The sequence below is a fragment of the Nicotiana tabacum genome, chromosome 16 (genome assembly GCF_000715075.1).
Source record: "Nicotiana tabacum cultivar K326 chromosome 16, ASM71507v2, whole genome shotgun sequence".
Classification (NCBI taxonomy): Eukaryota; Viridiplantae; Streptophyta; class Magnoliopsida; order Solanales; family Solanaceae; genus Nicotiana; species Nicotiana tabacum.
The window spans coordinates 31,223,182-31,295,270 of NC_134095.1; the positions used below are offsets into that span (position 1 = coordinate 31,223,182).

At 37.4% G+C, this 72,089-nt stretch overlaps 4 protein-coding genes and 1 long non-coding RNA gene across 11 annotated transcripts; 2 read left to right on the forward strand and 3 right to left on the reverse strand.

The window, feature by feature from the left end:
* Positions 1-991: 991 nt before the first annotated feature.
* Positions 992-22,276, forward strand: LOC142170661 (uncharacterized). Of its 7 annotated transcripts, none has more exons than XR_012699970.1 (6): positions 997-1,945; positions 9,617-9,702; positions 10,857-10,937; positions 11,035-11,109; positions 20,434-20,492; positions 20,578-21,544. XR_012699970.1 is itself a non-coding variant. In XM_075232699.1 (5 exons), the coding sequence occupies exons 2-5, from the start codon at positions 9,642-9,644 to the stop codon at positions 20,667-20,669; spliced, it is 453 nt and encodes a 150-aa protein (XP_075088800.1). In that variant the 5' UTR covers positions 992-1,945; positions 9,617-9,641; the 3' UTR covers positions 20,670-21,544. The 7 variants fall into 7 exon arrangements, 4 of the variants coding, with proteins under 4 accessions (XP_075088800.1, XP_075088798.1, XP_075088801.1 ...); XR_012699969.1 differs by lacking the exons at positions 20,434-20,492; positions 20,578-21,544 and adding exons at positions 21,551-21,713; positions 21,951-22,276 and having other exon boundaries at positions 1,010-1,945; XM_075232699.1 differs by having other exon boundaries at positions 992-1,945; positions 20,434-21,544.
* On the forward strand, positions 11,126-14,420 carry LOC142170660 (uncharacterized). The gene is made up of 2 exons (XM_075232696.1): positions 11,126-13,330; positions 13,405-14,420. The coding sequence occupies exons 1-2, from the start codon at positions 12,998-13,000 to the stop codon at positions 14,290-14,292; spliced, it is 1,221 nt and encodes a 406-aa protein (XP_075088797.1). The 5' UTR covers positions 11,126-12,997; the 3' UTR covers positions 14,293-14,420.
* Positions 22,277-23,617: 1,341 nt separating the features above from the next.
* Positions 23,618-27,327, reverse strand: LOC107806693 (uncharacterized). Its single transcript, XM_016630903.2, has 5 exons — positions 27,133-27,327; positions 26,779-26,826; positions 26,546-26,668; positions 25,136-25,379; positions 23,618-25,031 (listed from the first exon to the last, which is right to left on the reverse strand). The coding sequence occupies exons 1-5, from the start codon at positions 27,180-27,182 to the stop codon at positions 24,216-24,218; spliced, it is 1,281 nt and encodes a 426-aa protein (XP_016486389.1). The 5' UTR covers positions 27,183-27,327; the 3' UTR covers positions 23,618-24,215.
* Positions 27,328-30,988: 3,661 nt separating this feature from the next.
* Positions 30,989-46,969, reverse strand: LOC107806692 (E3 ubiquitin-protein ligase UPL2-like). Its single transcript, XM_016630902.2, is given in 18 exon segments — positions 30,989-31,260; positions 31,696-31,802; positions 31,888-32,027; positions 32,145-32,370; positions 32,447-32,527; positions 32,609-32,755; positions 32,832-33,951; positions 34,542-34,816; positions 34,901-35,172; positions 35,296-35,497; positions 35,574-35,858; positions 36,031-37,100; positions 37,219-41,275; positions 41,277-43,769; positions 43,876-44,082; positions 44,158-44,253; positions 46,477-46,593; positions 46,777-46,969. Coding segments are annotated over 17 exon segments (10,977 nt in total). The 5' UTR covers positions 46,573-46,593; positions 46,777-46,969; the 3' UTR covers positions 30,989-31,157.
* A 563-nt stretch (positions 46,970-47,532) lies between these two features.
* Positions 47,533-49,624, reverse strand: LOC142170538 (uncharacterized). Its single transcript, XR_012699770.1, has 3 exons — positions 49,559-49,624; positions 49,162-49,228; positions 47,533-47,803 (listed from the first exon to the last, which is right to left on the reverse strand). It is a non-coding gene; the product is annotated as an uncharacterized LOC142170538 (long non-coding RNA).
* Positions 49,625-72,089: the final 22,465 nt, after the last annotated feature.

Sequence of the window (72,089 nt, forward strand, 5' to 3'; positions counted from 1 at the left end):
TTCTAGGGAAGACGGTTTCGAAGGAAGACAGTTCGAGTTTCAGGGAAAATGGTTCAAAGTGTAAGGGAAAATAGTGTCAAGTAACAAGGGAAGACAGTTCAGGTTCCGCAATCAGGCGCCCACCTGGAAAAAAAAGGGAATTCAATTCAGAATGCAATTCATAAGTTGATGAAGGATGTGAGCTGCTCAAGACATGGCCGAGGTCACAAGCACTACATGACCGGTCCTGACCCAAAAGCTGTAGAAGAATGAGCTAGCACCTGCAGCTAACAAGTGTCAAGGTTCAAATCTAAAGTCTGCATGAAGAACCATTCAAGACTCAAGATCAAGCTTCAGAAGATTTATAGATAAGAATCTTGTAGCTCGTGGTCGATAGGCTTAGCTAGTCTTTTTCATCTTTTGATTTTGATGTAATAACAGGGATCACCAGACCGAAACCTCGACGGAACGGCACCTCGACCAGATCTCCACCTCGGCATACTCCGTCATCTCACTCATCTCTGAACTACACGTGGCCTGATTCCTTTATAGCCAAGGATATGTAGGCAGCTCAAATGCCAGAGCTCGGTCACACTCCCTTCTCTCTTAGTCTTAGTCTCTCCAAATAAGGGTCGGGTCAAAAACTTGTCTAGTCAGTCTTTGTCTGAAAACTCTGTACGTTTCCAGTCAAAGAGGGGCAGCTGTAGACATGTGATTTTTGACCCTCCCCAAGATCTTTTATATATTAGCGTAAAATATTTAATTTAGGCATAATATAGATATTTTAAGTAATTTTGACTATTTTACTTTATTTTAGTACAAGAAAACAAAAATTACAAAAAATAAGTTCATTAATATTTTGTAGTCATTTTTAATCTAAAATATATATATATATATATAGTATCGTATTTTTATTTTTAATATAATGTTTCGTATTTTTATTTTTAAAATAATGTTTGAAAATACAAAAATAGATTTGTTTAATGGTTAGTTTAGTTTTAATAATTATTTTAATAGTAGGGCTAGTTAATAAATGGGCCCATATTTTTAATATCGTTCGCAGCGAAGGAATAGAGCTTGGGCTCGAGCAACCCATTTTCAGGTCTAATTTTGGACCTAGCCCACAATTGACAAGCCCATAATTCCTAGGCCCATACCCCTTAACCTAAAAACCCTACCCAAAAACCCTAGAATAGATACTATATAAAACACGGATGAAAAGAAACGAGGGGGATAGAGATAAAAGCTGCGCAACTTTTCAGAAGAGCCGGACCCTTTTCATCGTCTTTTGGACAAAATTAGAAGAAGTAGCGAACAAAAAGCGAAAAAGACCTAAGACAATGGAAAATCAGCCGCAATACACATGCTAGAGACCCCACGATCTTCATCTTCTTCATGGAACTTTAGACAGACCCTAGCGCCATTGTTCCTCCACTACTGAACCACCCAATACCGTCATCTTCTCCGGCGAGCTGGCAGGCTGGTAGCCATGCTTAGCCATTTACCACTTCTCTCTTCTCCCCTAGCCTAACTCTCATACCATATCCTAAAACAACCCCTCAACTGCGGTGAAAATAGTTCAAAACGACCACCTTCCACTCCATTTTGACGGCAGGGATCCAGCTAAAGAACACCATGTAAACCAGCTGTAAATCACTCTTATACCTGCTGAAAAACACCATGAAAAGCAACTCCAAAATAACTCCAGCAGTCAAGGTTTAGCTAAGGTCGGTCGAGATTGCCGTTCGAATTTCCGGTCAAAGGCGTCCAAGCCATTTTTGTTGTTCGTTGCTCAAGTTTTGTCGGCTTTATTCTGCTATAAATCTCACTTGGAGTTGTATACTAGATCAAGACATGGAAAATTATTTGGCTTAAATGTTTTGTTGTGTGCTTCTGAGAATGAGAGATTGTGATGACACTGGAATAGAAAGTTTTAATGCTTTTGCTATGGAATCTACACTATCAGGTACAATGGGTTTCTTCCTAATCCTATTGATTAATTGTTTTATGGTTTGTTTCTGTATATTTATCATGCTAATAGTTGGATGTTTTTTTTTACTGTTATTTAAGTTGGGCTTCGTATGTTTTTTTATCATCTTTTTGGTGCAATGTTATTTTTGTTTATGTAAGATTAATTCCTTAAAAATGTTTTTTTTACTTGGCAACATAAGTTGTGTTTTAGACTAGTCGTAGCTTGTTTTAGGCACGTTAATTAAATAAATCATCATAGCTACGGGTACGGCTCCCGTGACGTAGTTGTGGTATTAAATTTCGAATTAGCTTTAAATATGAATATCTTCAATTCGTTTAGTTGAGTAGATTTCGAGGCGTGCCATTTAGCAAATTCTCATGGCCCTCACTTAATTAATTTTAATCCTTTAGAAGTGGAGGTGTGCCATTAGTTGAATTCTCCATGGCATGCGCAAATTTAAAGGCGTAGTTGCTTTAAGCACGATTTTAATAAAATTACATTCTTAAAACTCGGGTGCGCATTGATGCGACCCAAATCCAAATCTCAACGGAGTCAAAAATGTATTAACAACCACGGGTGCATTGATTGCGACATGGTTCGAGACACATTTCACGACGTTGCAATTCTTTTTTTAAAAAAATAATTATAATAAAAGCGGTTCAAAATTAAATAAAAGGCACATAAGCTAGCATGTGTTAAAATCAGATAAAATCAAATACAACAGTTGAGCGACCGTGCTAGAACCACGGAGCCCGGGAATGCCTAACACCTTCTCCCGGGTTAAGAGAATTCCTTACTCGGATTTCTGGTTCGCGGACTGTTAACAGAGTCATAAATTTCCTCGGTTCGGGATTCAACCGGTGACTTGGGACACCATCAATATTCCAAGTGGCGACTCTAAATAATTAATAATTAAATCACATTCCGATTGTCCTTTAATTGTAAAAACTCATTCATGCCCTTTGCGGGGTGTAGGTGAAAAGGAGGTGTGACACGCACGCAAGTCGAGGATTTATTGATAGCACTTTTCAAGGTCTTAAAATACCGAGATAATTATTTAAATTAAAGATGACATTTTGGGTCATCACAATCTTGAATTTTCTTTTCAATTTCCGAAAGAAAAACTTCTAAAAAAGAATGAAAATATTTTTGGATTTTTAGAAGAAATTAAAAGAAAATATTGTTGGATGTTTTTTAAAAAGAATTGGGGTCTCAAAGAAAGACTTTTCAATAGAAGGAACTAAAGGAAAATATTTTTGGATTTTTGAAAAATTGGGGTCTAAAAGAAACAATTTTCTAAAGAATGAAGTAAAACAAAATATTTTTAGATTTATTTTTTTGAAAATTGGGGGCCGGAACCGATGAGGTTTGCCTACGTATCTCACATCCGGTGAGAATCAGACCCGCGTAGTTCGTCCAGTTTTGATGCAATGGGAAAATATGACTTAATTTGAAATGACTTTTTCTCTTCTTTTTTTTTCAAAATTTCGGCAGAGTTTCAGGATAATTCAAATACCTACCTCTAAATCTCTTTTCTTTTTTATTCTTTCTTTGATTTTTTTTATTTTTTCTTTCCCTAGAAGCAGTCAACTTGCAAGCCGAAACAAATAGATATGCAAGTAGCACGCAAGATGCATCAGGATGGTCCTTTAAATTGGGTACACCTGTCCTAGATGGACCCAACCCCTGTGTTGAGTACCCAAAGTCAAATGCATGTGATACAAACAAAACGTTCCTACTAGGGATCCGGCATGAGGCTATGTTATTCTAGGTTTAAATTCTAGGATGTATTGTTCTAGACCTGGCTTACCCGAGCGGACAACTCGAGCCGGGAGGGGGAGAGGCAGCGTACCGGGAATACAGAAGCTTCACCGGCTTTGCAACTTATCCGAACCTCATTATAAATTTAGGATATGACTCTAACAGAAAAGACGCCACACGAAGCGCACGCTTCCCAGAAGATTTTAGAAGACACAAAGAGAAAAAGGGTTTCGTAGTAGTTTATATACAGTTCACACAATATCAAAGCGGTAAAAAAAATATTTAGCACATTAGGCTCAAACATGTAAAAATCAGACAATCATAAAAGCCAATCATAACAGCTATTCTAAGCTTAAATTCTGAACCCTGAACCAGAAGTTCTGGGTTCTTATCCCCAGCAGAGTCGCCAGAGCTGTCACACCTCCTTTTTACACCCGAAGAGGATATAATAGAGTTTTTCCAATTTAAGTAATATTATTCGAAATGGGACTATTTATTTAATCAGAGTCATCACTTTGAATAATTTATGGTGTCTCAAGTCACCGGTTTATTTTAAAATCCCAAATCGAGGAAAATTGACTCTATTTTTGGTCTGCGAACACAAAAGATTGGGTAAGAAATTTTTTTAACCCGAGAGAAGGTGTTAGGCATTTTCGGGTTTCGTGGTTTCAGCACGGTCGCTCAACTATTAATAATTGGCCCAATTATCTGATTTATTACATGTTTTAAACCTATTGTGCATTTTTAACTTTATAACCATTTTTTTAGGACTTATGGAATTTATTTGAACGAGTCACGATATCGTGCACTTGTTGTTTTTGTACATATTACGAATCGCGTCACATGAAATGCACCCACAATTTACAACATGTTTATTTTAATTAATGTTCGAAGTTATGGTCGGGTCACATAAAATGCACACCCGAATGTGATTTACGTATCGTGACCATGCTACGGGAACCGTACCCATGATCGAAGAACTTTGTTACCTTGCTGCCGATGAATTGCTTTCCATTGTCGCATACAATCTCGGCGGGTATCCCGAATCGGCATATAATATGGTCCCAGATAAAGTCGATAACTTCCTTTTCTCGGACCTTCTCGAAGGCCTGTGCTTCTACCCACTTAGAAAAATAATCAGTCATAAATAGAATAAACTTAGCTAACGCCCCCGGGACCTCAACCAAACCTACAAACATATCCCATAACTTCATTCAAACTTGCTCCAACCTTCGAAACGCTCAAAACAACATCAAAACACCTATTTTTCATCGGATTCAAACCTAAGAATTCCAAAAAATCTAAAAATATGCTTTCGATCAAAACGTCTATCAAACCTCGTCCGAATGACCTAAAATTTTGCATACACATCACATTAAACACTATGGAGCTACTCCAACTTCCGTAATTCCATTTCGACCCTCCTATCAAAATCTCACTATCGAACCGGAAACTTCAAAAATTTAACTTTCGGCATTTAAAGCCTAAATTAGCTATGGACCTCCAAAACACAATCCGAACATGCCCCTAAGCCCAAAATCACCCAACGGGGCTAACGGAACCATCGGATTTCCATTCCGAGACCGTCTTCATATTGTTCCGACTACGATCAATTTTCCAACACTTAAGCTCTCATTTAGGGACTAAGTGTCCCAAAACTCTCTGAAACTCAAAACCGAACATCCTGACAAATCAAAATAACAGAAATAAATATGGGGAAAGCAGTTAATAGGAGATCGGGGCGTTAATTCTTAAGACGATCGGCCGGGTCGTCACACCTATTTTAAGAAGTTTGGTTACCTCGTCCTTTATGAAAGCATGCTTTACCTCGGACTGAGGCCTCCTTTTTTATTTTACCTATTTGAACCTGGGATCAATGCTTAGCCAATGCGTGGTGATTTCTGGTGGAATCTCTGTCATATCTAAATAGGACCAAGCAAAGCAATCCATATTATCAATAAGAAATTGAATGAGTTTTTCCTGAGTTCGGGGGTCAATCCCGTTCCTAGGTATACCTTTTTCCCGTTCCCAGGTATATGGTCAAGATGACCTGCTCCAGCTCCTCGATAGTTAATTTGGTTGCATAAGACTCTTTGATAACTACAAAGGTTCGAGGAGTAAGGAAATCCTCTTCTTCGTCTTCGATTACCTGTTGCTCCGACTCCATCGAGGTTAGGGTTTGTGATTGCTATTTAGTTGTCTGCTTATCTTTGGTGCTCGATTTCTCCAAGGCCTGAGGCTCTGGTATCGGCACCACTTCCTCGATTGCAAACTTCTCTTTGGAAGCATGTTGCTCCGCGTAGACTATTTTTACTCCTTCCTCTGTTGGGAACTTCATCATCTGGTGAAGAGTTGAAGGCATTGCCCTCATGTTGTGTATCCACGGTCTCTCGAGGAGTAAGTTATACCTTATGTCACCCTCGATGACATGGAACTTCGTATCTTGTATGGTCCCGGCTACATTCACTGGCAAGATAATTTCTTCCTTTGTCGTTTCGCTTGCCATGTTGAAGCCATTCAGGACTCGGGATGCAGGTACAATCTGATCTTGTAAGCCGAGTTGTTCCACGACCCTCATCTGATTATGTTTGTTGAGCTACCTGGAACCATTAAAACACGTTTAACTTGAATTTTATTCAAAAGGATAGAGATTAACATGGCGTAGTTGTGAGGCTGAGATATGCCTTCTGCTTCCTCATCACAGAATGATAAGATGTCCTCGAGCACATAGTCCGAGTCCGTTTTTTCTCTGGTGATTGATACTTTGGTGAGCTTGAACATAGGTCGTTGAGGGACATCGAATCTGCCAATGATCATGTGGATTACAAGTTGTGGTTCTTCTTGTTTATTTTTCCTTGCATCTCTCTCCCTGAAGTGATTCTTAGCCCGATCACTTAAGAATTCTCGAAGGTGGCCCTCGTTGAACAAATGAGCCATTTCTTCCCTCAATTGTTTGCAATCTTATGTTCGATGACCATATGTGCCATGATTCTTGCACATCAAGTTCGGGTTTCTTTGAGAAGGATCGGTTTGTATAGGCCTGGGCCACTTGGTGTCTTTGATTCTCCCAATAGCTGAGACAATCCCCGACGCATCTATGTTGAAGTTGTACTTTGATAATCGGAGAGCCTCTGCGGGGTCGGTATGTTTGAACCCGCTCTTACTCATGAGTCCCCAAGAACTTTAACCTTGATCGTTTTTCCGATCGCTCCGAGGAGTGTTGCGGCTTGGGCTGTTATTCCTTCGATCAGCGTATGACTGATACCGTTCTTTGATAAATCTTGATTCCCGATCTGTGTCCCTCGGCGGATTGGCTGAGAATCTATTAGGATTAATTGAACCCGAGGGGGCTCCCAACTGGTCGTCCTCGACCCTAATTTTTGACTGGTAACGGTTGTGCACATCCGACCATGTCATGGCTAGATATTCGATCAAATTTGGTTTCAACTGTCGAGATGTGATCAAGCTCCTTTCATTCAAATGCTGCATAAAGGCCTGTACTGCCCAGTCATCAGAGACCGGTGGTAATTCCATTCTTTCCATCTGAAACCGGAACACGAACTCTCTTAGCATCTCGTCGTTCCTCTGTTTTATCTTGAAGACGTCTGATTTTCTCGTGGCCACCTTTATGGACCCAGCGTGTGCTTTCACGAAGGCGTCTGCTAACATAGCAAATGAATTAATAGAGTTAGGAGCTAAGTTGTTATACCAGATCATAGCTCCTTTGATAGTGTTTCCCCAAATCTTTTCAATAACACTGACTCGATTTCATCGTCATTCAAGTCAGTTCCTTTGATCCCACAAGTGTATGAAGTAATGTTTTCGTTAGGGTCGGTTGTACCGTTATATTTAGGTATATAGGGCATGCAAAACTTCTTGGGAATGGGCATCGGAATCGTACTCGAGGGGGAATGGTTTTTGTATGAACTTTTTAGCATCTAAACCTTTCAAGACCGGAGGAGCCCCCAATATTTGATCAACACGGGAGTTGTAAGTCTCCATCTTTTTGTCAGTTTTCTCAATCTTCTTTTCTCCAGACTCGATCCTCTTGGCGAGCTCTTCGAGCATCCTCATAATAGTGGGATCAGTCCCCGAGTTATTTCCTTTCGATCTCTCTAGTTATTGTTTAGCATGTCATATTTTCATGTTCAGCTACGCTCGGAGTCTTATTCTGACTTTGAAGTTGAGCGATGGCGATTTGCTGAGCTTGCAGCATCTCGAATATCACTTGGAGGCTGATTCCCCCATTTCTATTTCTCGTGCTCCTTGGCCACCAGATCGGGCTTCCATGTGTTCATTCCCTACGGGGTCTGTGCTTGAATCCGCGTTTAGAGCGTTATGTGAATTGATATCAACTAGCTCCATATTTAGCACTTCCTCAGGGTTTATTGGTGGTACATCGACCCTTATACTGTTGCTTTCTATGAGACATTCGTTGTCATAAACAGGTGCGTTTTGTGTGCTAGACATGTTTCAGCCTGAGAATAAAAAAATCTTGACAAGAAAAAGTGTAAAAACAACGTGTGTAATGAGAATCAGTAAAAAAAAATAATCACTATTATCTTTAGCCCCACAGTGGGCGCCAAACTATTTACCTCGAAAATACGAGTAACAATTAAACTTGATTTATGGTTTTAAAGATATGTGATTTAATTCAATACCAATTAATAATAAAAAAATATGAAGTAGAAATGAATGAGGCAAGTAAATCAAACCAGTTTTACTCAACAGCAGTGACCTCGAGCTTAGTGACTTTGAGGTGGGCTTAGAACAATAAGAACAATTAAGTAAGAAAAATAAAGTAAGAACATTAGAGTTAAGGACAATTCTGATGAACAGTAGGCAAAAAAGTAGAGAGTATATTCTTTTCTCAATGATTAGATAATGTTACAAATGATTGGGGTCCCCTTTATATAATAGGGGAACCCTAAATAAGGAATATTTCTATTTACAATAAGGAATATTCTTGGTACATTGTCTAACCGCCTAATACGGAATCGTACAACTCTATTCCGAGATTTGCGCCATGACTTTGGGGATGTGGCAGGAATCTAGCTCATTCTAGTACAAATCTATAACGATACTATTTCGGGGTCGAGCATACTTGGCCCCAATTTTCCTCGAACTCCTATCTTTCGGGCACTGCACTCTGTTTTCGAGCTCAAATCTAGTCAGGCAATTTCGAACTCGACCTCGCCCGGACTCGGGTCTAGGACGGACCCTCGAGCCTACAAATCGGAGGCGTACGATTTTGATCGTATACAACTATCCTATCACAGATGTGTTTAAGCAAAAGTCAAACTAATAAAGTAAACGACTTTCTTAAACAAAAACTACGACCCACTTTTTTGAATTTTGCTCAAAAGGAACGAGGAAAAAAATTCCTAATGGTTTTAGTAAATCTTTTACATCCCTGTGCTGGAAACTCTCCGTAGTTTTGGTGATATGATACAATAAATTAAATTAGAAAAAACTCTAATGTTGTATTTGAGAATTATTATATGAATCTCTATATTCACTGTCTCTATAATCATTCACTTGGTATGAAAAGACAATAAATAAAAGCAATCTAACATATTATATAAATGAACTAAAAAAAATTGAAAAAATGTTTGACCAGATAAACCAATTTTTTAATTAGATCCGTTTTGTAGGCCTAAATAGTTTAGGACTCCTTTTTGTTTAGTTTGTCTATGAATGGGTCAGAAAAATACGAGTATACAATAGAGTATTCCACGGACAAAGTGTAAAAATAAATATTCTAGAAGAAAACCCTACACGTGGGAAAGCCGTCTTGTTCCCCAAGTCACACCCGGCCCCACCTCCCATATATAAATTAAACCACAAGCCCCCCGAACCTGGCTATTTCACTACCAGTTTTTTTCTTAGTTTCTTCCTTAACAGCTCTTCTCCGTGCGTTCTGAAAATCATGCCTCGCCGAAGTGGTGGCGGTGGTTGGAGTTCCAGTGGTCGGAGCTCCGGTGGCGGAGGTCTGTACTTCCTGATTTTCCTTTTAACTTTTTTTTTTGGGTTCACTTTTGTCTTGTTTATTTGCATTTTATTTTTTTTCGGGTGAATTAATGCGGTGTTTGTAGGGTGTAGTTGAGTGTAAATATGGCTGCCATGTAAATTGCATATATGCTAAGCCGCTACTTCTAGATCAAATATCAACCTGTTGATATTGTCATGTCGGGTGTTTTTTGGTATATCTAAAAATTTATTTGGCATAACAAAAACTATTTTTGGTAGGACTTCAGAAAAGATTTTGGTACACAGAACATGCTATTGGTATGATGAATTTATTTGTAATGAATTGTTGAAATTGTTTATATATTCATTTACCCTATCAATACTTAACTTGCACTCTATAGATTTGCTTCTTACAACATTTTTTAATACTCAAAAACAAAGATATGCTCATCATACACCTTAATATCTTATAGAGTATCATATATCTAAGTTAGAAAATCCTTTATTGAACTTCTTAGTGGAGAACATTTTAGGTTATACTATACAAATTCCTGATGTAGAACTGTTTAGCGACATGTACAATTTGAAGGTGTTACAAACTAAATTTCTGGTTATTTAATTAAGATATATGGCACCAGGGAGTATGCGTAGTACTATGTAGCCACATTGTGAATTACTGATGATTCATTCAAGTTTAGTACTCCCTCCATTTCATATTATATGAGTTAGTTTGACTAGGTACGGAGTTTAAGAAAAAAAAAAGACTTTTGAAACTTGTGGTCTTAAAAGCTTAAGGGGTAAAAAGTTTGTAGGGCCATGACACTTGTGTTGCTATAAAAGTTTCTCATTAAGGGTAAATGGGTAAAATGAAAGAGTTTAAAGTTGAATTATTTTCAAATTTAAAAATGTGTCATTTATTTTGAAACAGACTAAAAAGGAAAGTACCTCATTTAAACGGAGGGAGTAACAAATTTGAGAGAGATGGATAGAAGTTGACAAGGTTCTACATCTTCTTGTATAGTCCTATATATTAAATATTGGTAGTATTTTTTTTGAATTGGAAAATATTGGTAGTATTATTGCAGACTTTGTTGTACTTAAGAAATGACACCATGGCCTTGATGAATCCTTGATCATATTCCCATACTCATCACCCAAAGCTTTGATTTTGCAGGAAGCTGGTTACCATGGTCATCATCTCGGTCATCTCCTCGTCCTGCTGCCGACAAGCCAAAGAAGAGCCCACTGAAGCCTGGCAAGTCATCTCATTAATTAATAACTTCCACAATTTTGACTGCACTCCGATTATAAGTATTTTGATGACTTAGAATATTGATTTCCATATGTTGCAGCTTCTCCTGCTCCTCCTCCAGCCCCTGTACAGAGTCAACCTGCAGCAGGAGGTCTTGCCTCTTCGTTTGCTGATGGTTAGTGGTCATCTTCCAAATAGACTATAGCAGATTCTGACAATATGAATTATCTATCTTTAATTTAGCTTTAAAATATATGTGCTAAATGCTCTTATTGTTTAACCAAAAATCTGAGTTTTTGGTCAAAGCTAAAAAGAAATTCGGGTTACTAATAATCAGGAGACAAAAATAAAATACTTTTGAGAATGATGGTAAAAAAGCAAATAGTTGTGTATTTCAATGAATTTTCAGTAGTATTCTGTGTCCTTACAAATGATGATACTTCTTCCTTTTATAGATAATTCTAGGTAAAGGAATGAAGCCTCAGCTTTAATGATATAATCATGAGTAATAAATGACATTAAATAAGCCGTTATACAATCATTCCTATTAAATACCAATTTTGTAACGTATCAAGTATTTAATAATGAATTTGGACTCCTTTCTGTCATCAGATCTTTGTCTTCAATGCCTTCTAATCCGTTGGCTGTAAATAATTTAAATTGGTACGAGACTCGTATCTATACGTCGTCTCGCGCCTATTTAAATTCTTCTTCCCGTGGCTGTCTCCATCCGTGCCTCTTAGTCAATTGTTGCGCTTTGACCATTTAACTAATCCACGTGTCATGCTACATCATCTTTAATATAAACTGAGTTTTTTCCCAATACAGATAGTCCCTCCACTTTCCATTTTTTTATCAATTAAATAATTGGGAAGTGGATCTTCATGTAAAAGGAATTTTTGCCACAATTAATGCTCATGACAGTATTAACACCTTAGTAGTCTTTTTCATTTAATGTTCTGCCCATGTGTCATTTTCTAATTGATTCCGCTATTCACACCCTTATTCGAGACTTCTTCATTTTCATTATTTACGAAGTGATAGCTGCCTTTATTATAGGCTTTCCATCATTACACTTCTAAGGTTGACGGTTCCCATTTTACACATAACTTTTTCTTCCTTTGTCTTCTTCACAAATCTTCAGCACACACTTCCTTCTTAACAATGTCTTCTTCAAACCCTAACCGTAAAAAAGTTCCAATTCTAGATCAATTCCCCAACGCCCCTGTTAGACACAGAAGAGGCGGAGGAGGTAGGCTTCGAACAGGGTTAGAATCTACTCGAGGCGGCTCCTCTGTTTCTTCTTCAAGGAGTTCTATCCCAAAGGCCCCTTCTTCTAAAAGTAGGGAAATTCTTGATTCTTCTCAAGAACCCTCAGTTGATGAAATAGTTCCCAGCGATTTGTCTTTTGAAAGTGACAAAACGTCTCTTCAAAAACAAATTACAAATTTAGAAAAAGCCGATACTTACCCCACAATAGTAATCGAGCTTACAATCTCCACCATAAGAAGAGATTGTAACTGGAAGGATAGTCTCCGAATGTCAATTCCTTCCCCAAATCAAAGAATTTCTTCTTTTAGAAGTGGGTATTCTTCTGTTTATACTTACCCCTTCACTTTAGGTTTTAATCCTCCGATTGACCCAGTTATTCTCGATTTTTGTCGTTTCTTTACAATTTGTTTAGCCCAAATCGGTCCATTAGTGTGGAGAACAGTGGCTTGTTTGAGATATTTATCCTCCAAGGCCAATGTCAATTTCACCTTTTCTCACCTCATTCATCTATACCATCCTAGCTTAATACGCCATGGGGTTTTTACCTTAACTGAACCTCCACCACCGAGCCTGTTTTGATTCATTCTGACGAGGACACCGAACCAAGAGATAATAATGAGTCAATTCAGCATCTTTTTGACAGTGGTTTCGGGAGGGGCGAGCTCGGCCCTGTTTTTGATGAAGCTCATCTTTCCTCATTTGTTCCTATTTCCTCCATTCCTCTGCCAACCGTAAGTATTACTTTACCAGTTTTGACGACTTTCGTTCTTTTGCCAGTTTCTACCACTCCTATGTCTGTTCCCTTAGCAGTTTCTACCGCACCTACTTCCGCTCCTGCGTTGGTTTCTTCATCTTTTCCTTCCATTCCTGTTTCTACATCTTCTCCTTCCATTCCTTCCATTGCTCCTCTTCCCTTTGTTCATCGTACAGGGTCGGGTTCTAGCGGTGGAAGTATGACTATGAGAAGTGTTACTTTGGAGGTTCCTGTCAATCATAGTCACTTGAGGAAGACCGGTAGAGCCGATGTTTGGCTCGAACCTCTAATTGGAGATATCGAGAAGAAGAAGATGGAGAGCCATAGCTGCTTAACTCTGATGAATGACGTAGTTCATTCTACTTTGAAGGTATTTTTTCTTCTTACCAACAAGTTTTTTTTTAATTATCTTCAATCTCTCATTTCTATGAGTTATCTCTGTAGGCTAACCTTATTGGCACGGAATTAATGGGAAGAATTTCCCTACTGGAAAGAAAAGCCCGTGAGTCTGAAAAGACTGTCCACGAGGCTGAAGAAATAGCTAGGGGAGCCCAGCTTGAAGCTACCAATTGGAAGGAACAGTTTGAGAATGCTCAAGGGACCATAGAGGAGTTGCAAGAAAATAAAAATCTCCTGGAGCAGCAAAACCGTGGTTTAGCTTCTGAACTGGCAACTGCCAAAGCTTCTTCAAGCCAATTAAAAAGAGACAAAGAGCTTTTAAAATGCTCTTTGTCAGAACAATTATCCAAGGCTAGTGAAGAAGTTAGGGAGCTGAAGGCACTTTTGGCTAGGAAGGAAGAGTATGCAGGAGAGTTAGTGCAAAGCTTAACTCAAGCTCAGGCTGACTTACAGACTTCTTCTGACGAGATTCATGCCTTGAAGAGTTCTCATGCCTCTCTTGAAGCTTCCCTTGATTCCCATTTAGCTGAACACCAAATCTTAAAAAATGATCTTGCTATGTGGGAAAAGGAATATGGACTTCTGGAGGAAAATTTTAACATAGAGGTGAGTTGGGCTTTCCTGAAATCTCGTCGTGATGCTTTGACGGAAGCTGCTCAAGAAGGTTTTGACTTGCAGTCTGAACTGGCCAAAGTCGTAGATACCATCGAGAAAAGCCAACAGTCTACTGATACTCCTTCTCTTGCACTTGAAGTTCCTGGAACAGAAGAACTTTTAAATGAAGAAGTGACTACTGCAGCAATTGGGATTACAATTCCTGCTTCAGCTGAAACCGTTCATGTTGCTGCTTCTTCAGAAGTTGCCACCGTGCCTGTGGCTGAAAGTGAAATTAATATTGCAACTTCTGATGTGCTAACCCCTTCAATTGGATGATGGTTTTATCCCTTAGTTTTTAAGGGATTTTTTGGTGAAAGTCCCCAGTTATCATAATGGGGCACTTGTATAAACCTTTATTGACTAAGTTTCTACTTAGTCTTTTTAATTATATTAAGAAGTTTTGTTAGTACTTCAATGTGTTTTATTCTTGACTTTTCCTTACTTATTTAGGACTTATAGAGTAGTTTAGCATTTTTATCCTTTGAAAATGCTTTATGATTCTTCTCATGACTTATTAACATGAGGCTTATAAAAGAAGGCCCTTTTATTTTATCGACACTTAATGAAGAAGACGTCTCAACTTCATAATGGTGTTATAATACGATGAAAGAAATAGGAAAACACACGTTTTGTATGAAGCAACTTTGGCAAGTTTTTATTCATAAACTTTTAACAAGTGTTTGACTGTTACATGTATTACAATACATCTACAACTTTCTCGTAACTGTTTTTCTTGTAACAGATTTGTAAATAACATAAAATAAACAAGGTTTTTCTTCATAACCTGTTTCAGTACATAGTCATGACCCTATCTTTACATATTAAGAAGGGTTTGAGAGGTGACTTTGTTTATGAGTTTGAGAGATGACTCTGTTGTTCTCATGAATGCTGAAGACTTCATAATTTTTTCTCGACACTTGACTTCTATTGTTCGATATTCGTATCTGCGTATCTGCATGTCTACACGTATCTGTGTACAATATTGTAGTCCCCCAAGTGTTTGAGCGGTGAAGTATGAAGCCTCGAGCACTTGTTTATTTCTTTTACTTTGGCCCTTTTTCCTGAAACAGAAAGATATGCTGGACCCGAAGGTGCGATTATAGATGAAGACCGCCTAACTCGTGTATATTTCCATCAGATTAATTGTAACTCTGGGCTAGGAATTTAAGAATACTCCATTTTGCCTTGCAGGTTGTGACTCATCATTTGGCACGAGTTAGGATATTTTGCCTAGCATCTAAAATCGTTAGTAAAATATTAATAAACCAAGAGAGAAATTTTAACATGATGATACCTGACCGTAGGTACTTTCTCAAAAGTAATATCTTTTTAAGTGGACAGCATTCCAATGTGAGGGTAAAACTTTACCATCCATTGTTTCCAACTGGTATGCTCCTTTTCCCGCAATGCCACGGACTTTGTACGGTCCTTCCCATGTTGGACTTAGCTTTCCTGAGTTAGCAGCTTTTGCAGATTGGAACACTTTTTTAAGCACGAAGTCCCCAATTTTGAAAAATCTGAGGCGTGCTTTCCTATTGTAATATCGTTCTATTACTTGCTTTTGTGCTGCCATCCTTATCAAAGCAAGCTTCTCTTCTTCCTTCAAGTAAATCTAGGCTAACCCGCATCTCTTCATTATTAGATTCCTCTGTTGCCTGATCGTATCGTGTGCTTGGCTCACCTATTTCAACTGGAATTAAGGCTTCCGTACCATAAACCATTGAAAATGGTGTTTCTCCAGTGCCTGTTTTGGTCGTTGTACGATAAGCCCATAATACTCCAGGTAACACCTCAGGCCAATTACCTTTTGAATCTTATAACCTCTTTTTCAAGTTATTGATAATAACTTTGTTAGTTGATTCTGCTTGTCCATTCCCTACTGGATGATATGGTGTAGACGTTATTTTTTTGATCTGCCAACTTCGAAGAAATTCTGTGATTTGAGCTCCAATGAATTGTGGTCCATTGTCACACACGATCTCCTTTGGTACTCCAAAGCGGCATATTATATTTCGCCATATGAAGTCTTTAACTTCTTTTTCTCGTACATGTTTAAATGCCCCTGCTTCTACCCATTTAGTGAAATAATCTCTAAGTACAAGTAGAAATTTTACCTGACCTTTTGCTTGTGGAAGTGGACCTACGATATCCATTCCCCATTTCATAAAGGGCCATGGGGCTAAAACAGGATGTAGTAACTCAGCTGGTCTGTGCATATTATTGTCGTACCTTTGACATTTATCACATTTGGACACGAAACTGGTTGCCTCTTCTTCCATCTTAGGCCAATAATATCCTGTGCGAATTAACGTTCTTACCAGTGACCGTCCTCCTGCGTGATTCCCACAATGTCCTTCATGTACTTCTCTCATGACATATTCGGTTTGAGAGGGTCCGAGACACCTTGCTAGTGGTCCGCCGAACATCTTTCGATAAAGATTTCCTTGATATAAACAATATCGTGCAGCTTTTTTGCGAAGCGCGTGAGCCTTTCCTTTGTCATTAGGCACGGTTCCGTGCTGTAAAAAGGCAACAATTTCGTTTCTCCAATCCCATGTTAGATGATTAAAATTTACCTCGTTTTTATCAGATTCAAGAACGGAATGAAATAGATGTATGACTGAAGCATCTGTATTGTTTTCCACGTCTGCTGCGGATGCAAGATTTGCTAAAGCATCTGCCTCTACATTCTCATCTCTTGGGATCTGCACTACTTTCCAAGTTTGGAATTGCTTTATTAACTCTCGTACCTTTGCGAGGTATTCTTGCATTCGTGACTCTCTGGCTGTATAAGTCCCCAGCATCTGATTAACCACGAGTTGTGAATCACTCTTGATTATAATCTGTGTTATACCGAGTTCTCGTGCCAATTCTAAACCTGCAATTACAGCGTCATACTCTGCTTCATTGTTAGTTATAGAATGACATTTTATAGCCTGTCTAATGGTTTCACCCGCAGGTGGTACGAGGACTATTCCTAGGCCTGCCCCTTTTACATTAGATGAACCGTCAGTGAATAAAACCCAAGTCCCCGGGTTCGCACCATTAAAAACTAGTAATTCTTTTTTTGCTTCTAAATGCATTCCCTGGCTAAAATCAGCCACGAAATCAGCTAGTACTTGACACTTTATAGCGGTCGTGGGTTGATAAATAACTTCATACTCACTTAGTTCTATAGCTCATTTTGCTAATCTTCCTGAAAGTTCGTGTTTATGCAAAATATTTCGAAGCGGAAAAGTAGTAACTACAACAATGGGATGACATTGAAAATAAGGTCTTAACTTTCTAAATGCCATGATCAAAGCTAATACTAATTTTTCTAGCTGTGGGTATCGTGTCTCAGCTTCCAATAAGGACTTACTTACATAATAAATAGGAGATTGTTTACCTTGGTCCTCGCGGACTAAAACAGCACTTACTGCGACTTCAGATACGGCCAGATAAATGAGAAGTTTTTCCCCCACCTTTGGTTTTGCCAACAACGGTGGTTTTGACAAATAAGCTTTCAAATTTCTAAGGGCTTGTTGACAATCTTCAGTCCATTCAAAATGATCTTGTTTTTAAGTGCAGAGAAAAACTTAAAACACCTTTCTGAGGATTTGGAAATAAATCTCCCCAAAGCTGCAATTCTTCCTGTTAATCTTTGTACTTCCTTTTTATTAGTAAGGATATCCGGGATTTCTTCTAATGCTTTGATCTTAGAAGGATTCACTTCAATACCACGATTAGAAACAAGAAAACCCAAAAACTTACCTGATGCAACTCCAAATGCACATTTTTCTGGGTTGAGTTTCATATTAAATTTTCGCAAAATTTCAAAAGTAACAGATAGATGAGAAATATGGTCATGAGATTGCTGGGTTTTGACGAGCATATCGTCTATATATACCTCCATTGTTTTCCCTAAATGTTCTTGGAACATTTTGGTGACCAACCTTTGATAGGTTGCCCCAGCATTTTTGAGGCCAAAGGGCATTACTTTATAACAGTAAGTCCCCCTGTCTGTGATGAAAGAAGTTTTTTCTTCATCACCAGGATCCATTTTAATTTGATTATATCCCGAGTATGCATCTAAAAAACTTAAAAGTTCATGACCTGCGGTTGCATCAATTAGTTGGTCTATATGCGGTAAGGGAAAGGAATCTTTTGGACAGGCTTTATTTAAATCGGTATAATCTACACAAACACGCCACTTACCATTTTTCTTGGGTACAACCACCGTGTTAGCTAACCAAGTAGGATATTTTACCTCACGGATTGATCCGATTTTTAATAATTTTTGGACTTCATCCTGAATCACCTGGTTCTTGAAAGCACCTTGTTTCCGTTTATTTTGTTTTATTGGTGTGAAAGAAGGGTCCTCATTGAATTTGTGAGTCATCACATTTGGTGGTATCTCTGTCATATCAGCGTGGGACCAAGCAAAGCAGTCTAAGTTAGCTTTTAAAAATTCGATTATCATACCTCGCATGTTCGTGCTTAAATTGGCCCCGACATAAACCTTCCGTTCAGGCCATTGATCAAATAACATCACTGCCTCAAGCTCTTCAATTGTCGTTTTGATGCTTTCATTTTCTTCAGGTTCTTGAATTGTGTCAGGTCTTGAGTCCAAATCCGTCTTTTCCTGTTCAGTTGAAGTTTGATCTTTTTTACCTTCAACTGTTTCCTGTAATTGCTACTTTTCTTTATTTGCGGCGCTCGTACTTGTTACAGCGTTGACACTTTTAGCCATCTGCTGATCCCCACGAATTTGGCAAATTCCCCATGGTGATGGGAATTTAATAACCTGATGTAGAGTTGATGGGACAGCATCCATATCGTGTATCCATGGTCTCCCCATGATCATATTGTAGGCCATTTCCATATCAACTACCTGAAATTTAGTTTCCTTCACAACACCCATAGCAAAAGTTGTTAGAAATACCTCACCTTTTGTTACTACACTTGAATTGTCGAAGCCTGACAAGGTGTGCGCCTTGGGTATCATTTTGTCTTCAGCTTGCATTTCTCGTAGTACCCTTAGTAATATAATATTTACAGAACTCCCTGGATCAATCAAAACTCGTTTTACATTAGTATCATGTACAAGTAAAGATATTACCAGTGCGTCATTATGTGGAGTTGTCACTCCTTCGGTATCTGCGTCATCGAACGAAATACTTTCATTTTCAAGGACCTGCCGCACCCGTTTCCCGTGTGTAATCGTTACCTTAGAAACCTTGTTGGAGGTTGTGTAGGTTACGCCGTGAATATCTTCTCCCCCGCTTATGACATTCATTGTCCTCTTGGGTGAAGGAGGTTGTGGTGGCTCTTGTCTGTTTTTCATATAAGCTTGTTTTCCTTTCTCACTAAATAACTCAGTGAGGTACCCTTGCTTCAATAAATGATCCACTTCACTCTGCAAGAATCTACATTCTGAAGTTTTGTACCCGTGATCGTTGTGAAATTCGCACCAATGATCCGGATTGCGTCTACTTGGATTTGACCGCATCTCTTTTGGCCACCGTACCTTATCTCCCATGCTTCTTAAAACAACTACAAGCTCAGAGGTAGAGACATTAAAATTATATCCACCGAATCGTGCCTTTAAACTCCTGTCATCATCCCGTGATTCTTGTCTGTTCCGATCATTCCTGAACTTTGAAGAAGAGCCAGAATCCCGGTTCCTCGATTTTTGATCATATTGCTGGCTATCTTGTTTCGACCGTGGGTCTTTTCCTGCAGGTCCCATATATGGATCGTACCTGTTTTTACCTGATCTTTTTTCGGTTTCTGACCTTCGGGTACCGCCCCTTTCTTCATGATGAAGCTTAGGTACGGTATCTTCTTCGATTCGCAGCTTCGTGCTATACCTGTTGTAAACATCATTCCATGTGGTTGCAGGAAATTCTCGAAGGCTTTCTTTGAGTCGTCACGTGGCTTCAGAACTTTTGTCATTTAAATTACTTGCAAAGGCTATAGCAGCCCAATTGTCAGGCACACGAGGTAGAGTCATTCTTTCACGCTGGAATCTATCAACAAAGTTTCTAAGCAGCTCTGAATCCCCTTGTTTGATTTTGAAAATATCTTCCATTCTTTTCTCAACCTTTTGTGCTCCCGAATGTGCTTTAATAAAAGAATCTACAAGCTCAGTAAAAGAATTAATAGAATTTTCAGATAAAAGAGAATACCAGGTTAATGCACCCTTGGTGAGTGTTTCTCCAAATTTCTTGACCAATACTGATTCAATTTCTTGTTTGGTCAAGTCGTTGCCTTTTACGCCGGTTGTAAATGCAGTCACGTGGTCACGTGGGTCTGTAGTACCATCATATTTCGGGATGTCAGGCATTTTGAACTTTTTTGGAATTGGAAGGGGAGCAGCACTAGGCTTCCATGGTTGTTGTGAGTATTTGTCCATGTCTACTCCTTTTATTACAGGCGGAACTCCAGGGATTTGTTCAATACGCTCATTTTGTTCCTTAAGCTGTTTCTGCAAGGTTAGTACTAAACTTTGCAAATATGAATTATTTAAATTACCTGGTCCCCCTTCTTGTGGTTCACTGGGGGTTGCTCCGTTTCCAGAATTATCAAGACCAGAACGGGGATTCTCCAATGTATTATTATTAGGAGTTGGTGTGGGTGGCGCAGCAGGCAATCGACTAACAAGTGCCTGAAGAGCTTTGCCGACCTGTGCATCAATTAGCTTTTGCAAAGCTTCAGTTGTAACTCCTTCAAAATGTTCAGATTGCTCTTGTTGATCAGCACGGGATTCAGTAACAGGAGTGCCTTCACGAGATTGACGTGGTGAATTTAGAGGAGAGGGAACCACGTCATCTTGATTTTGATGTATTTGATTCTCATGGTTTCCCAATGTGTTATTACTATTGTTGTCGGCGTTGTTGTTTGACATGGTGACGACAATAGATAAGATATAGCTTAAAAGGAAAGATTATCAGATTCCCGGTAACGGAACCAATTTGTTTAACCAAAAATCTGAGTCTTTGGTCAAAGCTAAAAAGAAATTCTGGTTACTGATAATCAGGAGACAAAAATAAAATACTTTTGAGAATGATGGTAAAAAAGCAAATAGTTGTGTATTTCAGTGAATTCTCAGTAGTATTCCGTGTCCTTACAAATGATGATACTTCTTCCTTTTATAGATAATTCTAGGTAAAGGAATGAAGCCTTAGCTTTAATGATATAATCATGAGTAATAAATGACATTAAATAAGCCGTTATACAATCATTCCTATTAAATACCAATTTTGTAACGTATCAAGTATTTAATAATGAATTTGGACTCCTTTCTGTCATCAGATCTTTGTCTTCAATGCCTTCTAATCCGTTGGCTGTAAATAATTTAAATTGGTACGAGACTCGTATCTATACGTCGTCTCGCGCCTATTTAAATTCTTCTTCCCGTGGCTGTCTCCATCCGTGCCTCTTAGTCAATTGTTGCGCTTTGACCATTTAACTAATCCACGTGTCATGCCACATCATTTTTAATATAAACTCAGTTTTTTCTCAATACACTTATCCTGATGGTGAACAACAGGAATGGCCTTTGGTAGTGGAAATGCAGTCGGCCATAGGGCAGTGCCGTGTTAGGCCCGCGTGTGATTAGATATGAGGTTACTGATCCTGCGCCCTCAGCTGTTGCGACTTCAAATAGCATTGATGCGGGTGCATGTGGTGCCCCAGTGAAAGCTTTCCAAGAGGTATGTTTTCCTATTGCTTCTGATGGATTTTGCTTGTGGAAGATATGAATTATTAAATCAGTGGTACTATTATATATGTTTGTTTGAGAGATTATATCATTGTATCATATGATCCTTTGAAATACTGAGTAATTAACATAGGTGCTGGTTGCACACTGATTTTGTCTACGAATGATTTTACAATTTTTGGGATTGCTACAAAACTGTTAATAAGCTTCGCGTCTTTTCCCTTTGCAGTGTCTTAACGTCAATGGAAGTGACCTAAGCAAGTGCCAGTTTTACATGGATATGCTGTGCGAGTGTCGCAGAAACCCTACCACTGGATTGATTGCTTAGTCTTTGCAAGCCGAATGGACCTTGACCTACCTTAATATTATGATGACGACTAGTTTAGTTTGATCATAGTGGCTCTTTGTTTAGTTATCACTAGGTTGTCATTTATGGTTGGTACTGGCATTTAATTATGTATCTACTAGCTGTTCAGTTCTCTGATAATTCTTATTTATGGTTGGCATCGCAATAAATTTATGAACTGGTCGTATGTCTGCGGCTACTTCACTACATTTGGAATGTCCGATCCCTTTTACGCTTAATCTTTATTCCTCCATCAACTCTAAATGGAGCCTGCATAGCAAAATGAATCAAGGACAATTAACCTACCCAACTGTTTTAATTAAAAATAGGCAGCGGATCTATAATGTATACATAATTCATGTATAACACAGGAGTGGCAAACGGGCCAGTCATGTCGGATACGGTTCGGATCGAAAATGGGTAACAGAAAAACGGATACATTATCCGACCCGACCCATATTTAATACAGATAAAAAACAGGTTAACCGACGGATAATATGGGTAATATCCATAACTTCTTGCATATGATCACTTTTGGGGGAATTCTTAGTATCCCTAACTTGAGGAACCCCCAATTTGAGGCTTTATAAATGTAAAAGTTAGACTCATTGGTTATCTATTTTGTAAATAAATAATATGGTCTTTATCCATATTTAGCCCGTTTTTAAAAAGTTCATTATCCAACTCATATTTTAGTGGATAATATGGGTTGTTAACTGTTTTCTTTGAACCACCACTGTATAACAGTGTGCAATCTTTCTAACATATAGTAACTTTGTATTTTGACCCACATGGATATTCGCTTGTACTTGTGCTTGGTGTGCGTGCATGTTTATTCCTACCTAGCAAGGAGTTGGTGGACAGCGAGCGACAATGTTCCTCTAATAGCTACGTTTTCTTATAAATTGGTCAACTTGTCATAAATAGCTACGCCTTCTTATATATGCCCCCTTCTCTTTTACCTTCTATATACATGGTAGGGGTCAAGCCAAACCCCCCAACACCTCAGGATCCTCTCCCTGGGTGATGGCTTTTATATTATATTATATTATATTTCTTTTTAAAAGAAGAAGTTCAATATAAGTTCCAAAAGTTAATCGGAAATAAATGTTGTAAAAATGTTAAGTAAAATAATAGTGAAATGGACAATTCGATCGTTTTAAAGTCTATTTCAATATCATATGTTACGTTACTCCTGTGAACGTATATATTTAATTTGCAAAATATCATGTTCAGGATGACGAAAAAAGGAGAAAATGAAGAAAAATGCACTGCCGCAATTGTTATTCAATTTCAGATTCTGTTGCAAATCGCTCGCGTTGGAGCTTTTTCCTTTTTTCAAATATTAATATTCCTGGTTTTCTTTCATTCATTTTTTTTTCTTGCAAGTACTGTTATGTTACGTTTTAAATCTGATTTTACAAAAACTGAAAATTAGGATTTTCGGAATAATTTTGACCCTTTTCAAAATGTAAAGGGGTTAAGAATTCTATTTTTGAGCTGGACTCGCTTTAAAATATTTAGAATATAGTTCTGCTCACTTGTCAATGTTTGAGAAGCTTGGTTGTGTTTACTTATTTACAAGAAGCACATCACAAGACTAAGTTGCATTTGCCAACATATGGACCTTCTAGTCCTCTTTCAAAGTTAGAGAGTACTTACTTCACAATGTGCCGGTAGGCAGAGTTAACTGACAGGAGATAGTAGGTACCCAGTGGATTAGTCGAGCTCCGTACAAGTTGGCTCAGACACCACCATCATTGTTTTAGAAAGAAAGAATAAAATACCGTCGAAATGACACCAGTTAGCCACTCTAAAGGGCTGCTCTTTAGGAATTAGCCAGTACATTCTGAATTTGAGTTTTTCAGTTCAATTTTTCGGGACAAAAATATCATGAATTGTCCTGAAGTTGGGATTTTTAGTTTAAAATTTCAGGACAAAATAAATACTGGTTAATCCCTAAACAGCATCCCTGAGAATGGCTATCTGTGCGCTTGCCTCAAAATAACCTTATAATGTACCGCAAGCCTGCAACTTTTCAGGTGGTAGTCTTCTGATAGCAACAACAGCTGATATATATATAACACCTTCGCTGTAATTCTAAATCTTGTCCTAAATATGGTGATGCTCCAGCCGTGTTTGATGGGCTTACCGTCTAAGGTACCAACTTCCCTGAGCATCTTCTGCAATAAATTTGCAAAGAGAACTAGGAAAATCTGCAGGCCATATAACAATGTCACTTCCTGATATATCCATCTTTGATAAATAATCAGCTGCTCTGTTTGTTTCGCGCCACGAATGAGTAACTTGGTACTTCTGAAACTTCTTCAAGATTTTCCAAATGTGTATGAGACAGCTACTAGCCTTCTGACTAAATGGCTGCTCTTTGTTAATGGCTTTCACTGCACTCATTGAGTCGGATTCTACCCATATCATTTTGATCCCTATACTCGCAGCAAGTGTAAGACCTCTCCAAATAGCTAGTAACTCAACCAAGAAGATATCTTCACATGGAACCTTAGAGATGCAAGCACATAAAGGAACACCTTCATCATCGCGAAGCAAACAACCAAGACCAGAATTTTTTCGGTCTATAGATCCATCTGTATTTAACTTTATCCATCCAAACTCGGGCTTTTTCCAAGTGCAGCACTTAAGTGGTCTTCTCATTGGTAAATTAAAACCTCTTAGTTCCACAAACTTTTCAGATTTTAGCCGGTTCAAACTCTTAAGTAAATCTGTTAGATAATTTCCCTCTAACTTTGAAGCAAATTTGGCTTTTTTACTTGCTATCATTTCGTGTTTCATTTCTTCTTCTTCTTCCTTCAATTTGTGCTTCCTACCTTGGATGTGTTGCTTTAGACATTTCTCACTCAAAGTGCTTACCAGACAGAGAGCGCAGCTCCAGTCCATTTGAACTTTCTTAGGATAAATTGGCCGATCACTCGTAGGAGAAGATTCAACCTGAAACAGAATTAATTATAAACAACAGAATAACCAAAAGGTACATTAACATGTTACTGTTTAGAGCATATGAGAAAGCGTTTGCAGCGGAAAACTATGATTACCTCATAAATGACCAAACTTTGCAGGTTGTCCTTTTCCTCCTGTTCAACATGTATCGGTGCTGCATCAATATAATCACTGATCTTCATGGGCATGCAATCGTTCTCTTCCGTGACCTTTTCCACGCGTGGATTTGGGGAAACACATGGCTTAACAAAGTGCATATACACATAAGAAGCAACACTAAACTGAGCCATTACAAGCAAGAGGGAAGCTAATCCTTTTGCGTAAAGCCAAAATGAAAACCTGAAGAAAGCAACACATTGAGGTTAGACTCAATTAAATTGTTGAAATATGTCCTTCGGGTTAAATAAACCACTTGGTGAGAGTCAGCACGACAAGAACAGTCAAGCGCTCAATTACAACTTATTATAAGGTTCTGAGATTGTGATTGCTAACATAAATCCATACATTTTCTCATCAAAAAAAGATGTCATCTCTAAGTGAAAAAGTTAGCAGTCAAGAGAACCAAAAGCTTTGATATTCCGCGAAGCTCTAGCTAAAACAATCTCTCTTTCATTTTCATGCAAAACAATCATACATTTTTTACTTTCTAATGGAGTTCAAATCAGCGCCTCAACGAGGGCTTTTGTTAGAGGCTCCACCCAACAGGTAATGGAGAGATTAACCAATACAGTGATGATGCATTTAAGCTCTTTATATTATCCTGTAAACAAATGTGATATGTGTTGGATTCTTGTAGTGGTTAACACATTATCTGAGGTTTAGTGACTACTCAGCTGTTATTGCAGATGCTGAGTGCTCTCTCACCCATCCAAAAATGGTAGTTATGAAATGAGCCTTTGCCACAGCCTTGGCTGCATTTTAGAAGTTCTTATGCCTATATAGTATTGATCTGTAATGAGCCGTTTAGTTTCAGCTATCAGTTACAGCTGGTCGGCACAACTCGAGAAACAAATATATGTCCCACATAAGCTGATATTGTCACACTTTCACAGCTTGTTACGACTAAGTAGAACTAGATTCTTACTCACTAAGTAAGCATGAGATTTCTTTTGCAATTAATGTCTCACTAGATTAACAAAGAATGCAGTTTCATCGTTATAGCAATCACATAACCTGACCTGACTTACATTCAAAATATCAAGCATTCGAGATGTTCCTATAATTTAACCACCAATATTCATCGTCCGAAGTCAGTGGCGAAGCCAGAAATTTCCCCAAAGGTATTCAAACTTGAGAAGTGAAAAAAAATTCCCGACAAAGGGTGTTCACTATATGTTATATACCTCTAAAACCTAATATTTACTGTCTAATTTTTTGACAAAAGGAAGTCAATTGACCACCCTTAGAGCAATGTAGCTTCGCCCCTGTCCGAAGGTGGATAGCTTGCAATTTGCATATAATAAGTCTAAAAACATTTCTGTATATGAAAGCAAATGAAAGATTACCCTGTCAAAGGCTTTGCAAGAGTCAACTCCAATACAGTGGTTAATCCAAATAAAACCCAATATTGAAGACACTTTTGGTAGCTGGATGCTTTATCACTCTCTATCGCCCGAATAGATGCATATCTGTTTTGTCAAGAATAGCACAACATATAATAGCTTAAGTATCCCAGTTCACATATCCAGCAAAAATTCAAAGAAATAATAGAAAATTAAGTAAATCTTTATTAACTTACAGAGGACACAGCAATGTCACTGATGGTCTGCAAACTATCCAAAGAGAACTGTTGCAAAAAAAAAAAAAAAAAAAATTAAAGACAAGAGCAGCTGATCTAAACAAAACTCAAAGGCTAAACTTATTTACTTTTTCCACGTGTATATATAGAAAGGGCTTAACAAATAGTAACAAGTTCCTGAAAAATAGGACAAACAATTGACAACCCCACAAGAGAACAATGTGCCACAGCTACTAACTAACTCCAAAATCTTAAAGAAAGCAATCAAGATTGTGTCTTTTTGGTCAAGAAAAAGATTAAAAAATAGGAAGACTTAGTTACTGGAAGAGAAATGGAAGCTAAGGAAATACTTACCAAGAGAGCAAAATTTTGGCTGAAAGCAGAAGAAAGTTGATCAGACCCATTGTTTAATGACTCACTGCTGTGCTGTTTCCAAATTCTTGCTTCCTTGTTATGCAAAATTTTAACTTTTATTTTTTTATTTTTTATTATTCATGCATGTCTTAAAATTTGATTGGTCTTGAAAAGCAAAGGGCAAATTAGTTTACAGTGGGAAAGGAAAACGAATAGACTTTCTGCCTTTCAGGTTAAGAGTCAATGGTTCGTCAATTATCCAATAAGGAAAAAGGGGTGGGTTTTTTTGGTGGGGGTTGTTTGGTAAGAAACTTAATTTCATAGCAAGCAAACAATAATTCTGACAAAAAAAGAAGGAACTCTGAAGAGAAATTATCCAATAAGGGAAGGTGTATCAAGTTGAGATACACCGTCAGTTTTCTACCAAGCCCTCTTTTTTTTTTCCTTTGTGATTTTTCACTCGGTGCCAGGTAGCATTAGGAGCTCGACAAATTAAGATTTACACTGTGTGAAGTAGTCACTATTTAAAATGGTATTTACTTTTTATCCAGTATTTTCAATGCTTAGCAATATTAGTCACTAGTCTATTAAAATTAATATGAAAAGACTGTATTACCCTTTCTTTTAAACAGGAATGACAGTTTATTACTAGCATTCTCCTTCTCTATGACTTCACTTCCTTGATTAGTATCACACTCTATTTTATCAATAAAAAAATAGATGAATTGACATTAGAAGACATATTAAGAGCAAGAAGATAAATATAGAACATAAACCATTACCAGAGGCTTTTCCACGGATTATCTTTTCTTCATCCTCTTTGTTTCCTCCATAGATGCCTCCAAAACCTTCTTCATCCGATCTCGTCGCATATCCATCTCCAAAGGTGCTCGACATTGTGTCCCTTCAATCCAATAAATACGAATTACACTATTGGTAATGTCCAAACACTCAAAAGTTAAGGACACTTGGTCCTGAACTTTAAGTTCCAAGTTTAAAAGTTAAGGACACTTGGTCCTGAACTTATAGTCTGTTTGGCCAAGCTGGAGAAATCAGCTTATTTTGAGAAGTGCTTTTGAAAAAAGTACTTTTGGAGAGAATCCGTTTGTGTTTGGCTAATCAGTCTGAAAAACACTTTTGAGAAATAATTTGTGTTTGGCCAAGCTTTTTAGAAAGTGCTTTCAAGTGTCAAATTACGAATAAGGGCATGAATAGACTTACTTAATAATTAATATTATAAGTAAATAAATAATATCAAAATTTTGTTATTACATGCAATAATTAAAAAAAATCATTTTATTTAAGTAAAATATGAAAATAAAATTAAAAAGTACTTAATTCTTTTAATATAAGTTAAATATATTAAAATTTCTTCAACAAATATAAAAGCATTCACCCCTAAAGACACTATATATTAGAAAGTTTCCTAAAAATAAGAAGAAATATTTATAAATTAATATCCTAAGTATTAGGTTTAAGGGTTATTTTGGTATATACTATATTTTGTTAAGGGTATTTTAGGTAAGAAGAAAAGCCAAAACTGCTTCTGCTTCTGCTTTTGGAAAGAAACTACTTTTTTCTGCTTCTCTGAAACTGCTTCTGCTTCTTCCCAAAAGCACTTTTTTTTTTCCAAATAAGCTTGGCCAAACACCTCAAATTAGGAAAAAAAAAGTGTTTTTTTGAGAAGCTTGGCCAAACAGGCTATTAGACTAACAAGCTCAAAAGGTAAGGACAATAGGTCCTGAACTTACAGTTACAAGTTCAAAAGTTAAGGACAATAGGTCCTGAACTTAGGCTAAGAAGCCCAAAAGTTAAGGACAATAGGTCTTAAACTTAGACTAACAAGCTCAAAAGTTGAGGACACTTGGTCCAGAACTTACAGTTACAAGTTCAAAAGTTAAGGACATGTAGTCGTGAAGTCCTGAAGTTAAGTTCAAAAGTTGAGAACATGTAGTCCTGAAGTTAAGTTCAAAATTAAGGACATGAGCAGAAGGGTATTTTCGTCCGGATAGTTAAAGTTTATTAAAGCAGTGGCTAAAGACTAAAAACATTTTAAACAGTAATTTAAAAGTAAATACATGTGTTATTAATGGCTAACCGTGCACTTCTCTCTACTAAAAAAAAGTTTCAATTTCCAATACTCAAACATAAAACTTCTGATTAAGCACAGAGGAAATCCCTCCGTGGGCTCCGCCACAACATTGATAGTAAGCCTTTGTTATTTGTAATGAGAATTTAAAAATATTATTGATGTGCTCAAGTTATGTGTTCTCATAAAATGAATTTTGCTGTATACCAATGATTTTGAACATTTCTTTTTTCGTCGGTTTTTACTCATAAAAGTAAACATGTCAATTGAATTTTGAAGTGTTTTTCCTTTTCCTTATTTCACATTATAACGATACGCTTCCAAAAAGTTTTACATTTTTCTTACAAAAATAGCATAAACAAATATAGTTTGCAAGGTCAGTAACAAACGCTAATTTTTTCTGCTTTCTAGGTCATTCATAATAGCGTGGAAGTTTTTTAATTTTTTTTTTTTGGACAAAAATAATATATTTATATAAATATAACATTAAAGGGAATCAGCCTTTATTCTTTTCTTTTTCTTCTTTGTGACAGCGCGGGAATGTATTACGACATTTATACTGCACCAATTGGCGCAAACTGAAATCCTCCGTCTTTAGTCTTTGCTTTCAAATTACAGTTCCCATTGATCTGAATATTAAAACAACAACAAAAAAAAAAAGAATATTTATACCCTTTTTGTGTATGATGATGGGATCCCTCTTTAATCAGAGTCTTCAGTTCGAGCTCTGACAATGAAGAAAATAGTAGGAAGTATTTCCTTCTGTAATGGACTCTACGAGACGTGAATCTAAATTAGTTGATCAATAGATTTTCTAATATCAGATGATTATTTTATTTTATTTTTAAAAAAAGCTCAGGAGAGAGAAATAACTCAATTAGACCACAAGAGACTGGTTAAGATTGAAAATTGCAGCTTGTACACCTGCAAAGTTGTTGATTCATTTTCTTTCTCACATACATTATCTAGATCCTTGCTTTTTTTATTTTCAATATCAGTCTTCAGGGTCAGATTGGCATGTATTCTGTCTTAGAATGAACATTGACATATCTATTTTCAGTTTTAATCTCTAAGGCGGGTTCCTTGTGTTCGTTAACAATCAAATACTACTAGTACTTTTTTTTCTTCAAAATTAGGGTGCAATGCATCTTTTTTTCACTAACAAGCAATCCGATTAGAATCTCTGGAAAGGGGCGTTTCTTTTGAAAGCAAACAACTTTTCTAATTCTCTTTGGGGAGGAAGATTAGTAATTTTCTCTGAAATCACATAGCCCATGGTGCTCGTTGGTTGGAAATAAATTGGTGATTGTTGCGTTTCCAGCTTTGTTTTCGTTTTCATTATGATTTACATATGTACTAGAACTTCATGGCTTTCCCCACCCTCTCAAGATAAAATTCTTGCCCTAGTTCTTTTTTGGGTTCTAATTGTTAGTTTTCTTGTAAACGTCGTGATATGCCGGAGTAACACCATAAACTCTATCCTAGTTTTAATTTAGTCTTGATCCTACCATTACACGCATTAATGCAGCCCAAGTTTCGTGTCCTTAAGAGTAAGGATCGACCATCATATAGAACCTTGGTCTGTATCGCAATTGGTACATTGATGAGCAGCGATAATTAAAGCATTACAGAAAAAGAATGATGAGCACCTGGCGTAAATAATTACTCAAGGCCCTGCGCTTCTCCTACAGGCTACAACAGCACATTATCCAAAAAAGCAAGCAGAAAGGAACTTATATGCAACGAGGATAACGGATAAATAAACGATTGGCAAAAGAAAACCGCCAGGATCATTTGGCATAGCAAATAGACTGTACAGCATTATAGACAGGTATCTCACAGACTTAAAATGCCCTTGGACTGTTTTCCTGTTAAAAAAAATTCTCTTTTCTAACATGGAAATTATCTACAGAATCTAATTCAGAGACCACCAGTGTTAACCAAATCCAAACCCTTCATTGGCTTCATGAATGGCAAGCAATAGCCTCTCCTCCAGGTGCTCTTTAGAGGGATACTCCGGGAGATCCAGCTGGTTGAAACTGCACCCAGCAAACATACATTAGAAGTGTGTGTGCAGTAAAAATAACTAATGAAGATAAAGATATAAAATACAAAACACTCCGTCCAATCTCAATGGCTTCATTTGATCAAAGATGGAGCCAGGTCAAATGGATAAAGAAAGAAGTCTTTACATGACATGTGAACAAATTGATGTCAGTAGTTGAGATGTAATCAAAGATTAGGACAGTTTCATAATATTACTCTGCATTAGATTAAAATACTCATTTAAGAAAGCTTTCCTATCTCATAGAAAAGCTGCCAATTCATCCTTGCAGTAAATTAGGATGCACACAGAAAGGAAAGAAAGAGAACTAATTTGCAGAGGGAGCAACATGGATCTTCTTCAGCAATTAAAATTAGAATGAAAACAAAAAGGACAATCATAGTTTCATTTCAGATGATAAAGTAATTACCATGTATGTGCTGAAGGCAAGTGATCAGGACTACCGTAAGCCTTGTGGATCTGAAATTTCTGGGAACCTGAAATTCCTTGTAGTGCACTAAACCCTTCCAATGGCACCTGGAGAAGTTGACAAAAACTTGATCGGGATGATTGCAGGAGACATAAAGCATGAAACTGTAATCAAATGAAAGCAACAAACTACCTTTGAGGTCCCAGTGACAAATTGTAGAAGGCGAGCCTTGTCTTCCTTGCTAAAACCTTGAATGATTTCCCAAAACCACTGAATAACTGGTGATGCTGGGCTGTATCCAGAATATTCTGTATTTGCCCTCAAGTCATCAACTGCAAAGCAAGGGAATATCACATATAAGGAGCAGCTCTTCTTTCTCGATATAGACAAATAACTATCTATGGCAGGATTACAACATCAAGTAACAAATAAGGGAATAGTGAACATACGATCGATGTCTGGTAGACCGCTAATTAATAACTCGAGTTCCTTATCATGAAAAACAGAAATGAGATCCCGCGGAATCAGTTCACTGAATCCTTCCAGAAAAGCATTTATCTGAGGGCGGATAGCAGTCGTCAACCGATGTTCAGCAACTAAGTCAACGTACTGTTGCTTATTTTCCTCGGTAACTCTAATATTTCGTCCACCCGGAATCAGTTCGTAGTCAGTAACCTGCATTACACAAATTTCAATCAGAACTTCTGAAACAAAAATGTTGAAATTTCACTCCTCGCTAAATAACTCATACCTCATTGCGTTCATAAAGTATCAACTTCTCTTCATCAGCATCAATGCTGAATGTAAGGTCCAAAATGTCGCTTATGTCATTCTGTACAAAGCAAGAAACGTGAGCAGAACAAATATTTAAGCATCATTTCCGTAATAACTAAGAAATCAGAAGACACTGCACCTCAAGCAACCATTTCAAATTTTTGAAGTAGTCAGGATCAATAGCTTCAATATCATGATATGTCACTTTAGCGCCCAATATATGCTTGTAGAAGGATCGTGTAAAATGAACATCAAGAAGTTGACCATCAAATAATGCCTTCCCAACCTGGGATGTACATAAAGCACATGAGATATTGTTAAACTGAATGACTCAAGCAAAACAGAAAAAAGTAGGTACTCACAACTCGCCCAACAAATTTGAAGTATGAAAGGTGCTCAGTTTGGTACACGGAGTTGGGATTTGGCTGAAATGTTGCTTCATTGCCAACTGTAGTAAACAACAGTGCTCCCTTATCAAAAATTACTCTGGACAGCAACTGATACCATTCCCTAGTAAGTCCACCAGCATCAATCCCTTCTTCCCCTTGGAAATGAACAGTCAACCTCCCTTTCAATTCTTGAGTTGTTCTCATGCGCAGCTGATTATATGAATCTTCAAGTATATAAGCTCTCCTCACAGAAATTCTCAGAGGACTATGATGATGATCATGTTGATGTTTAATCTTAGATTTAAAGTGGGATCTTTTATTGTCAAAATCAACAAAACGAGGAACCTTCAGCATGATGGAGAAAGACTTCTCTAGAAGGCCAGGATTCTGCCGGACAAACGCATTAAGGAGTTTTCTGTGCTTCTCTGCAAATTTTACAAAAGCAATGTGCTTCTCATCAACTTTCATTGCAGATGTAGGTGTTTTCGGCTGCATAGCAGAAGCAGTTGCTTCTTCTGGATCAGGAATTGTAGCAATACTAAAATCCTGTCCTGCACCCAAATGTCCAGGATGCAACTTCTCACACATCACAAAAAATGACTCTATGTACGGTAAAATATTTTGTGTGCCTGCTGGAAGTGGAGGCATTGCTCCAGAAGGTTTAGATGTGGTAACAAGGGACGAGTGCGACGGGTTGGTTGCTGTTTCAGAAAAACACTCTATTTTGCTAATACAAGTGCTCAGCTCCTGCCATAGAGGTTCTAAAGCTGTGTTAATGTCCAAAACCAGGCTGACAGTAGCCCCATGCTCCTTCTCAGAAAGAATTTGATTATCCTTGTTCTTGTCACCAATTGAAGCAACAAGGGTGCTTAATGCTTGCAAAACTCTGAGTATCACAGCGCCATCAGTTGAAGTGGTACTGAGCAGTGCTTTTTCTACTTCCCTAAACTTGTTTAACTCGTCCAACGCAGATCTTGTCAGGCTTTGCACAGAGCCAGCTAGCTCAGTAATAAATAAATGACAAAGGGCGGGAGCTATGGCCACCAATTTTTTCAGTACCTCAGCTACCAATGAGTAAGCATTGTCTGACAGACTAACAAAAGAAGAAAACATTAAACAGCTTCAACAATGAATAAATCATATATTATTCAGCAACATTAAGTATAAAAAAAACCACTGAAGGTTCAAAATGTACTTGGTCGTGTGAAAAGGATAGTTGAGTCTTACATTTCAAGGAAGTGCATGTGCAACCAAACACATAATTTTGTGCCTCATACAGAAGCCACATGCATGAAAATTTTGAAAATAACGCCACACTAAGCAATTAGTTTATTTATCTAAGTCTTCCTTTGAAAAAGAAAGAAAATAGAAAGAAAGTACAATATTAGTTCAGTACATCAATAAGCCAGCCAACTCACAAGACAATCAATTAAGGAGCATGGCACAACCCCCCCCCTCCCCCCCCCCCCCCAAAAAAAAGGAGGCATCTCATAAGAAGTACTATCTACTGAACTTATCAAATAAAACCAGAGCTCTTCTTTTTTTCGCAATATCTACTGAAGTTCAAACCAGAGTATTTAACATTTTAAAATACATCGATGCAATAGCACTAAAGCAGCATGTAGAAATACATAACGTCAAACAGCTTGAATAAGCACATTACAGGATAAGGAACTAGCTTACCCTTCTCTGGCAAGCAATGAGCACAGGAGTCGAAGTTCTAAATGTGGAAGACTAAGCAAAATACTTTCAGTAGTTTGGTCTCCGCCTGCAACAGAGGATGAGGCTCCGGACTTGTCCTCAACCTCAGATGAAGCTGCATGAGATTCAGCATTCATCTCAGTAGTAGATTGAACTGGAGGACCAGTTGGTTGTTCTGTAGAGGACGATCCAGGTTCTTCACGTGCATTTGATTTGCTTTCGGTGTTCAGGACTATAACATCTAGCAGATTTAACAGCTAGATCCAAAAGAGAAATTGTTAAGACGCCAAGAAATACCAACTAATGACTACTCAAAGAGACATCCCACTTGTGCAAACTACCTGCTCTAGATGCGCGACACTTCTCAAGTAAAGGGGATGATTCAAGAGGCCCAAAAGCAATGCAAGAGCTACTTGTCCTTCAAGCTGCAATCTTTCCGGTCCACCAGCCTCAACCATCACAGCTTTTCCACGTCTCTGATCTGGACTTATTGGCCCTTCCACCACTGGTCGAGGGAGCCTGAATTCAAGTAGAGTCTTTGCAACCAAAGAATGGTTCTTCGCCAAGTATGTAAGGGTCTCAAGAACACGACGAGATAGTAAAGGAGGAATTCCTACAAGACAATGAGATGAATCAAATTTACCCAAGGCAAAAACAACAAAAAAGAAAACAACTGCAGTAGCAAGACTAGTACGTAATACACAACCAAAAAGTTGAAGCAAGGCTAAGGTCTAACCATCAAGATGTTGAGGACGCGAATACATCACGTTACTTTGGCAACCATATAGCCGATATGGGGGCTCAGCAGTATTCAGATTAGCAGGCCGTCCAACATCAAGCATCAATAAGTCCATAAGGATTTTAACTAAAGCAGCTCTTGTTTCAGCATGTGCACTGAGATTCAACAGCAGCCTCTGTAGAGAAACTTTGTAGATTGGCTGCAAGGGACCAGACGTGTCAACATTCAAATCATAGATGCAAAAAATCAGCAATCTAAGCACACCAAGTTTATACCTGGAAGACGCGGAGCAACCGCACCAACGCTCTTAAGCCCTCAGTGTCAACTAAGGGAGACCCATCTGCCTCCAGAGGCTTACTTCCAGCTGATCTACGGGAAAAGGTTCCACCAGCCCTGTCCAATTGTTCATTCCGTCTAGAGTCGCCTCTACGACTTCTAGGATACATACCAAAAAGTGTCCGGTTATACCTCCGCGCAAACCTCTCACGCAACATATTTGCTTCCGCCACAAGAGCAGGTGTTAAATTAGCAAGAATAGCATCCGAAGAAGTCAAAAGGACCTGAGACATGAAATATTAAGATCCAAAGATAGCCATAAAAAGATTAATGGGAGTCCAACTTTAATCACAACCTGAAGAATTGAAGAAGAAAAAATAGGAAAACAGGATTTCACTTGTTTGTGTAAATGAAATGAAGGTTCACGTAAAAATAGAAATTCATCTGAAGTAGTACCTCTTCCCGTAATTCCGAAGGGAATGTAGCAATAATCGACACGGTGTCCATCTCAACAGGTTGGCCCTCTAATTCTTGTGACTGCTGCAGCCTTTGTGCCCGTTGCTGTGCCAAAACTTCTTCTCGGATATCAGGTGGGAGGGCTGCCAGAAATTCTGGATCAATATCTCCACTAGTTTGAGGCTCAGAATTTTGTGGTTGAGTTGCTTGACTTTGTTGAGCTGAGAGAACCTCAGCTCGCAACTCTTCAGGAAGTGCCTCTAGAAATGCAGGATCAATTGATCGAGAATCAGCATCCACATTAGGTTGCTGTTCTTCACCTGGACCACTTTGTTCTGCTTCTTGACTTGGATGTTCCGAAGCTTCAGATACACTATGAAGGGCTACATCCCTCGCACTTACCTGTGTAGAATTTCCAAAAGAAACATTAGTCCTCCTAGTTCGAACATCTGCTGCGGCTTGCCTATCTCCGCCATCATCATGCCCATCTGCACTTCCAATTTCAACGTCAAGACTTCGAAGACTTTCACCCAGAGTTGCACCACTTCCACTGCTTTCTTGGCTAACTGCCTCAACGTCCCTTATGGCAACATCATTCTGTTCAAACTGCATTTCGACAGGTTGAGACTGTCCACCAGGTGAATCTGCTCCCTGAGTAGAAACATTGGCCACAGGTGTTGCATCAGCACGGCCAGATCCATCCAGAACTGTTGAGGGGGCAGTTGCATCTCTGGCTTCATTATTGCTGTTGTTCTCCAGAGCAGCTGCAGCAGTTTCAGCTGCCTCACCTGATCCAGCAAACTGGGTGGCCTCACCTCTATTCTGAGACCCCTCTGTGGCATCTTGATCAGCCGCTTTCTCGGGGGTTGACCGCCTCAAATGGGAAACAAGCATATTCTCAAAACCCTGTGGAAGAGCAGAGGCATTTGATCCACCACTTTGTTGGTTATCAGTAGTCCATAAATTAAACCGTTGGTTGTGACGGCTGCTCCGAAGAGAACGGAAAACAGAATCCAGCCGAGATGAGGTTCCTTCTGAGCTCCGATCTGAATAAGCATCGCGAATATTCTCTGTCATGAGCACAAAGGGACCAATGAGGTTTATTTTGAAACCAATAAACAAAAGCACGTGATACATCATTGCACACCAGCGAAAAATTATGATAGTAACCAGAAGTAGTCCAGATACCTGATTGCCGTGGTTGACCCAATTGTAGCGAGGAAGAGGGTTCTACTAGAAGAGGGTGTTGTGAAGGAGCAGTGCTGTCACCATTTCTTCCCAAAAGATTGTAGATGGACGTGGTACGCCCCTGGCGCCTAGAGCCAAAAACTTCAACAGGCATAACATGTAAAGTTTCACTAGAGAGGCTATTGTCTCGGCCAAATACCTCAATATGGTCAAAAACATTTATTCCATTTATTCCATTCATTCCATCACCCAGTCGAAGTATTACACCATCCTCCTCATCCTCGTCGTCCTCATCCTCTTCATCCATTACCTCCTCATCAAAATCATCTTCGTCTATTTCTTGGTCATCTTGATCAGTATCAGGATGTTGTAAGTGATGAGCTTCATCTTCCTCAAGATCATTCTGTTCTTCATCCCCCTCTTCATCTTCATCAACCTCATCTCCTTCATCGCCTGACATCTCATCGTCGTCGTCCTCATCATCGTCATCTTCATCTTCATCAAGATTCTCTTGTACATCAGGCTGGATTTCAAATCTTATCTCAAGGCCATTTTCCAGATTTCTAGTATCATCATTACTTTCATGCATGTAATCATCTTCATTAGATGGACCAAAACCCCCATCAATATCCTGGTCATGTTCCATATCATCAGTGACAGCTTCAGACCCACCAAAGTTTTGAGACGCACCAAAGGACTCAATGTGATCTGTTGGCACTGGATTCCCGTTAGGCTGTCCTGCAGTTTCATTAGTCTGTAATGCAAAGGCATCATTAGTAGTCCCAGGTTGACTAAGATCCTGAGATTTTGTTGACTGTTCTCCTTTCCCAGCATTGGATTCAGCCGCATGCACATACTCCTTTGTTACCAACTCCAGAACTTTTACAATGCCAGTAACAACCTTGGAAGAATCAGTATGATCCAGGTCCAGGACATGAAGGGCTCGAGTTAGAGATTGAACCAAACCTACATCTATGAAAGTAGCTGAAGCTTCTGCTGAGATGGAAGAACCTGTAGGTGCCCGAGCAGTCAGTACATCATTGAGAAGATCAATAAATGCTTGAATATCGGTTGCTGGTGCCCTAAAACCTTTTTCAAGCTCAACAAAATCACTAAAGACACTGTTAATCTCTGTAAAGATTCTTTTCCTTGCCTCTGTCGAGCGAACACAAGATGCCACCAAAAACTGGCTAGCTCTGCTCGAAAGTTTTTGCCTCCAGTCCACATCAGTTTTTCTCTCTTTCCTAGAACTCTTGGAATGTGGTAAAAACTTATGAAGAATATGATGAAAAATTCCACCAGTAACGTGCCCTGTGGGGCTCCGTTGAGGAGCAGCTATGCAGCTGCTAACCTCAGAATCTCTTCGAAGCAGAATATGAACTGAAGCAGTGTACATCAAAAAAATCTCAGTCAGAAGCTTCAAAATGAATACAATCTTAGCCATAGATGCAGACAATTCATGGCTATCAGCTTCACTTGCTTCAGAAGCTGACACGATAGCTTTCCCTTTACCCTTGTTTGCAGACACATCAATGTCCATATCTGTTGAATTACAGCTCTCCTTTGTCACCTGTTCGTCTTTCAAGGGAGGAACAAACTTTACAACTGGATCCAAGAGAAGCTCAATGACATTTACAAAGCTATGAGGTGGCTTTCGATGGACTTTGACATTCTTAGAACTCGCATCAAGAGTCTTGCCCTGTACTCCATGGCTCACATTACCAACACCAGACTTCAGATCTGCATTCTGGACTTTATCTTTGTCATCTGATTTCTCTCTCTCCCTATCTTTGTCCTTTTTGTCCTTGTCACGGTCTCTCAACAAGACTACATAAGGTCGTTCACCAACCATCTCCACTTGGCACACTGAACGAGCAGCCCGCATGAAAATCACTGGATCCCGTTGAATAACAGAAGTCAAATTTAACAGGAAATTACGAGGTGTGAGCCTTCCACTTGACTGCCTATTAGAAGCAGTTACAACATTGTGTCGTATCTCGGCTTCCATAGCTTGCTGTAGAGTCTGAGGATCCTCAAGAATATGCCGTATTATAGTAGCAGCAATATTGTCAAACCCAATAAACAAGCTGCTCGTTGGCAAGGAAAGCAGCAACTGCAATCCACCAGCATCCAGAAAGTTAACAGCAACTGGGTGAGTTCTTGTAAGAGTTGCACATAGCTGCAGCACAGCATGCATTGTTTCTGAGGGAAGGTGGTTCCTCATACAACCACAAGCTATTTCAACAAGCCGCTTCTGCTCCAGTACATCCAGATATTTTGGAGACAAAGACTGCAACTTATTATATTTATCCTCGTTGATCGAAACTGGTTTCTGTGTAGCATCGTCTCTCTTCAGCTGTTCCAGAATATCAGCATTTAACTTCTGATCCACCTGAGCAAGCCGATCAATAGCAACAAAAGCTGCTGTCACCCATTTGGGAACTTTCTCCCTATCAAATGAACTGGAAATCCATTGTGAGAGAAGATCAGATGAAACTTTGACCAAACCATTCTTTGAAGCTATCTCTCTGGCCTCGGTATCTTCATTAAGGATCAGAGCCAGAACATGAAAGAGATTAGAAAGAATGCTGCTGTTACAATCCTCAGAGGCATTACTAGAAAGCTTCACCTGTTCAACGATAAATGAAACCACAGCTGATCTATGTTCACCATCATTTTGGGAGCATATCATCACAAGAAGATCCCTGACAGGAAAAGCAAGAGAGTCTTTCATCTGTAGAAGCTTTCGGCATGTTGACAACAAATCATCAACAGGAGGAGGCTGAACTATTTCTTCATCAATTGTCTGGCTGCTTTCTTTGGGAACATCTTCCTTTGCATCCGATCCAGAGTTCCCAAGAGACATTGCAAGGGCACGGGCGAGTTCATCATCTTCTTGTGGTGCTTCCTCTGGATGCGAGAATAACCACTCCATTGCTAGCTCAACACTATTTGACCCAACCTGCCTCAAAGCCTCTTCTGCCCTACTCCTGGAGAACCCCATTTCAACAATTGTAGAAATTGTAGCTTCATTTGGAGGAGGACCAGACACGCGAGCAGCAGTACTATTTGCGTTTCTGACTTCTACTCCAGAGTAGATGTGTCTAATGATGTTGAGAACTGCTGCAATGAAATCATAATTACATTCTGTGAATTGCGGATGAGTCCAAACGGGAAGAACCGTCTTCAATACCATGGACTGAAGAACCTTTACAAACGTCTCCTCATCCCGTGGAAATGGGATATCACCACTTATCAAAGGTTGATTGAGTAAATGCTTTGTGAAAGGAGATAGAATTAAAGATGAAGTCACCAGATGATCCATCAGCTTCCCATAACTTCCCAAGGAACCATATATCCATGAACGGTCTGCATCTTCAACTCCATCCTGCCTGGAATGTGTCTCATCAGTTTCCATAGGAGAAGTAGGAGCTCTATTGACGGCAAAGAGTAATTGACTAGTAGCTTCAAATGTGGTCAACACTGACTGCATAACCCCACGCCCATAAAGGCAATTTAGAATAACAGCATTGCACGAATCAGGCTTGTCCAGTAGAATCCCATCAATAAATTCAATAACCTTGCCAAAATAACGACATTTGGTTGACACAGATGCCTCCGATCCAGAAGTACTTACATGACCTCCAAAATTCATGTGATCAATAGCAATTGAAGCAAATGTTGAAGCAACAGATTTTGACGGAGCTGAAACATTGAGCATATCATCCCGCCTTCGCGATGGAAGTAGCATCACCTTGCCCAACTCTTGAAACAAATGGGTGATATGGATTGACAGGGATTTTACCATATCGCGGCAGGAATGATAATAGGACCTTTGTCTGTCCTCTTTTCGGTTACTGGTTCCGGCATCATCAAGAGAATCTGATGGTTGTGAATGATGACTAGCTTCTATCCGGAGGTTTGAAGGACCATCAGTGGTCTGACGTTGCTGAAGACCAGAAGCTCTAGTCAGATCACGATATAGATTGATCAGATCAAAAAATTGTGACTCAAAACTCCACCCTGACATCCTCCTGCGAAGTAATGGATCCAAGAAACTGCCTGAAGGAATTTAATCTTTGTTCTTCACTATCAGTTGCACTCAATTCTGACTGTCGCGCCTCATCACTTGTACCAGCACCGCCTTCCTCTACATCAACCTTAGATTCTTCAAGCAATGCTATCTGCCAAAGAATTTCACGATGAATACGACCAATATCTTCCAAGACATCTTTGCTACCATTTCCAAACTCTGTTAACAGAGCAGTGACCCATCGGTTGTCTTTGGAGGCAGCCAAAAATAAAAGAAACTCAACTAGAAAAAGTGAAGAAAAAGTCTTCTCTGGAATATTTTTAGGATCCAGCAGAAAAGCACCAGAAACAACATCAAAACCAGACAATGCTTTTTTCAGATGATCCTTGAGAAAGGAACAAAAAGCACGAGCCAAAGCAGCCGAGTGGTGTTGAGTAAAAGTCTTGAAGACCATGGTGCTATGTAATGCTATGGACATCCCTTCAGACGACTGGGCAACACTAGGCCGTAAGAGTAGTTTCAACAAAGCTTCAATTCCTGACTTCTCCACGAATAGCCGACAAGTTTCAGAGTTCTCCATTGTACGGTGAACAAGTACCATCACATGAAAGACAGCCAACTGAATGAACTGCTCATCACTGATGGCTTCACCAGTTGAATAAGTTGATTCGACCAATGAGCTGGATGCAACACTCTCCCTGTTATCCGCGTCCATGTCCATTTCAGTAGTTTCACTTGATTTCCCTGATGACTCCGCATGTTCACCATCACCCCGTGAAGCAATACTGTTAACAATCTCAATTATTAAATCCACTCCAGTACCTCTCAGTGAAGATACATGGCGCAACAGCTCTTCCACAGCATTTGCCAAAGGGACAATACCTTCATTCATAGCTACCACGTATTTCTTGTTGGTAAATATGTCGACAAGGAAACGCAATGCTGAAGTTTCCTTCACTGATTCCAGTCCCTTCCCATTAAGGCAAATTGCACCAAGACCATTAGGTACACAAGTAAGAGCTTTTGGAGAAGGTAGTATTCCAGACACCACTGAGGACAAAAAAGCATTAGGAAGACCCAACTCATGCAAAGCAGGGAAACATGTGGGGTCTTTGTGAATTATTTCACTCATAACAGTAACCGCCGAGGAATAAATATCACCTCCAAATCTTTCCACATTACTAAATATCAGACACAAAGTGGCAGGTAAAGATGCATCGTTAGAACTCTGCGATCTGGCCGAATTTGCAGGAGCATAGGTAGCAGACCCAAGTGCCTTCAACAAGACCCTAATAAGTCTCTTTTGAGAATATGATTGTTCATCACTAGATTTAAAATGCTCACCAATGATCATAGAATTGTCATCATCTCCAGCCATGTCAATCACTCTGTGCACTTCTATCTGTAACCTATTTGCCAAAAGCTCTACTCCACCCAAATCTTTGAAAAGGGTTACTGCTGCATTACTATAATCCAGAAGCTTTTGCAGTGTTTTCACAGCCAGGCAAACAAGATGTATATGTGCAGGCTCAGCATCCTCTACTAGAGGCAAAAAAGTTGGCACCATTCCAGACCCTCGAATAACACTCCCAGAACTAGAAGAAGATATCACATGTAGCAAGTAAAACTGCAGAACAGCTTCAACAAAGGACACAGATGACAAGTCATTTGAGCTGTTAAGTGACAAAATTGCTCTCTGTAGAACATTTAGGAGAATCATGCGATTACCGCCAGCAAAACTGATGCTTGACCCACTCAAAATCCTCGCCCGCTCATGCGATGATGCATAAGCAGCTAATTGCGCACCCAAGGCATTCATTGCTAGCGTTCTAACATTTCCGGAGATGGTTTCTTCAGATCTGACAATCCTGATCAACTCATTTGTGTATTCAGGTTCATTAGCAAAAAAGGATGCAAGTTCATCATGAGAATCACTAGCCTGGACAAGCACAATGAAAGCAAGAAGACAGATTTTGCTGTAAAGCCTGCATACCCTGGGGGAGCGGAACGCGTGTGCATATCTGATTCTTGTTAGCAACGCAAACCTTTGCTCAGGAGGAATATTGTACTGCTCAGTGCAGAACTTCATTAGCGCCAGATCTTCCTCTTTCCGTACATGGAGATCAGGTATGTGAATTACATTCAAGCTTGTTGACACTGCACCATCCCCAGCTTCAGCATTGTTTTGAGTATTGGCACTATGCAACTCAAAATAAAGGGTAGAGCCCAACTGATAAAGTGACTTGTCACCATCATTTTCCACATTGGATGGAAACAAAGATAGGCCTTCATCCTGACTTCTTTCGTTTACAGTAACGCAATAATACAAGCCCAGACCTTCTTCCTTGCTTCCCCACCCCTGCGCGAGTGACAGGAGACAGCTATTTATAGAACCACATCCGACCAGCTTACCACTTGCATGTAGCTTGGATGGATTTATTTTTACTAATACAGCAAGAGTCTCTAATGTTGCGATGAGGATCTCAGGATCTGTTGAAGCCAGCAAGAGTTTGAAATGCTGCCAGAGAACAAAGGAAATAAATTCAGACATCATCAATACACATAAATACTTTTTAAGACGTTCATCCACAAACGAGCAAAAAGTTTTAGCATCTTCAGCTTACCTCCAGGCCACTAAATGAACCCTTGTTATGACAATTTTCTAGTATGATCTGCATCACGCGTAAGATTTGAAGAACTGCCTGCTTGGGGAAAGGGCTATCATCTCCTAATATGTTATCAGACAAGAGAAGATCTTTCCTACTACATAGATATGACTTGAAATACGTATCAAAATGTAGAAACAATGGTCTCCAGTGATGAAAATTTCCCTGAAAAGAGAAGTCCAAGTAAGTAAAAGTCCAAGTAAGTAAAAAGCAGGATAAGCAGAGGTAAGATGTATTCACCTTGCCATACTCCCAGCGGAAACCGGAAAGAGGTATTGCAATATCTTGTAATGGACATTGGATGACCTTGTCGATAAAGACCTTTATTCTGGGAGGCTGACATGAGGACAAATGCACAATAAGCTCATGCAAGTGAATGGAGAGAAAACTTGAAAAGGAGGACACAATCACGAAAGATAGAAATAGCTTCAACTGCAGGAGAGAATCAGTAATGGAAAACAGAAATCCTTGCAATTCTTTCAAGCAGCAGTAAGTCAAGGCCCTAATCAGATGATATATCGCTTTGTTATTTCCTTACATATGACTAAATCAGTGGGAATAACTTACCTTGCCATAGATGATGAAAATCCTCCCCCCCCCCCCTCCCCCAAAAAAAAACCTTAAAAACTACTCCTATAAGAATATATTCTATTCCACCGAATAAAACATAAAAAGAGGATGAACAATGGTAAAGCTTGATGTTAAGGAACACGCTTTGCTAGAAGCATAAAATGGGGAAAAAACTTAAGAGCCATTTTGGACCATGATATACCATTTCAATTCTTAACCCATGCCAGCATCTTCAGCTGTAAAGGAGCACCCATTAAAAAGTAATAAGGGAAGGAACTATTATCACTGTTGGTTTGAAGCTATAATAAGGGAAGGAACTATTATCACTGTTAGTTTGAAGCTATGTCTTTTTCCAGGTAGGTCTCAGTTTAGATTGCAGTGAAACGGTATTAAGAATGCAACCCATGAAATGAAGATACAAAATCCAATAAAAAATAAAGCTAATTTAATGTAACCGCCAGTCTTTCACAAAAAGGAGTGGTGATAAGCATAGAGCGTGCCACAATTTCTTGTATCCATAACTGGATATGATTCGAGATACTACAAATAACAAATTATTGAAACACCATCTTCTCCTGGTTTATAGAAAATAGAGAAAAGATACAAAGCTTTCCCTCAGGAGTTCTAATTGTATTAAGTAATATTTATGAAGTGCTTATACAAATTAATGAAGGTTCAGTTTCCGAGGACTGGTAGGCACAAGGAAAGAAGGCGTCCTTTTATTGTGTCAATTAAAGTGCAGAATCAGATTTTCAATTTCAGTCTCTTTCAAGATTCAAATATACACTAGTGGGCATATACGCGGAACGTATTCAAGCTACAGAAGGGGAAAAGTATCCTCCTGATAACAATATCTAGTGCTTATCGGTATTTATGGGTGGTTAGGAAACTTCACTAATCTAAACTTTAATGCTATGAACCAATATATTTTCCTTTAGATTTTCTGCCTCAGATGTACCAAACTTGTTCTCTTTGATTTCAATTTACTTTTATAAAGTCCTACCAGTAGCCAGCTACAACCAAGGATTCTTTGAGCAGAGGCAGATATTTTCTAATCGCCACTCATTGACTACGTAATTGAATTACTCTTGACACACCATAAAAGTCAAATGTGATTAGAATAATGTGTCACCGATTTCGTGAGCATCACACGAGTAGCTGCAACTATTATTCGACGAATATGCAGCACTAGAGCCAATATATTATATCCTTCTACATTAGCTAGCAACTTCAACCTCTCATCAACCATGACAGGAACCAATCTATTTTTTTAATAAAGACCATGAAAGGAACCAGTCTTAAACCCTAGGATCTAGAGCTAGCATATCCTGATATGAGTGCCGCAAAGCTGCAAACTTGATAGTAAAAATCAAGCTAGTCATATTCAATATTAATTTTGATAATTTTCTTTACCAAGGACTTTTATAGTTAGTAGTATCAGCTGTCAAACAAGTTTGAACAGTCGATATCAGTAAAGAAGAAATAGATATCTAGCAGTAACACAATTTTAGATATTTTCAGTATCTTGTAACCAAATACAAATCAAACCCGCGGCTTTTCATAGATTCTGAACTTGCTACATAACAAAGACAATGATTTTTGACTCACATGGCACGAGTACACTTGTAACAGATATAATAAGTTTCAGACCCAGACGGCATCAGTACTTATGACAGCTTCTCAACGTGTCAATCACAAAAAAGCAGATAAAATAGGGATTGCATAAACACTTAAAAGATTAACTTCTAATTCACAACTCCACAACAAGCAATTTCCGGACAAAACCCTAATAACACACATCCCACGTCTTGAATAAAGATAAAATTAACACTATCAGGAAATGTACATTGTGAAATAATTCCATAAAACCCTAACTGCCATGTCCACACCAAGCGATTTTGATACAAACCCTAAATAACACGCAGCACCAACCGAATACTAACTTCAAAAAAAAAAATTATGAACGGAAGGAGTAAAAGGAGTACATACAGGCTCAGAGTCGAGTTTAATAGATGGACCAATGGCTCCTTCGCTGGAGAGAAGTTGCCGTAACCTCGACGGCAAACTCGATCTTAAAGTCGTCATATTCAACTTCTATTGTATTTACTGCCGCACATACAAATCCAAACACACAAATCAGATAGCAAAAAATAACCCCAAAAATCCAAAATAAGAACTTTTCAAACATTCACATACATCAAAAAAATCAAAATAAAGACATAAAACATTAAATCGATCAAATAAATACACAAAATAATAATCGACAGTGATTTTTTTTTCTATTTGTACCTGAATTAAAAAAGTCACGGATATGTGACTCATCCAGAGAGTGTAGTCTGTACAGAAAACAGGGTTTATAGAGAGGAGGAGAAGAAAGGAAAACCCCAAGGCCAAGAAAGAGAATTTGGTGGGGAGGTGAAGGGGGGGTGGGGGGTTCCTTTTGCCTTTGGTGTGAGAAATTGGTTTAACTAGTACTAACCCTGGGAACGATGGCAGGGGAGGAGATTATATACATGGTAAGCTACACACAAATTTAGTCTTCTTCTATTTTGAGGGTCTTCGATTCAAGTCGGTTTTGCTATTTGGTCCCTTCTTTTTCCAGTCTCTTCTAAATTTTCCCTTTGTTTCTTACCTTTCTATTTTTTTTATTTTTTTAAATATAATTAAAGAGATATAGAGATAAGTTTTTCATAATAATAAATAAAAACTAAAAGTATCACGAGTTATCTGCATTTAATTTTAACTTAGAACATATATTGATCAAGAAAAAAACAATAATTTGTCAAAATAAGTGTAATAAAAGAACAATATTGTTCGTAAGAATACGATATTGTAATATATATATAATAAATTTTAAATATTTTATCAATATATGGGTTCTTTTTCTTCTCAATAAGGAGAATATAAAAATTATCTTTGGTGGCGTGTCACGACCCCAACCCGATCATGATAGCGCCCAACACACTGCTAGGCAAGCCCGACCATTCAACAACATTATCCCAAATTCTTATTCAGATTATAGATAAATATCACAGAAAATTTACTAAGTCATCACTTTCAAGTGTATAATTAATAATAAAAATCTGCGAAAATTCAACTAAAATACCACACCATAGCCCAATAAAATCTGGTGTCACGAATATGAGCCTCTAATACAGAATATCCACCTATTACAAGTCTGTCTAGGAAGAATGCAGAATAAAAGATAGAGATAGAGGGGAGAGATCAAGGCTGCGAACGCCATGCAGCTACCTCGATAACTCCGATGAAAACTGAACAACAGAAAACTCGCTCTATGCCTCAGAAATACCTGTACCTGCACACATGGTGCAGGGAGTAATGTGAGTACTCCGACCCAATGAGTAATAAATATAAATAATGACTGAAGGTAAGAAAACACGTTAAAGCACACAACATTCTATACAGAAGCAGTGAAATCATTTAAAATAACAATTCAGTGAAACATCATGTGAATTTTCTTTTAAACCAGTAAAATAGGTAATTTGGCAGTAAAATGACGAGTAGAAATCTGCCCCTCGGGCTCAATATCAAAACAACAAGTAGAAATCTGCCCCTCGGGCTCAGTATCAAAATAATAACTAGAAATCTACCCCTCGAGCTCAGTATCAAAATAATAAGTAGAAATCTGCCCCTCGGGCTCAGTATCAAAATAAAAATTAGAAATCTGACCCTCGGGCTCAGTATCAAAATAATAAGTAGAAATCTGCCCCTCGGGCTCAGTATCTCAGAACAGTATCAGGCTCTCAGGCTCAGAACAGTATAAAATAACCAATCAATGAAATAAGAGCACATAATTATTATGACAGATAATGCAGATAAAGAATGAATGCAATGTAATGCATATGACGGTACCATTTGGTACCCACTGCGACGTGCAGCCCGAGCCATCCATATTTATTTATTGTCGACGGCGCTCACTGGGGGGGTGTACAGACTTCGGAGGGGCTCCTACAGCCCAAGCGCAATATCAAGCCATCTCGTGGCATCAAAGCTAGGCCCTCGGCCTCATATCAATCTCAGTATAATCACCCAGGCTCTCAGTCTCAATATCAATGTAATCAACCAGGCTCTCGGCCTCAATATCAATATAACACTGATGTGGCGCGCAACCCAATCCATGCTCAGTCCAGAAATCATCATAAGCCCCTTGGGCATTTGTAAAACAGTAGTTCTCAACCCGAAATATCATTTAGAAATATCATTAGAGTTTTCAAATCTTAGAAAGATGGCTGAGTTTGCAAAACAGTATTTAAAACCTTGGACTGAGGTCAAATGATATGCAAAATATGCGAAAGCAGTGATATCAATCCCTGAAGGATTCAAATAATTGGCAAGAAGCCTACAATTGGAAACATGACTGAGGATATAAATTCTTTAACAAAATAAGTGAGGAAAACCAGTCAAAAATCCCCTAAGTGTTCTACAGGTCGGCACAAGGCCCCAAGCATGGCAACAAGCCCAATTCACAATAATAAAGTATATGTCTCAACCAAAAATGTAGTAAAATATCTCTCAGGACGGACCAAGTCACAATCCCAAATGGTGCTCTATCCCACGCTCGTTATCCGGCGTGCAAGTCACCTCAATATAGCGTTACAATGTGAAATTCTGGGGTTTCAAACCCACAGAACAGCATTTACATCTATTACTCACCTCTAGCCGGCCAAATACTACTCCGCGCTGCCCTTTCCTTTCGTATCGACCTTCTCGCGCGTCGAATCTGGCCAAAACCACAACGAATACATCACAATAGGCTAAGGGAATATAACCCAATCGAAAAGACTCGAAAAATATCAAAAATCACGAAATTTGCAAAACCCGAGCCCCGGGCCCACGTCTTGAAATCCAGAAATTTTTACATCAAAATATTCTTTATCTCGCTACGAGTCTATGCATACCAAATTCACAAGAATCGGAGTTCATTTGACCCCTCAAATCCCAAATTTAGAATTTCAATCTCAAATCCTAATTTCTTATAATTTGGCTATGTTTTCATGGATTTCTAGGATGATTCTTCAATAAAATCATGTATTTAACTCATAAAACTTACCTCCAATCGATCTTAGTTGAAACTCCCTTCAATCCCCGTCCAAAAGCTCTCAAAATGACTAAAAATGGTGGAGAAATGGGGTGTTTTTCGCGAATGAAATGTAAATATTCTGCCCAGAAATTTTCGGAATACTGTTCACCTCGTGTTACTGTTCACGGCACTGTTCACGGATACTGTTGCGGGGGACTATTCACGGCACTATTCACGGATATTGTTACGGGGTACTGTTCACGGCACTGTTCACAGATACTCTTCATGGGCACTGTTCATAACTACTGTTCACAGTGCTGTAAAAAAATGCAACAGCTTTATTTTTTTCGTGCCTAAATCGATCCGTTAACCTTCCGAAATACACTTGAGGCCCCCGAGACCTCAACTAAAAGCACCAACATGTCTTAAAACATTATCCAAACTTGCTCCAATCGTCAAAACACCTCAACTAATGCCAAAATCATCAAATTATATCGAATTCAAGCCTAAGTTCTTTTAAAACTTCTAAAACACACATTCGATCAAAAACCCGACCAAACAATGTCCGAATGACTTGAAATTTTGCACTCATATCCCAATTGACACAATGAAGCTACAACAACTCTCGGAATTTTATTCCGATACCCGAATCAAAATCTCACATATCAACCGGAATTCGCCAAAATACTAACTTCGCCAATTCAAGCCTAATTCAACACCGGACCTCCAAAATTACTTCCGATCCTGCTCCTAAGTCACAAATCACCTCCCAGAACTAACCAAACCGTCGAAATTCACATCCGAGCCCTCTAACTCATAAGTCAACGTCCGGTTGACTTTTCCAACTTAAACCTTCTTAAAATAGACTAAATGTCTCATTTCTTATCAAAATCGCTCCAAATAAATTCTAATGCACCCAATACCGATAATGAAACATGAGGAAGCAGAAAATGGGACGAATGAGACAGTAACTCATGAGACGACGGGTCGGGTCGTCACATGGCGTCATTCTTTTTCAAAATAGAGGTCGTTGTTCACCTATGGAAAATTTTGCTTAGGTTACATATTTAACTATAATGCGAGTGTAAAACTAGAAAATAAATTATGATTAATTACTATTACATTAATATTATTCGGATTTGTGATCGTCAATCGTAACAATTTAGTTGTAAGAATAATAATTAAGTTATGAAGTGGTTATTGATGTTTGTTAATAAACAAATCATATAAGATGGTCCTACATTTACTAGTTTGCTTGAGACATGAGAATAAAATTCAAACAGTATTCTCACTGTCTCGTTAAATTTAACAAGAATATATATGAATTATAATTTATTTCGAATTTTAAGTTTTTGTTAATATTTATTTAATTTTGTTCTCAATAAAAGGAATTTGTGAAATAAATATTTTTAGATTATATAACATCGATATGTATTTTCCTCCCGAAGTGGAAATTGTTGTTCATTATTTTTGCTTAAATTACATATTGTAAGTATAAAATGAATGCTTCACCAAAAATGGATGATGGTTAATTCCTATTATATTAATATTATCATATTTGTATCATTCTTAACGATTGAGCGGAGACAGGGGGTGCAAGAGGGTTCAATTGTACTATAATGAATCCTCTTCCTCGGAAAGTTATATTATATATACAGGGAAAATAAATATATTTGTTTATACATAAATTATTGAATTTTCTTAACATAAATAATTTATTTTGAATCTTTTATTTGAATTCCAAACTTCGCTACTGAATTTAGTTATATAGGCAACGATATTAGGTTCTAATAGATGTTTGTTGGAGAACAAAATCTAACAAGATGGTCACATATTAATTATTTGTTTATGATGTAAGTAATAAAATTTAAATAATATTTTTAAGATCTCATAGTCTTCTACTTAATAAGGAGAATATGTGAACTGGACTATAAGTATTATTTGTATCTATATTGTTGATTTAATTAACAATTGAGTTTTGCATGATTTATTAGTAGGTCTCAAGGGACTATGGATGTTTTGTAGGAAAACGAAATCATATAAGATGATCTATGATCATATTATATAAGGTTGGTCATATTTTACTAGTTTGCTACTTTGCTTGTAACGTAAAAAAACACAATTCATAGAGTATTTTCAATATCTCTGTATTTTCATGTATCGTACGCAAAAGAATATTCTTTGAGAAGTACTTGAACCATTTAAATAATTACATATTTCACCCGTTGTGTGTATACAACAACAACGACCCAATATAATCCTACAAGTGAGGTTTGGGGAGGTTAGTGTGTACGCAGACCTTACCCCTACCCTAGGATAGGGGTACTGTTTTCGAATAGACCCTCGACACAGGAAGATGAAATGCGACAATAGAATAGTAACAATAACATAACTAGAAAGATAGTACCAGCGAGCCAAGAGTCAGAAAATATACCTGGAAAAGCAACATCAATAATTAATGTAGTGACAAGGTCCTAGAAAATAGTACGAGCACAACATGTACCAGTGGCATACTAAAACGCGATACTGACCGACTAGACTTACACACAGAACGGAGTAGAAAAATATTCAACTACCTACCAACCTTCAATCTTTATGCTCTCGCTCCATACCTTCCTATTAAGGGTCATGTCTTCGATATTGAACTAGTAATTTCATCATCGTACATACTCATCATAATCTCGTGGGCAAAGAATCACTAGAAAATTAAGATTTGGAGAAATTTCAATTATTAATAACTAAAGATAAAAAAAAAAAAGGTAACCAAATACTATTTGATAAGTAATTTCCTTGTCGAAAACACAAATTTGTATGCCTAAAACAATTCAAAATGTTCAAATTGAATTTAACTATTATTACCCGAACCCTCTCATCTAATTCGAAACCATATCTGTACTGAATATTCACCTTTGCATGTACTCATTAATACATATTTGAAATTCTAATTTGACAACGATTGTCATATAATAAAACTTTGTTATCTATATTATATTAAAAGGAGAGTAGTAAAACATCTATATTATATTAAAAGGAGAGTAGTGAAGCATGGGGTTAAGCCAAGTGGCTTAATGAGAAAAAGCCACTTGTCACTTTTAAAACAAAATTTAAATATATTTTATGACAAAATCTAATATAGATTAACATGACTATGACAAAATCTAATCTAAATTATTCAAGAAATATTTCTATAATGAAAGTTCTATTTAAGGAATTTTTTCCCTTTAATGTTGGTCCAAGTGATAAAAAAAAGGAGTGAATTTAACTAATTTTCCTTCATGATATATTTCCAACTCAAGGTTTAGTTTATGTGATATTATCCCTTTAATTTAAGTGCTTAACAACATATTTGCTTTGACTTATATGATATATGCAACGTCATTATTTATCAATATTTATATTATAAAACATTATTTTTATAAGGGATGGTAATTTACAATGTAGTTAAGTCGGGTAACATGTTAAGAGTAAGACACATAGCAAAATTAGGACAAAGCTACTAAAAATTGCAATAATTTTTTTTTGAATTAATAAATTATATTTATATATCTATATCCATAGCAATATTCATATCTATATCAATAATTTTTAATACATAAGGTAAGAGGATGGTTTGTAATGTGGTGAAACCAAGTAGCAAGCTAATAAGAAGTCATTTGACAATTTTAGGATAAAATTAATAATTACATAAAATAAGAGAATGGTTTGTAATGTGGTGAAACCAAGTAGCAAGCTAATAAGAAGTCATTTGGCAATTTTAGGATAAAATTAATAATTAATACTTAGAAAAAAATATTATTAATGGAAGTAATTAATATCAACTCTATCCTAAATTAAACGTAAATCTTCTATATCCCTCTTCTTCTTTTTTTGGTTTGTTTTGTTTTTCATTTTCAGCTTTTATGTCTTATGATAGGCTATTACATACCAGACTTAAGAAAGTTAAAATAAATAATCGTAATAATGAACTTTACATTGGTAGATTGCTAAGAAATGTCAAATTGTAGATAAGGCGATGAAGTCTAATAGATAAAACAAAAAAAATTAAAGAATAAAAATAAATTAGAAATAATGTGAGGATACTTATACTAATAATTAGTTTTGAAATTAAAATAAAATAAATATGCAATACTTAAAAAAATATTGACTAATTGAAACAATTTAATAATTTAGAGCAGTAGTTTAAAACTAAATTAATATTTATGCAAGAATAAAAATTTACATATCTATTTATATTATATTTGGATAATTATATTAAATGAAATGAAAAGTTACTGAAAAAACACATGAAAATGTGATAATGAAATGGTTTAAATAAATAAATTAAATAGCTAGATAATATAATATTATTGATACATTTAAATGATAAAAGAGTCCCAAGTAAGAGGATAAAGCGTACAATACATTAAATTTCTAGAATAAAAAATTATAATTCTCAATGATTATTAAAAGGAAAATAATCAAATTGGCGAAGTTGAGATTTGGCGATTTCCGGTTGGTAGGTGAGATTTTGATCAGGGGGTCGGAATGGAATTCCGAGAGTTGCAGTAGCTTCGTTGTGTCATTTGGGATGTGTACGCAAAATTTCAGGTCATTTGGACGTGGTTTGGTTGGTTTTGATCAAAAGCGTATTTCGGAAGTTTTAGAAAACTTAGGCTTGAATTCGATGTGATTTGGTAGATTTGATGTTGTTTGAGGTGTTTTGGTGATTTGAACAAGTTTGAATAAGGTATTGGGTTATGTTTGTACTTTTGGTTGAGGTCCCGGGGGGCCTCGGGATGATTTCGGATGGTTATCGGAGAAGTTAGGTGTTGGTTGCAGCTTCAGATTTGCTGCTTCTGGTATTTTCGCATATGCGGTTTGGGGACAGCAGATGCGGGTGATTCATCGCAGAAGCGAAAAAGGGTCAGATGGGCTGAGACCGCAGAAGCAGCTATGTGGACCGCATCTGCGAAGCCGCAGATGCGGGGAAGGGATCGCAGATGCGAGATTTGGCCGGCAGTGATTTCCGCAGAAGTGGAGGAAGAACCGCATATGCAGTACCGCAGGTGCGTGTTTGGACCACAGATGCGGGTCCTGGGTCATAAGTGAAATCCGTAGAAGCGGAAGCGCAGGTGCGCTTACCGGATCGCAGGTGCGAAAGAGCTGGGCAGAAGGTATAAAAATGCCCTTTCGCGATTTTCAGTCAATTGTTCATCATTTTTGTGCGATTTTGGAGCTCCAAGCTGTGATTTCAAGAGGGGATTATACTTTGTGTTTATGGTGATTATACCATTGTTTAATCATGAAAATTAGTGAAAATTAGAGGAAGAGTTGGGAAATTAGGGCTTGAAATTGGAGAGGGAATATTTAGAATTTGAGTGACCATATAAGGACGGATTTTGGTAAATTTGATATGTATGAACTCGTGAGGAGATAAGGAACCTAATGATGTGAAAATTTCTGAGTTTCGAGAAGCGGGCCCAGGGCTCGGGTTTTGCTAATTTCGGAATTTTTGATATTTTTTGATTGTTTTCGCTTGGACTTTGCTCCCTCAGCATATTGTGATATATTCGTTCTGATTTTGGATAGATTCGACGCACGTGGAGGCTAATTTGAGGGGCAAAGGTGTCGCGAGCTAGAGATTTCGCCGGTTCGAGGTAAGTAATGATTGTAAATGATACTATGAGGGTCTGAAACCCCGGATTGCACATCGTAGTGCTATATTGAGGTGAGACACACGCTTGACGACGAGCGTGGAGTCATGTACTATTGGAGATTGTGACTTGGTCCGTCCCGATTGATGATTTTACCGCGTATTTAACTGAAAACTAATTGTTATCATCATTATTTGGGCTGAATGTCATATTTAGGCCTAGTGTCAGCTATTTGAACCCTTCGGGAATTATTGTTGATATTTCCTCATTGTTTTGATTTTATAGTTGAACTTAGTCATGTTATTTTCTACTGTTTTCAAAACTCAGCCAAGTTTATTTTGCTTTAACACTTGAAATGATATTTCGAACAACATTTTTGGGCTGAGCATCATATTTTACTGTTGCCCGAGTGGCTTATGTGATTTTTGCCTGAGTAAGGCCGAAGGCCTGTATTGTGAGGATACTTTTGGATCGGGCTGCACGCCGCAGCAGTGAGATACTGATTTGATTATGAGACCGATGACCTGAGATATGTACGCCACGAGGTGGCTTGTTGATTGATATGAGACCGAGGGCCTAGATTTGATGCCACAAGATGGCTTGATATTGCGCTTGGGCCGTAAGGGGCCCCTCCCGGAGTCTGCACACCCCCAGTGAGCGCCGTTTTAAGAAGCCACTTAGCAATTTTAAGACAACATTAAAAATTTGAATTATAAATGGAAACTTAATTAATGGAAGTAGTTTAATGAATCTTATACTTAATCTAAATAGATCTTAGACAAATTTAATCTATATATCTACATTTAAATTTATATTTATAAGTATATTTATATCTATATTGATTCACCCATAGATTTTTTTTTATTAGCTAGAGATATGGAGGTAAAAATTAATTAAAAATTATAATCGGAAAAAATAAAAAAATATAGAAAGACGTAATTGAGATAACCTATGACTATTTATACATTGGAGTAAGTTAAAATATAAAATAAAATTAAAATTTACTTAAGTTATTAAAGATATATTGAGTTTAAAAATTAAATAAATTCAAGCAGCAAAATAAGATCTTACATAAAGTATATAAATTATTTATAAGATAAGAAAAAACTTAAATAATCACTACAAAAATATTTTAAAAATAAGAATAATAAAGTCATTTTAATATTGATAAATCGGGCAAACGAATATTTTATACGTAAATATTACTACAACATTTAGATATAATGTGTTCAAACAATTAAGAAAATATTTTTTTTATTAATATTTGAATTGAGTGCAGTAAGTTTAAGTTTGAAAGTATAACATAATTTTTTGAAAATGTAGTCAAATATAGAAAATAGAATAATAAAACTTATTTGAATTTGAGAATGTTTTTTAATTTTTATCTATATTATATTAGAATGAATGTGGTAGAAATAAATATTAAATTCAAACAAGCTAATAAAAATCCACATGACAATGTAATAATATTAGGTATTGAATAATATAATATCAAAAATAAATAATAAACAGAGAAAAAATAAAAATTCAGATTTTTTATCATAGAGAAGAAGGGTAAAATTTATTTAAATTTGAGATGAGAATTTATTTTATATTATGATAAGAAAATTCATAATATGGATAAGTCCACGTAACTCAAGTCTAATAGATAAAATCAAAAACTAAAAATATTGAATAATAGAAATAAATTAGAGATAATATGAGATATTTATAAATCATAAGTTTAGAAAATAAAATAAATTAAATATACAATTCTTAAAATCTTATTAAAATTTAAATAATTTAAAATTTTCGAGCAATATTTTTAAACAAAATAAATATTTATTTTATGATTAGAAAATTATATATTTATCTATATTATATTAAAGAATAATAGTTTATAATGATATTAAAAAAAGTTACAAGTTAATGAAAAGCCACATAAAACGTATTAAGACTATATATTAGATTAAAAATTAGCAAAATTATTAAAAAATTACTATTAGAAATGAAAGGGAAAGGTTATTTGAATTTGAAATTAGAAATTTGTTAAAACTACAATTAGAATGTCCAAACTATGGATAATATCACGAAATTGAAGTCTTATTTATGAAAAAAATATATTAAAAATGAAAATATATTTCTAATATAGGTAATTTTACTAATAAAAATTAAAGATTAAATTTGTATTAAATCTAAAAAAGAATGAAAATTTATGTAAGAAATAAAATGATAATGAAAATATTACTACAACATTAACATATAATGTGTTCAAACAACAAAGAAAATATTTTTCTATGATTAATATCTGAATTGAGTGCAGTTAGTTTAAGTTTGAGTATATAACATAATATTTTGAAAATGCGATCCAATTTAGAAAATAGAATGATAAGAATCATATGAATTTGAGATGAGATTTTTTTTATTTCATACTTTTTATTTTTAAAAATATTACGTAAAGAAATAAAATGACAATAAACATATTACTACATATATATAATATGTTCAAAAAATTAAGAAGTTATTTTTCCATGATTAAAATAAAATTCTAAAAATATAAATAACTTTCTAATATAGGTAATTTTACTAATGAAAATTAAAAATTAAATTTGTATCTTAAAGCTAAAAAAAAAATAAAAATTAACTGCATCTAATGCAAAAATAATTATAAGAGAACTCAATATATTTGTAACATAATCATCAAATATATGTATTAATATTTTAGACTAATTAAATTTTACAATTTAAAATAAAATATGATATTATTCTGGTTAAAGGTAAAAAATTAATATAAAATAATTAAAATTTATAGTAGGGAAGAAAATGTATTAAAAAATAGAGATAGTGTGAGGATACTTATACATTAAATTAATTTGAAAATAAATAAATTAAAAATTTAAATTATATTTAAAAATATTACAATAAATTTAAATGATTAAAAAAAATTTGAATGCATAAAAATATACCAAATTTCAAGAATAAAACATTTATATTTATTAAAGACTATTAAAAGAATAATAAGCAAGATATTAATAAAAAATTATATGGTAGTAAAATAATATTAAATAATAAATAATACAATAACTATAAGAAAAAATAAAAGAAAAAAGAATTTGCGTAAAAATAATGTGATGAATAAGACATATTAACTTTTAGATAAAAACAAAGTGATAGTAAGAAGTTTGTTAAAATAATATGATCTAATTTGCTCAAACAAGATAGATCGCAACATGATAAGTTTAGTATTCTTTGATACTGACACCAAAACGAAGTGCAAGTACTAAAATCAAGTAGTTAGTTTGCTACAAATAAAAAACAAAATAGGTTGTGCACTACGAGATTTGAACAATAATTTCATATCCTACTTCATAATTAATATCTAATATTATATAATTTTTATCTGAGTGGTTTATATTTTAAGGTTATTTGCACATGATTCAAATAACCAACATCACAATTTAACATGATTTGTGTCCGCGCATCGCGTGGGTACTAATACTAGTTATATTAAAAGGAGAGTAATGAAGCATGGAGTTAAGCCAAGTGGCTTAATGAGAAAAAGCCACTTGGCACTTTTAAAACAAAATTTAAATATATTTTATGACAAAATCTAATATAGATTAACAGGATTATGACAAAATCTAATCTAAATTATTCAAGAAATGTTTCTATAATAAAAGTTCTATTTAAGGAATATTCTCCCTTTAATTTTGGTCCAAGTGATAAACGAAAGGAGTGAATTTAACTGATTTTCCTTCATGATATATTTCCAACTCAAGGTTTAGTTTATGTGATATTATCCCTTTAATTTAGGTGCTTAACAAAATATTTGGTTTGACTTATATGATATATGCAACGTCATTATTTATCTATATTTATATTATAAAACTTTATTTTTATAAGGGATGGTAATTTACAATGTAGTTAAGTCGGGTAACATATTAAGAGTAAGACACATAGCAAAATTAGGACAAAGCTAATAAAAATTGCAATAAATTTTTTTGAATTAATAAATTATATTTATATATCTATATTCATAGCAATATTCATATCTATATCGATAATTTTTAATACATAAGTAAGAGGATGGTTTGTAATGTGGTGAAACCAAGTAGCAAACTAATAAGAAGTCATTTGGCAATTTTAGGATAAAATTAATAATTACATAAAATAAGAGGATGGTTTGTAATGTTGTGAAACCAAGTAGCAAACTAATAAGAAATTATTTGGCAATTTTAGGATAAAATTAATAATTAATACTTAGAAAAAAATATTATTAATGGAAGTAATTAATATCAACTCTATCCTAAATTAAACGTAAATCTTCTATATCTCCGTTCTTCTTTTTTTGGTTTGTTTTGTTTTTCATTTTCAACTTTTATGCCTTATGATAGGCTATTACATACCAGACTTAAGAAAGTTAAAATAAATAATCGTAACAATGAACTTTACATTGGTAGATTGCTAAGAAATGTCAAATTGTAGATAAGGCGACATAACTGAAGTCTAATAGATAAAACAAAAAAAATTGAAGAATAAAAATAAATTAGAAATAATGTGAGGATACTTATACTAATAATTAGTTTTGAAATTAAAATAAAATAAATATGCAATACTTAAAAAAATATTGACTAATTGAAACAATTTAATAATTTAGAGCAATAGTTTAAAAATAAATTAATATTTATGCAAGAATAAAAATTTACATATCTATTATATTATATTAGGATAATGTCACGACCCCAACCCCGGTCGTGATGGCGCCCAACACACTGTTAGGCAAGCCTGACCAACTAACAACCTCGACCCATTTCTTATACAATTCATTATTAGCTAACACAGTCAAATTACCAATTTATCATAATAAAAGTTTAGGACAACGAGTCAAATATGCGGAAATTCAGATGATAATACCATTACAAAACTCATACAGATCTGGTGTCACAAGTCTCGAGCCTCTAGAACAAGTTTAACAGCCTAATACATAATCAGTTTAGGAAATGCGGATAAAATGAAAGGATAGAAGGGAGAGATCAAGGTTGCGGACGCCGTGCAGCTACCTCGATGCTCCCGGATATGAACTGATCGACTGAATATCCTCACTCAGCCTCTGAAACACCTGGATCTGCATGCAAGGTGCATGGAGTAATGTGAGTACTCCGACCCAGTGAATAATAAACATAAATAATGGCTGAGAATAAGAAATCATGGAAGAACATAGAGTAATCTATAATCCGGCAGTTTAAAACAAGTAATATGGAAGCGATAAACCAATGTAATCGAAATATGAAAGATACTACAACAGATAAGCAGATAAGTGACAGTCAAATAAAGAAATACAACACATAGTACGGTACCCTACAGTACCTGCTGCGGCGCGCAGCCCGATCCATTTATTTATCGTCGACGGCGCTCACTAGGGGTGTGCAGACTCTGGGAGGGGCCCCTTACGACCCAAGCGCAATATCAAGCCATCTTGTGGCATCAAATCTAGGCCCTCGGCCTCATATCAATACCAGTATAACACTGTTGCGGCGCGCAACCAGATCCCATGATATTCTCACATCTGGCCCTTGGCCGTACTCAGCCCAGAAATCATATAAGCCCCTCGGGCATTAGTAAAACAATAGTTCTCGGCCCAAAACATCATTTAATATATCATTTTAGTTTCAAACCCGAGTAAAAAGTGGCTGAGTTGTAAAATAGTGGAAAAACGATACGACTGAGTTCAAGTAGTAAGTCAAAATAGTGAGGAAATAATGATAAAACTCCCCGGAGGGTTCAAATAGTTGGCACGAATCCCAAATACGGCAATCAGTCCAAATAATGATGATAAAAAATAAGCTTCAATCAAATACGCGGTAAAAGCATCACTCGGGACGGACCAAGTCATAATTCCTAATAGTAAACGACCTCACGCTCATCATTAAGCGCGTGTCTCACCTCAATATAGCACTACGGTGTGCAAATTCGGGGTTTCAAACCCTCGGGACATCATTTACATTCATTACTCACCTCGAACCGGCATAAACTCTAGCTCGCGATGCCTTTGTCTCTCAAATCGGCCTCCTCGCGCGTAGAATCTGACCAAAATCAGAACGAATACGTCACAATATGCTAAGGGAACATAACCCAAGCGAAAACAATCAAAAAATATCAAAAATCTCGAAATTAGCAAAACCCGAGCCCCAGGCCCACTTCTCGAAACTCAGAAAGTTTCACATCATTAGATTCCTTATCTGCTCACGAGTTCATATATATCAAAAACACCAGAATCGGAGTTCAATTGACCCCTCAAATCCTTAATTTAAGCCCTCTTAAACTCAAGCCCTAAACCTCCATTTTTAGTCCATAAATTCCTTAAATTTCAGTCCTAATTCATGAAATACCATCATAGAAGTGTGTTTTAGGTCCAAGAATCCTTACCTTATCGAAGCTCCTTGAAACCCCTCTTCAAAATCGCCCACAATTCTCCAAGCCCGAAGTGAAAAATGCCAAACTCTACAAAATTCGCGAAGGAGAACTTAAATACCTTCTGCCCAGTCATAACCGCTTCTGCGGTCAAAAACCGCTTCTGCGGTCCTACCTCCGCTTCTGCGGAATTCCTTAAGTCCAGCCTGACCGCATCTGCGGTCCTATAGCCGCATCTGCGGTTCCGCAGGTGCGGTCCCCTATCCGCATCTGCGATCCCAGCCTTTACCTTGCCTTTCCGCTTCTGCGACCTCCAGCCCGCATATGCGACACCGCACCTGCGGCTTCCAAACCGTAGGTGCGAAAATACCAGAACAACAGCAATCTGCAACATTACAAGTCCAAATTCTTCCCGCTTAGCCATTCAAAATCACCCCGAGGCCCCCGGGACCTCAACCAAAAGCACCAACACCTCCTAAAACATCATCCAAACTCGTTCCCATCACCACAACACCTCAAACAACACTAAAACCATCGAATTACATCGAGTTCAAGCCTAAGTTCTTCTAAAACTTCCGAAACACACATTTGATCAAAAACCTAATCAAATCACATCTGAATGACCTGAAATTTTGCACACATACCCCAAATCACCTAAAAAGCTACTGATATTCTGACCCGAGGATCAAAATCTCACCTACCAACCGGAAATCGCCAAAATACTAACTTTGCCAATTCAAGCTTATTTCTACCCCGGACCTCCAAAATCACTTCCGATCAAACTCCTAAGTCACAAATCATCCCCCGAAGCTAACCGAACCACCGAAAATCACATCCGAGCCCTCTAACTCATAAGTCAACATCCGGTTGACTTTTCCAAACTAGGCTTTCCTTAAAGAGACTAAGTGTCTCATTTCCTACCCAAACCATTCCAAATCAACTCGATCACACCAAATACAGAAAATGGGGAAAACAGAGCGGTAACTCATGAGACGATTGGTCGGGTCGTCACAGATAATTATATTAAATGAAATAAAAAGTTACTGAAAAAACACATGAAAATGTGATAATGAAATGGTTTAAATAAATAAATTAAATAGCTAGAAAATATAATATTATTGATACATTTAAATGATAAAAGAGTCCCAAGTAAGAAGATAAAGAGTAAAATACATTAAATTTCAAGAATAAAAATTATAATTCTCAATGATTATTAAAAGGAAAATAATCAACACATTAAGTCAGTTGGTAAACTAATAGAAAATCATGTGACAGTATGACAATATTAAGTAATGAGCAATACAATAACTATAAGCAAAGAACAGAAAGAAAAAAATATGTGGAAGGATAAGACATTTAAACTTGAGATGTAAAATAAAGTTTTAGTAAGAATTTTGTTAAAATAATATGATTTAATATGCTCAAACAAGATAGATCACAATGTGGCATATTTAGTAGTCTTTAATATTGATCACGGGACGAAATGCAAGTAATAAAAACAAGAGTTTATGTTGTTATAGATTTAAAAATAAATAGCTTATCCACTACGAGATTTAAAAAATGATTTCATGTCCTCTTCTTTCTTAATATCTAATGATTATCTATAATTTTTATATGAAAGTTTAAATACTAAGGTTATTTGCACATAACCTAAATTATACAAATCATAATTTGACATAGTTTGTGTCCGCGCAATTCAAGCCTATTTCTACACCGGACCTCCAAAACCACTTCCGATCAAACTCCTAAGTCACAAATCATCCCCCGAAGCTAACCGAACCACCGAAAATCACATCCGAGCCCTCTAACTCATAAGTCAACATCCGGTTGACTTTTACAAACTAGACTTTTCTTAAAGAGACTAAGTGTCTCATTTCCTACCCAAACCAATCCAAATCAACTCGATCACACCAAATATAGAAAATGAAGCATAAAAAAGCAAAAAATGGGGAAAATGGAGCGGTAACTCATGAGACGACTGGTCGGGTCATCACATCCTCCCCAACTTAAACAAATGTTCGTCCTCGAACGAGTCAAGAAAACTTACCTGAAGCCTCAAATAGGTGAGGATATTTGCTTCGCATCTCCCGCTCGGTCTCCCAGGTAGCCTCCTCCACGGACCGACCTCTCCACTGCACTTTCACTGAAGCTATATCTTTTGACCTCAACTTCCGAACCTGACGACCCAAAATAGCTACTGGCTCCACATCAAAGGTCAAATCATCATCCAACTGAACCGTGCTGAAATCCAAAACATGCGACGGATCTCCAATATACTTCCGGAGCATAAAAACATGAAATACTGGATGCACACTCGACAAGCTGGGTGGCAACGCAAGCTCATAAGCCACCTCCCCAATCCTCCGAAGCCTAATGAACCGCGGACTCAACTTCCCTTTCTTTCCAAATCTCATAACACCCTTCATGGGCGAAACCTTCAGCAAGACCTTCTCACCAACCATGTAGGATACATCTCGAACTTTCCGGTCCGCATAACTCTTTTGACGCGACTGCGTTGTACGAAGCCTCTCCTGAATCACCTTCACCTTCTCTAAGGCATCTTGAACCAAATCCGTCCCCAATAGCCTAGCATCGCCGGGCTTGAACCAATCAACTGGAGATCTACACCGCCTCCCATACAAAGCCTCATACGGAGCCATCCGAATACTCGACCAGTAGCTGTTGTTGTAGGCAAACTCTGTAAGCAGTAGAAACTTATCATATGAACCTCCGAAATCAATAACACAAGCACGCAACATGTCCTCCTATATCTGAATAGTACGCTCTGACTGCCCGTCCGTCTGAGGATAAAAAGCTATGCTCAACTCCACCTGAGTACCCAACTCTCGCTGAACAGACTTCCAAAACTGGGAAGTAAACTGAGTACCCCTATCTGAGATGATGGAAACCGGAACACCATGCAACCGAACAATCTCCCGGATATATATCTCTGTTAACCGCTCTGAAGAATAAGTAATACACACAGGAATTAAGTGCACGGACTTGGTCAGCCGATCCACAATCACCCAAATAGCATCAACTTCTTCAAAGTCCGAGAAAGTCCAACCACAAAGTCCATAGTGATCCTCTCCCACTTACACTCGGGAATAACCATCTGCTAAAGCAAGTCACCCGGTCTCTGATGCTCATACTTCACCTGCTGACAATTGAGACACCTAGCTACAAATCCCACAATATCTTTCTTCATTTTTCTCCACCAATAGTGATGTCTCAAATCCTGATACATCTTCGCGGCACCCGGATGAATGGAATACCACTAACTATGGGCCTCCTCCAGAATCAACTCTCTAAGCCCATCCACATTGGGCACACAGATCCGTCCCTGCATCCTCAACACACCACCATCACCAATGGTCACATCTCTGGCATTACCATGCTGAACTTTGTCCTTGAGGACAAGCAAATGCGGGTCATCATACTGGCGCTCTTTGATGCGATCATATAAGGAAGACTGAGAAACCACACAAGCCAACACCCGACTAGGCTCCGAAATATCTAGTCTCACAAACCGATTGGCCAAGGACTGAACATCAACTGCAAGGGGTCTCTCCCCAACTGGAATATATGCCAAGCTGCCCATACTCACTGCCTTTCGGCTCAAAGCATCGGCCACCACATTGGCCTTTCCCGGATGATACAATATAATGATATCATAATCTTTAAGCAACTCCAACCACCTCCGCTGCCTCAAATTAAGATCTTTTTGCTTGAACAAATGCTGAAGACTGCGATGATCGGTGAATACCTCACAAGATATGCCATACAAGTAGTGCCTCCAAATCTTCAATGCATGAACTATGGCAGCCAACTCCAAATCATGAACAGGGTAGTTCTTCTCGTGGGGCTTTTACTGACGAGAAGCATAAGCAATAACTCTACCTTCCTACATCAATACACAACCAATCCCAACTCTCGAAGCATCACAATATACGGTATACACTGGAGCTGTGGTCAAAACTGTCTTGAGCTTCTGAAAGCTCTCCTCACACTCGTCCGACCATACAAATAGGGCACCCTTCTGAGTCAACTTGGTCAAGGGCGATGCAATGGATGAGAATCCCTGAACAAACTGGCGATAATAGCCTGCCAACCCAAGAAAGCTACGAATCTCTGTGGCTGAGGACGACCTAGGCCAACTCTGAACCGCCTCTATCTTCTTCGGATCAACTTGAATACCCTCGCTGGACACCATGTGTCCCAAGAAAGCCACTGAACTGAGCTAAAACTCACACTTGGAGAATTTTGCATAAAGTTTCTCCTCCCTTAATCTCTGCAATACAACTCGCAAATGCTCCGCGTGCTCCTCCTGACTACGCGAGTACACCAGAATATCATCAATGAATACAATAACGAATGAATCTAGATAAGGTCAAAATACATTGTTCATCAAATGCATGAACGCTACTGGGGCATTGGTCAGCCCGAAAGACATGACAAGAAACTCATAGTGACCATATCTAGTCCTGAAAGCAGTCTTAAGAATATCTGAATCCCTGATCTTCAATTGGTGATAGCCCGAACAGAGATCAATCTTAGAGAACACCCTCGCTCCCTAAAGCTAGTCAAATAAATCCTCAATGCGAGGCAAATGATACTTGTTCTTAATTGTTACCTTGTTCAATTACCTGTAATCAATGCACATTCTCATTGTGCCATCCTTCTTCTTCACAAACAGAACCGGCGCACCCCACGGTAACATACTAGGCCGAATGAACCCCTTATCTAGGAGTTCCTGAAGCTGCTCCTTCAATTCTTTCAACTCTGCTGGTGCCATATGATACAGCGGAATAGAAATGGGCTGAGTGCCCGACACCAGGTCAATATCAAAATCAATGTCCCTATCCGGTGGCATGCCCTGCAGGTTTGCAAGAAGCACATCGGGAAAATCCCTCACCACTAGGACAAAATCAATACTGGGAGTCTCAGCTCCAACATCCCTCACAAACGCTAAATATGACAGACAACCCTTCCCAACCATACGCTGGGCCTTCAAGAAAGAGATCACTCTACTAGGAGCATAATCAGTCATGCCATGCCACTCGATCCACGGTACACCCGACATAGCCAAAGTGACTGTCTTAGCATGACCGTCTAGAATAGCATGACACAGAGATAACCAATCCATGCCCAAAATAACATCAAATTCCACCATGCTCAATAGTAATAGATCAACTCGGGTCTCCAAACCTCCAATAGTCACAACACATGACCGGTACACACGGTCCACAACAACAGTATCGCCCACCGGGGTAGACACATGAACAAGTAAAATAAGAAACTCTCGGGGCATACCCAAATAATGAGCAAAATATGAGGACACATAAGAATAGGTGGAACCGGGATCACAAGCAACACAAGAAAAATGTAAAAAATAAAAGGGGAATGGTCACATTTACGTTGAATTCCCTCATTAAGAATTTAAAGTTTTCTTTGTGTCCATCTTTTGATTTAAAAAGTTATTTTTTTAATATAATATTATGTTAAGAATACCATTTTGACTTGAGCTATTAAAAAAATAGTTTTAAATACGCAATAATTTTTTTTGATTGGTGCTCAAGTTAACAATGCGTACGTCAGTCTTAGAGATTATTTACTACATTTTTTTATCGTCCAACAAAGAATTAAACTTTTCACCTTCAATATATCCTTATGTCACAATTATACACCAATTGCTTCATTTTACATCAAGTTTTGTGAAACGATGGTTAAAACCAATTAAGAGCTCATCAAACAAGAACTTGAAAAGAAAAGAATAAGGAACTACAAGTTTTTAAATCTACAAGGTATATCATAATTCATGTCAATGATATTTTTTTTAACTTCAACTTTGCAGAAGGATACATACTACACGAGACGTTATAATTTTCTTTTATCACAAGATGTTACAATGACCTTTCAAATTTTTCTAGTTGCTCCCGTCTTGGTAATACAATGAAAATTTTCATATATATTCGATGAGAATGATTTGTTTTCCATTAATGAAATATAATTTCACTATTTAACCACTCTAAATAGATAAACATTGTAAAGTAAACCGTAAATATTGATTGATTACCGCAATAGCGTTGGAAATATATAGACATTCCAATTGCAACGCGATTGGATTTGATTAATTGTGCCAATAAACAAGGTAGAACTAACTATTAGCCTTTGGGCAAAGATGAGAATTTTGATACAGAAAATCACAAAAAACATTAAGGATTTAAGTTATATGTGTTAATGACAATATAAAGTTTTGTTATGCTATCAATGTAAATCACAAGTTACTGTTTTTACATAATTACCAATTAATGGTTATGATAGAAATTTACAAATAATGACCTTATAAGTGATGTAATTATACTAATATTTTTATACCGACAATGTATTGAAGCTCATGTCAAGGTTAAGTATACTACAAGGAAAATCATGGTACAAAAGCACAGAGAATTCATATCAAATATACTGCCTTCATAGACACGAAAGTTTGACTGATATAGCTGTGTTCATACAAAAATATGTGCTAGTTTGCTACCTGGGAATATAAGTGCACTTTGCGCCTCATCGCTGCTTCTCATGGGATCAGATCAGATTTGTACAATTTTGTGATAGAAATGCAAATGTCTACTGAAAAATTTCTCCATGTGCAGTTTGCTCAGTGTGTGACCAGCCTCGAGTCGCACACCACAATCTTAACACTATTAAGAATCTCCTGGCATTCCTCACTCTTGAACACATCGTCTAGAAAGATGAAAGTCCAGACATTATCACAGAATCTGTAGGTATGACCTGCAGTAATAGTATTATGGCATCAGGGGCGGATGCAGTGTATGGATATCGGGTTCATCTAAACCTAGTACTTTCGACGCCAAGTATAAATTTATGCGTAAAAAGTCACTAAAATAGCAATAAATAATAGAAATGAATCCATAACTTTAAAAACATAATAGGTTCAATGCTAAAAACCTTAAAGGTTGAACCCGTAGACCTTAAATTCTGGATCTGCCTCTGTATGACATTCAAATGTGAGCATCAACCAAGGTCATGAAGCCAAATTTAAACTGAAAATTTAAGCAACCAAGAAACTATAAATGGAGGCCCAGCGCAGCACGGTCGGTCACAAGCATGAAGGTAAAGGAAGCTAGTCAGCTACTGTTTCTGGAATTACAAGCAAGTAGCTTCAAGCATAAGAACATACAGATCATTTGCCAGGGTTCAGATTGCAAGTCCCAAAACCTCATTCTGCTCACAGAATAAAACATGGGCAGCATCTTGAAGAGCTATATATCATACAAAACCAGCATGGAAGGTGCCGCAACCACTCCAGTATCAAATATTTGATATCCAAATGGTGATGTTAAAACTTCTATCATGGCTCTTGAGATAGTTGCTTGTGATGTGAAGAGTTGGCTAAAGGATCTTTGGTCCAAGGTACTTGCATTTCAGCTGAAAGCTTTCCTCTGGCCGTCCAACCTTATAGGAAGCAAGACGCCAGCCAAGAGAAAACCAAGACTAATTGCAAGTCCTCGAGTTAGGGATGGGGTTTGTAAGCAAAAGCTAGCATATAAGGTTGTCCTCATGAGAAGTAAAAAAGACATGCTGGGTCGCAAGGATGACAGGATTAGACAAGACGAGACATCGGAAACCTATAAGAATCAAGACTACGAGCAAAACAAAATACTCATGGAGCCTCCATTAGGACATAGTTTTCCATGTAGTATCAATAAAAATTAGTGGTTTCTTCTATTATGAAAAGTTGCAATCATTTATTTAGACTGTATTATGTTTCAGGCATATAGCATAATTCAGTAATTGTGATATCAGTAGAAAATTCATAGCTATTATGTCCTTTAGCTTCATTAAATCACAGCAAAGGCTGTTGAGAAACTTGGGCTTTGAGTTTTGTTATTGACCAAGAATGCAAGTTGTCCTGTTTCATCTTTTGTTATCAAGGAGACTAAGCCTCTTGATAGTTTTATTGCATTTACAGTATAAAATATTGACCTATTGGCGACTCTTGTCTCAGTCACCTCTTTATACAACTTCCTCCTCCTCCTTTAAGCACTCTCCAGGGTGCAGTTAGCGTTTCTTATGATTCTTTACATCTCGATAGCAAATACCAAAAAATTCACCAACACTTGCTATTTTCAACATCACCAACAGAAACTTATCTCTCCTCAATCAGGGCTTAAACCTACCGCTTCTTTTCCATCTTCCTTGAGCCGAGGGTCTATCGGAAACAATCTCTTTGCCTTACCAAGGTAGAGGTAAGGTGTGCATACACACTATACCCCCAGACCCCACCTGTGGGATTACACTGGGTTTGTTGTTGTTGTTGTTATTGTTAATCAGGGCTTAAACCTGCCAAGACCTCTTTGAGTTATACTTCATTGCTATAGATGGGAAAAAGGTGTAAGTCAGCAACGCTATGCAACTACATTGCTCTAAATGTGGTCCTCTTAGAATAAACATGTTAAGAAAAACACTGCCCGTACTGCCTTGTTTAACAAATCCTGCTGGTCTAAATAATACAGCTAGCCCTTCTCCCCGATGTTTAAGATGTCAGTAATATCATAGGGGATAAGGAGGAACACCTCCTCTTTTTTGGAGGAACACCTCCTCTTTTCTCTGACTTGCTTAAATGAAAATGAAAAGCTTCAGTCAAAGGGATTAAGGAAAGCAACATTCAAGCGGAAGACCTCATGTTTACAGCAAAGCCATCGATGCGAAACATATGAGGTTCTTTGTCTAATGTTACCCCCTCCATTCCATTTTATATGACATTCTTTCCATTTTAGAATGTTCCAAAAATGTTTTATACCATTCCAGTGTTTTACAACTTTCATAATTTTCAAGAATCCAAATTAATAAACTATTTAACTTTTAAACTTTCTGGTGTTTTCCTTATCAAACTAACTTTTCAACTATACCTTTAATATTTTTCCTTACACTATCACTAAATGATACTCGATGCAAACAAACACTTTGTTAATGTTTTAAAATTGAGACAATAGATGATATCAGAACTGCACATCCCGGAAGGAAAATGCTACTCAATAAGCAACACATAAATCCAGAAGGTCGAAAGACCAGATATGTTGGACAAAAGGATGAAGAATGCTTATTTTGTCACCTCAGTATTTTCAGGATATTGCCATCTGTAACAAATGTATAAGCGGCTAATTAACTAAGATCACAGAAAGTATCTAGGTAATCAGACCACATTATTATGAAATTACCAGCAGGAGTAACTTTAATATCTTTTTCATGCCACTACATCTCATGAGATGTTATCGAGCAATTGGATTAACATCCTGTCATTCAATCAATTGTGAGCACGTGATTTTTGCCTTACGAAAACTACTCCAAAATAAAATCAAAAAATAAAATAAATTTCTTTTACTGTGTAATTTTTGAATTTGCGTGGTGTTAAATATTTGTGTTATAACCATAAATGTTTACTTTGTCATAAATAAAATGAAAAATAAAATAAAATACATGTTGCATGCATATAAGATTTAATTATGCATTTAAAAGATAATTTAAATAAAATCACAAAAATATGCAATAGTTCTATTTTAAATATTCCACTGTGTGATTGATGTTTTGTCTATGTGTTAAATAATTGTTATAGAATAATTAATATATTTTTGCGAAGTTAGATTTATTTTATAATTAAAAATTTAAATTAGAAAAAATGAAAAATAAAATAAAATAATACATATATACAAAATTGGACCTGGATTAAAATCCAGGCCCAAATCGAATTAATTCCCCTCCACAGCCCAATCCAAACAACCCAGGCATCCGGTCCAAATCAAACGAGTCGAAACGACATCGTTTGATTGTGGTGTATCAGGGATCGTTGGATCAAAGCCCACCAACGGCTGAGATCCCACGAACTTTAACCCATGCCCATTACCCGACCCAGTGCCCCGATTCAGCCCGACCCCAGCAGGAAACCAAACGACACCGTTTGGTTAAGTGAATAAATCCTGACCACTCATCCTACTTGATCTAACGGATAGTATCAATCCACCCCACCCCTATATAAGTCCCAAGCCCCTACCCCGGCCCCTAACTGAACACCCCCCCTCCTCTCACTGTTCATCATCTTCCTCAGACCCCCCTAACCCTAGCCGCCCTAGGATCCCACCGCCTGAAACCCGGCGGCATCAACACCGCCGGTCACCAAAATAACACCCTAGAATCCCCTGAACATCCTCTACACAAATCTAACATTGGTTTCCTTCGAATCAGGTCCCAACTCTTCGAATCTTAAATCGAAGGTTGGCCTGAAAACCTTACCTTCTCCGATGGCTTCCAATATAACACCACAACTTCCCCTAGATACCCTCATCACGAATCTGTTAGTTGCATGACTCGAATCCTACTGGAACTGCTCGAATCTTCATTTGAAGATTCGAGTAAAACCTGAACCTACCCCAACCTACCTCAAACTAACACCAAATGACCCCTAGGCCTCCCTCACCCTTGTGTCATCTTTGGTTCCCTTCGAATCTACCCAAAAGTGTTCG

Bases quoted from the DNA above. Each gene is read 5' to 3' on its own strand.
- LOC142170661 (XM_075232697.1), top strand. From the start codon at position 1,855: ATGTTTTGTTGTGTGCTTCTGAGAATGAGAGATTGTGATGACACTGGA. The intron at 1,946-10,856 runs GTACAATGGGTT...TTGATTTTGCAG, and splicing joins TATGGAATCTACACTATCAG to GAAGCTGGTTACCATGGTCA. The intron at 11,110-20,433 runs GTTAGTGGTCAT...CTTTTATTACAG, and splicing joins TGCCTCTTCGTTTGCTGATG to GCGGAACTCCAGGGATTTGT.
- LOC107806693 (XM_016630903.2), bottom strand. From the start codon at position 27,182: ATGGGTCTGATCAACTTTCTTCTGCTTTCAGCCAAAATTTTGCTCTCT. The intron at 26,669-26,778 runs GTAAGTTAATAA...TTGACAAAACAG, and splicing joins GTGACATTGCTGTGTCCTCT to ATATGCATCTATTCGGGCGA. The intron at 25,032-25,135 runs GTAATCATAGTT...ATTCTGTTTCAG, and splicing joins AAAGTTTGGTCATTTATGAG to GTTGAATCTTCTCCTACGAG.
- LOC142170660 (XM_075232696.1), top strand. From the start codon at position 12,998: ATGTCTGTTCCCTTAGCAGTTTCTACCGCACCTACTTCCGCTCCTGCG. The intron at 13,331-13,404 runs GTATTTTTTCTT...TTATCTCTGTAG, and splicing joins TAGTTCATTCTACTTTGAAG to GCTAACCTTATTGGCACGGA.